Source organism: Panthera uncia, chromosome X (assembly GCF_023721935.1).
Source record: "Panthera uncia isolate 11264 chromosome X, Puncia_PCG_1.0, whole genome shotgun sequence".
NCBI lineage: Eukaryota > Metazoa > Chordata > Mammalia > Carnivora > Felidae > Panthera > Panthera uncia.
Genome location: NC_064817.1, coordinates 108675055 through 108745668, shown reverse-complemented (window position 1 = coordinate 108745668; position 70614 = coordinate 108675055). Strand labels below are relative to the sequence as shown.

Sequence of the window (70614 nt, the reverse complement as noted above, 5' to 3'; positions counted from 1 at the left end):
CATGTAATGGGCTTACAATGATCATACTTGCCATGCACACACTTAATCAACGCTTTAGAATTTTTTCGGTTTTAATTTCCAATGTGATAAATAACCACTGATATAACCCACATGAACCAAAGCCCCCTTGGGCGTTTGATCATTTTTCAGAGTGTACAGTGGTCCTGACACCAAAACATTTGAGAGCCACTGCATTGCACTGGATGTGGAAAAGAGAAAAAGGCAGACCTCGGCTTACTCTACTAATGCCCACAGTTTCAAAGAAAAAACAAGCGTACTTAACATCTGCCATGCAGTTGGTACAAGCCTAACTTAATGGACCTGTGCTTTTGACTATACAGCTCACCCTCCCCAAGGAGCCTCTCTTCTCTACAACCCCTCCAGTCTCTTCTTTCCTCCATATTGTTTCCGTTCTGCCATTAAACAAGGACGCACCCCTCTCAATGTTTTCACTTTACATCACTGTCTCCTCTCTTTACCTCTCTCTGTGTCTCGCTTTCACTACCAAATTTTCTCATTTGCCCCTGACACTTCCTCTTGATCACATGGATTATTTCAATGTTTATTCATTTTTGAGAGAGAGAGAGCAGGGGAGGGGCAGAGAGAGAGAGAGGGAGGATCCGAACGCGGGGCTCAAACTCACAAAACTGCGAGATCATGACCTGAGCAAAAATCAAGAGTCAGACGCTTAACCGAGTCACCCAGGCACCTAGATTGTTTTCTTTGTGTTCCCTCTGTTTCTCATTCCTCTGTTTCCTCTATCTTCTTTAGGATTATATTAATACAAATATATTAATCATCTTATGTAAATATATATATATGTGTATATATATATGTATATGTATATAGATATAGATTTTTTTTTAAGTAGGCTCCACACTGAACAGAGGGCTTGAACTCTCGACCCTGCAATCAAGAGTCGCATGCTCTACCAACTGAGCCAGCCAGTTGCCCCTATATTAATTACAATAATATTGTTTAGTATTCCGTTTTAATTTATCCATCGAGTTTTTTACTATATCTCTTTACATATCTATTTAAGTGGTTATTCTAGGGATTACCATATACATACTCAACTGAGCACAGTCAATTTAGAATCAATATTTTACCACTTCAAGTGAGATGTAGAATCTTTCTCATCGTATAGGTCCTTTTACCCTCCTCACTTTATGGTGTACTTGTCTTATACATTTCATTTACGTACATTTAAAATGCCATCAATCAATGTTATAATTCTTATTGTTGACCTTCATAATATTCTAAAGAACCTGAGAATAATAATTTCTTTTTTTTTTTATTTGCGAGAGAGAGCACAAAAGCGGGAGAGAGGGGCAGAGGGAGAGAGAGAGAGAGAGGGAGAGAGAGAATCTTAATTAAGCAAGCTCCATGGTCAGTGTGGCTCGATCCCATGACCTTGAGATCATGACCTGAGCCAAAATGAAGAGTCAGACGTTCCAACTGGCTGAGCCACCCAGGTGCCCGTAGGTCTGTATATTTTTTATTTATTTGCTGAAAGTTTCTATTTTTCCACTTGTTCCAAGAGTATTTGACTTTCTCCGACAAATATTGAGGGAGTGTGTCACCAATAGCTTTTATTGCAAATTATGAAAGAAGTTTTTCGGAGACAGGGAAAACTGTAAGTCAGAAACAGATCTACCTAAAGAAAGGAAGAGCGTTAAAGGAAAGTAAAATAAAATCTTTTATCTTTCTTATTCTTAATTTATGTAACAGTTTCCTAAAATAATAGCAGCAACGTATTTGGTGATGAGAGCCTATGGATACGTGAAATGAAGGACAGCAATGGTGTAAGAGATGGGAGGGAACAATTGGGAATAGGAGAAAAAAATGGAATCACATAAAATGCTTAATTAAAACCAGGGAAGGCAGAGAAAGAGAAGATGGCATATTTGCCCTTATTTATTGAACCATGGTTATAATAGATGCTTCAAAGTATTTGTCATAATTCCAACATCTGTGTCATCTTGGAGTTGGAATCTGAAGAACATTTTGTTTTTTCCCTTGCAAATTGAGGTTCCTAAGTTTTCACATGCTGCGTAATTTGGGATTGCATCCTGCACATTTTGAATACTCTAGTATTGAATACTCTGGGTCTTGTTTGATTTGTAAGCAAAACGCTGCGGTTTTGTGTTTGTTTGCTTTTTTGACGCTGTTTTATTTTTGCTTTAGAATGTAATAGAAACTGCTCGGGTTCGGGCTGCACGTTCCAGCCCGGCTTCTGTGGGCCGGGGGGCCGGTGCCCGTTCGGTTTTCGGGGTGTTCTGAGCCTCACTCGGATCTGTCTTCAGCCACACCACTCAGTGGCCACTCTGAGCAGGCAGTGGTCTAGTATGCGAGTCAGAAGCGTGCCCAGGAGTTCACACACGGCGTCATGGTGTCTCTCTCTCTCTCTCTCTATGAGAAGTTACTGCCTCTCAGGGGCCCTCCTTCGCCGTCCTCTGGCCAGCAAGCTGAGCTGTTCATTTTCCTGTTCTGATGCAACACTTTCCCTCTTCTGCAGATGGTGTTGAGGGGAGGAAAACTCTCTTCCTCTGCCCTTCTGAGTTATAGGCTGGGGCCCCTGTAACAAGGAGGAGATTCACAGGAGGAAAACATACACATTTATCTCATGTCAGTTTTTATGTTAGGTTTGATGAAGACTGGAGGGTCACGGGAAAATGTGAAAGCACAAGAAAAGGAATATGAGCTAAGTGTAATAGACCGGGGGTGGAAATAGCCAGGTCTGGTCATTCGGATTCCTTTCGGCAGCCCTCTGTCTTCGGAGATAAGGACGCTCCTTGCCCCTGGGTGGAGGGAGGACACTTCACACGTGAGGGTCTGTGACCTGAGAAAGTCCTTCCTACACTCGCCACTTCTCAAATGCCTTCATCTTGAAATATTCAATAAGCCAAGGTGCCAGATTTGGAGGCAGCATAACCCGAACGCCATCGGGGGCCAAGGGGTGGGACAGCAGAGAGGTACAAATAACGTTCATGTACTCCACGCCCTCGAGGCCATAGTGCCTCCATGTTCGCCGATCCGGGGCCATTTTCGCAACAGGCAAATCTGTCTTTGGCATTCTGCTACCATTTTACCAACAGGTGTCTTTCTGCGTTTAGTTGTTTTAGGCGATCTCGAAAGTCCTTTCCGACACAGAAAGGCTCTTCTTTTACATTAAAATTTTTTTATTAAATAATTTAAATATTGGTAATAGCACACTACCTGGGGTTCAGGGTACCTTTGTTTGGACCCCATTTTTCATGCGGTTTCTTTTTTTTTCTTTTTAAGTAGGCTCCACGCTGGGCGTGGAACCCAACGTGGGGCTTGAACTCACGACTCTGAGATCAAGACCTGAGCTGCGATCAAGAGTCAGGCGCTTCGCGGATTGAACCACCCAGGCGTCCCTAGACCCCACTTTTACGTGAATCCTACTTCCTAATTGGGTGACCTTAGAAAGATTACTTAAACTACCTCTCCCTTACTTTCCTCTTTTTTTTCCCCCCTCCCTTTCCTCTTAATAGTATTTTCCTCCTGGGGTTGCTGTGAGTTTTAAATGAGATATTGCATATAAAGTATTTAGCGTACCTGACACATAGAAAGAGTAAACACTTAGTAAAACAGGAGCTAAATAAATAATAAATAAGTAAATAAAAATAAAACAGGAGCTGTTACTTTTGTAATTTAAGGGGGAAAAAAAAATGCTGTTCTAGGACAAATTTCCGGTTCAAAATCTTTGTATTATTATCAAGCAAGGAGGCTGTTTTACATGTCGTGTGCTTTTGAACTTTAGCACCAAAGTTCTAACATGGCTTTAAACAGCCAAATTATACTTATACACACCTTATTGTTGTTCTTGTTCATGGTATTATCACACACGTTTATTAGCATGATTACACTGAATGTATCTGGTTATGTGTATATTCATTAGGATTTATTCATGTGTATATGTATCTTTTTAAGTTGGAGGCAATATTTTTTTAACGAGGCACAAATTCCAAAGTGATTTATTATTATTATTATTATTATTACTATTACTATTATTTTAAGTAACCTCTTATGACAAACACGGGGCTCAAACTCACAACCTTGAGATCAAGAGTTCCATGCTCTACTGACCGAGCCAGCCAGGCACCCCTTCCAGAGCGATGTAAAGAAGAAACGTGGGCAATATGATGTTGAACTCTGTGCTCGGGAATACAACTCAGTAACAGGAATAATAACTTGCGTTTGAATATTGCTTTTCTAATTTCCAAAGCACTTCCTCATCGCCTTTTGCAATTGAGTTAAATTGCACGTTGTAGTCCCAATAGTGGAAAATCCGTCTCCACTTAAAGACTGGACTGAAAATAATCTTTCATTTTCATACACTAGTATTTGTGCTAACAAGAGCTGCACTTGTGTCCTGGACAGAACCCACCCACCATCCCAGCGGTAGGACCTTTTTTGTCCTGCACAAAGTTAAGTGGAAGACAGAAAATCAGTTTTGTGGCAGGCATCACACAAAGTCAGGCAAGAGCTAAGAAACCAATGGCTTGTTTAAACTCAGAAGGTAATTTATACTTAGTCATTTTACACGGCCTCGGAAACAGCAGCCTGATACTCAGCTTCTGCCCAATTGGCATTCGCTTGCCATTCAATTCTTTCCATCCTCAGACCTAGTCTGAGCTCCTCCCACTCCCCTCTTTCCATCCTTGCTGCCAGCCCACCTGGACTGCTCTGAACTGTTCTTGGTTCTGATGACACAGTCACATTCCCCCGTCCCCCATGCCGGGACTCTGCTCACGTGGTTTCCTGTGCTGGCGATGATCCCCTTTTTCCAGCTTACCTGTGGAATCCTCTCCGTGTGTGTGTGCGTGTGTGCAGAACAGCAATTCTTTAACGCCCGTGAATTCTGAGTCAGAAACGCACGGAACGGCAGGCACGGCTTATCTCTTCTCCACGGTGCCAGTGCACTTCAGCTGGGAAGACTTGCACGGCTCGGGTGACTCAACGGCCACGAGCTGTAAATGTCCAGAGGCGTCTTCCCTCGCTGGAACTTACGCCACGGGAAGTTTCACTCACATCTGGCGCCCGGGCCGGGGTGACTGGAAGATTCTGCTCCGCCAAGCTGTTGACAGAAGCACCTATAGATGGACTCCCCATGGGAACCCCGGCTCCCCACAGCCTGGTAGCCTTGAGGTTCCAAAAGTGAGAGTCTCAGCAAAGAGTCCTACCCGTTCCCGAAAGCCTCTCTCAGATGCACACCCCCCACGCGAAGCCCCTTTCCCCTGGAAGCAGATGTGTTCACTCTCTTTTGAATTATCGTAGTCGTTTCTTAGTGCCTCCCCCTTTGTCTTTCTTTTTTTTTTTTTAATTTTTTTTACGTTTTCTAGATTTTTGAGAGAGAGAGAGAGAGAGAGAGCGTGAGCAGGGGAGGGGCAGAGAGAGACGGAGACGCAGAATCCAAAGCAGGCTCCGGGCTCCGAGCTGGCAGCACAGAGATGTTTATTTATCCTATGTTCCTCTCTCTTCCCTGCGCACACTTTGAGGGCAAGAACTCATCCGTGCGGTCCCTAAAGCAATTAATAAGGAACCTTCCCAGTCTATTGTGCACGCCGAACAAGTATCTGTTGAATCAAAAAGGATACAGGGGCGCCTGGGTGGCGCAGTCGGTTAAGCGTCCGACTTCAGCCAAGTCACGATCTCGCGGTCCGTGAGTTCGAGCCCCGCGTCAGGCTCTGGGCTGATGGCTCGGAGCCTGGAGCCTGTTTCCGATTCTGTGTCTCCCTCTCTCTCTGCCCCTCCCCCGTTCATGCTCTGTCTCTCTCTGTCCCAAAAATAAATAAAAAACGTTGAAAAAAAAAATTAAAAAAAAAAAAAAAAGGATACAAAACCTAGTTCCCTAATCTTCCAGCAAGTATTTCAATTTCTTAACTGTCCACTAAGAAAATAAGGCCCACCCTTGTACGTGACGCATATATGCGTTTGGGAGTATCATGAGTTATGTCCAAGCATAATAATCAAACAAACAGGAATACCATTTGGCAGTTGGCAAAGAGGAATCGGGGAACCACTGCGAAGCGGTTATTTCCAATCAACCATGCATCCATGGATGGTTTGTGAACCATGGTTAATTTAATATCCACACATGCTTATTAGAAGTATTCAGCCTCTTGCTATAATCAACTTGTTTATGTATTTACAAGTAATGACTTTCTGGTTATTTTAATTAAGAAACCCTTCATTCATTAGGATTCTGTTGCCTGATATAATCCCTTCCAATGGGGCAAACTGGTATTTATTGCAGTCGTAGGAAGAACAGGTTGACAAACTGCCACAAAGAGGTCTTGATTAACCTGTTAGTGGAAGAATTAAATCAGATAAACATTCTGGAGGGCAATTTTGCAAAAAATACCAAATGCATATCCTTTGATCCAGTAACTTCGAAGAATCTGCCCTCACTACTTGCCCGTATATGCACATGATATTAACTGAAGCGTTGGATAGAAGAATATACACATTTGGCAACAACATAAACGTGTTATCAACGGAGCAGCGGCGAAAGAAACGATGGTACAACCACCCGGTGGACTGCTACATAGCTGTGAAAAAGATCGAGGAGGGCTGCCTGGGTGGCTCAGTCGGTTAAGCGTCTGACTTTGGCCCAGGTCATGATCCCATAGTTCGTGGGTTCGAGCCCCGCGTTGGGCTCCGTGCTGACAGCACGGAGCCTGCTTGGGATCCTCTGTCTCCCTTTCTCTCGGCCTCTCCCCCGCTCATTCTCATTCTCTCTCCCTCTCTCTGTCTCCCTCTCAAAAAGAAACGTTACAAAAAGAATAAGAAGTTGGACGAAAAGCTACATGCAATCTGATGTCAAGGAGCTCCTCTGTTTTTCCGTCAGTCTGTCTCCCCACTGCTCGGGCTCCAATCTCCATTGTCTCTGACTGACCTCTTTCTTGGGAGACAGCCCAGGGCCCATCCCCAGTCTGTCAGTTCTGGCTAGCCCAATCCATTCTGTCTCCCACCTCTCTTGGTTTTCTCTTCCTGTTTTTGCTTTTTCCTTTCCCCCTTTTTCTTTCTGCTAGCCCGGGCCTTCAGCAACCCCCCCCCCCCAACCGCTCCCAGTTCTTGCAGTTGCCTTCCAGTGGGTCTCCCAGCCCACGGTTTCTCTTCCCAGGCCACCTACCCTCCCTCTGTCCTGTACAGGGTTCTCCTGATCCCCGGCCGGGCGCCGGCCCGAAGCCCTCCGTGCCTCCCATCGGTACGTGTTCCAACTCCCGAGGAGGCTGGGCGGTCGGGCACCCTCCCACGGTTCGGCCCCGTCCAGACATAACTCCCAGGGCCCCACGCGGTGACTTCTCAGGACCCCACATGGTGCCGGGCTGACCCCTGGCCCCGGGGGTCCCCGTCTGGAAGGCCCTTCCTGCCTTTCCAGCTCGCTGAATACTAGCAATTCTTCGGTATCCTCCCGTGCCACCATTCTTCCTGGGCCCCAGCAATGCCTTACTCGTCCAACCCCTCACAGGTCACCTTTCCTAATGTCTGTCACTGCCCTAGAGGAACGTCCCCGAGCGCCGTGGGGGAGCTCTTAACAGTGGAAACCATGGCCCTCGCACTGACTGGCTGATCATGTAACGTGCAGTGCCTCCCGCCTTCGCCAGCGCGTGGGGACAATCACGTCGCGAGAATTGATGCCTCCCTGACTTTTGTCCCTATCTGCTTACGGGGGGAGGCCGCCCTCCCGCAAAGCGCCCTTCCAGTATTTCCGGGAGCCTCCGGGCAGCATCTCGTTCTGGCTCATGATTGAGTCCCTGCCAGCTGTCCAGGCCTGCTACCCTGTGGCACACGCCGTCGCTTTCTTCATTTCCTGCTCTCGATCCCGGCCAGACTCCAATGCCCCCCACTGGGCACCACTGCGGCTTGCATTGGATACCACCGTGTTCGCTAGGCACCCGCCTCCTGCAGCCGCACGACAATTATATTTCTTTGTGCTTTGCCACACTGCTGTGAACCTAACAGTCTCTCACAGACATTAGCCGTTGAATGAAGGATGATATTCACTAGGACATGCTTTGATTTGCTTTTCCGGTCGCGGAGATAGGTTGCCCCGATATCTTCTCACGCTCTCTCCAGACCTCGTGAGGTGGCTTTTCAGGGCTCAGGCTACACCGTCCTGAGCTGCGGAGCCAAGTAATCCTACCGGCCGGGGGTCGCCAGCCCAAATCGACGGGTCCCCCTCCGACGTGTTTTGATCCTCGCCCGGAAACTTCCGCTCTCCGGGCCTTCAGAGTTCAAATCCGAGTGGGAGTTGATCTCACGTTTCAGGAGGAGGTCAGCTCACACCTCAGACAGAGTTTCTTTGTGCCCATCTGGTGGGCCAGAGGGTTCCCTAGTGCAGTTCTCATCGGGGGACAACGGGGGGAAGTCCGACAGTCCGCCTAAACACTTTCTCCACGAGGAGTGCAGCGCACTTAGCGATGGAGGGACAAACGCGCAGCGGGCGACAGTGTATGTAGTGGAAGGGACGGGCAGAAGACGGTTTATGGGTGTTTGTTTCTTGGTGCTTAACCATATGACCGTTCGGACTGGCTCCCTGAGGCTTTGAAGTTAAAGCCCCTGGGAAAGAGAAGGGTTCACACTTGGGGGTTTCAGTCCCCCAGACCCAAGGTCAAGTAAACCCGGTGGTGCGAAAGGCTCCCAGCAGAGGCTCAAATGGTAGGAAACCCATCTGGGCTCTCTTTTTAAATCCGGGGAGGATATGCGAATACCCTACCCTTATAAAAAAGCAGAAACTGCTGCTTCCTTAGTAGTCCTGGTTAGAAGAAAAAAAAAAAAAGAAGCTTTCGAATCATATAAATTGGGTTAGTAACTTCTTGTGACACACGTAACAAAGGAAAGCTGACGGTCTGCAATGCATGGGATGTTAGTGGCAGATCCAGCACTAGAATTTTCCAAACCCCGGGGCGCCTGGGTGGCTCAGTCGGTTGAGCGCCCGACTTCGGCTCAGGTCATGATCTCACCTTTCGTGGGTTCGAGCCCCGCATCGGGCTCTGTGCGGACAGCTCAAAGACTGGAGCCTGCTCCGGATTCTGTGTCCCCCTCTTTCTCTGCCCCTCCTCCACTCGCACTCTGTCTCTGTCTCTGTCCCTCTCTCAAGTAAGTGAACGTTAAAAAAAATTTGAAAGAAAGGTTTCCGAACTTTCTGCAGTGGGTGTCAAAGTTTCACCCACTACTTTCATACGACATTTTGGGAATTTCTAGGACATTTTCTGAGACACAGGTCTCACTCGAGGAAAAAAATCCTAAGTAATTTTTCTTTGTCTATACAAAGGCCTAACAGGGAGTGACTATTTACCTACCAAAAGGATCCTCATCCCCTACAGAGTACAGTTGACCCTTAAACAAAGGGGGTTGGGCGCCCTGACACCCCCCCCCACCCCGCACAGTTGAAAACCCCCATATGACTTCCGACTCCTCAAAAACTTATACCTACTGTTGACCGGAAGCCTTACGGATAACGTGAAGAGTCGATCAACACACAGTTTGTATGTTATGTGTATTGTATACCGTGTTCTTACAGTAATGTAAGCAAGCAGAAAGAAAATGTTATTCAGAAAATCCTAAGACAGAGAAAATACATGCACAGTACTGTATTTATCAAAACCAATCCACGTGTAAGTGGACTCACACTGTTCAAGCTCATGTTGTGCAAGGCTCAACTGCCATAGGAGATTTTTTTTTTAACGTTTATTTATTTTTGAGACAGAGAGAGACAGAGCATGAACGGGGGAAGGTCAGAGAGAGGGAGACACAGAATCCGAAACAGGCTCCGGGCTCCGAGCTGTCAGCACAGAGCCCGACGCGGGGCTTGAACTCACGGACCGCGAGATCATGACCTGAGCCGAAGTCGGCCGCCCAACCGACTGAGCCACCCAGGCGCCCCTGTCATAGGAGATTTAATTTACACAAGTATGTTTTCTCATAACATTTGCCATTATTTTGTTTTATTTTTTTAAGGTTTTCTTTTTCAGTAAGCTCTACACCCGGCTGGCTTCAAAATCCAAAATGGCGCTCGAACTCGCGACCTTGAATCCCACTTTCATAGACTCTTTTTGGATGAGAAACATTTGGTTCTGGGGGCCCCGTGAGGGGGGTGGCCAGGGCACAATTTCCCCCCTCCATTTTGTTTCATCTTTACCGTGTGTGGTTCTGTTTTACACCGCCACGCACATTTTCTTGTTGTAAACTATCAAAGTGATGGAGAGTCAAACATAGGAAAAGACTCTGCATCGTGTGCTGCTTTCACAACTGCGCTCCATCGAGTTAGAGGTAACCTAACGTTTCGTAGAACACACCCCCCCACCCCGCTAAGGAGTGGGGGTGATCTTTTCAGCCTAGAGAAGTGGATCCCAAGCCTGACCGTGTGTCTGAATCACTTGAGTTTGAGTTCCAGAATCTCGCCCCAGACGTACAGAATCAGAATCTCTGGCACTAAGAAACTCTGGAAGAACCTATTTCAGAGAGCACCCCTACTCCTACCTCAAGGAGAGGACTCTGCTCCTCCTAACTCCTTCACTCCAGTTCTGGAACTTTATTTTTTTAATGTTTATTTATTTTTGAGAGAAAGAGAGAGAGAGAGCAAGTGGGGGAGGGGAAGAGAGAGAAGGAGACAGGATCCGAAGCAGGCTCTGCACTGACAGCACAGAGCCCGACGCGGAGCTTGAACCCACGAACCATGAGATCACGACCTGAGCTGGAGTCAGACGCTCAGCCGACGAAGCCACCCAGGCACCCCCAGTTCTGGACCTTTAAACGGAACTTTACAGAACACCTGGAGGGGCGCAGAGAGACAACTGAGGTAGTAGCTTTCGACGACCAGCTTATGACGGAAAGTCCACACTCGGTTCCCAGCCCACCTCCTGGCAGGATCCGTCTAGCAGGTGCTGGCTTCAAAATCCACACCGACAGGAATCTTCAGGAAGTCTCATGCCAGGGATTTCGAGATCCAGCTCCCCTCGGCTCCCGCCAAAGGAGCCACCCCTCCCGTCCCGCCCGCTAAGATGGCCGGCCCACTTCCCCACCCCAGAGTGGTTGGCACTGAGATTCTTAATTTCCTCCTGGGGAAATCCCACTCACTCCTCATGTCCCCATACCATGACCCCGAAAGATAATCAGGAGTCCACAGTCCATTGCCCAAAGGCTGGTATGTTTAGTCTCAAATAATACCAAGGGGGCCATCGTTCAGCTGGCCTAGCCAGCGCTGTCACAGGTCCAACTCAGTTCCAGGAAAGCTCAAACCTCTCTTGCCACAGACTAATCTCAATTCCAAATCTACTGAGAGAGAAATCCCAGGGCAAAAAGCCATACCCATCTCGGGGTGGGGGGATCCGAGCTTAATCCATCTTTAGAAAAAGGGACATTCTTTAACTCTATTGGAGAGTAGTTTGTTTAAACCCAATTTACATCACCAAACAGATTGATTAGCATCTCACTCTGAAGTAAGTTTCCTCCTGAACAAAGGCTTCTTATGACAAAAGTTGCTCATTGAGGCAGAGTTCCCCCAAACAAAGCCAGGACCTGCTACCCTTGGAGGGTGTCCCTTCCAGCCCCCTCACGCTTTTCTTCCTACCTAAAATCTACCCAGCTCAAATCCCTCTTCTTCCTGGAAGCCTTCCCTGACCATCCCGGGCCACCAGTGTGTCTTCTTCCAACGAATCACAAGAGCTGTGGCCTATCCTGTTCGCCTGGCAATGGCTCATCCATGGACTTAAGACTTGGAACTCTTCTTGTATTATTGCCCTAAACTGTTGAGAGTGATTTTATCATTTGTGGGTTTGTTTTTTTAAAAAATCTATTTAGTTTTGAGACACAGGGAGCGATCAGGGGAGGGGCAGGGAGAGGGGGAGAGAATCCCACGCAGGCTCTGGGCTGGCGGCACGGAGCCCGAGGCGGGGCTCGCCCTCACGAACCGTGAGATCATGACCTGAGCTGAAATCCAGAGTCAGCCGCTTAAACCAACGGGGCCACCCAGATGCCCCTCTTTTATCATTTAAATCTAGGCCCAAATAACCGTTACCACTGCCCCCACCCCCACTGGCTCATGAGCTACTTAAAGAGCACCAACATCTCTCGGGCTTCGAAAACAGGTTCAGAAGGGTGAGCCGATGTTCTGAGGCCACACAGCTGGGTCACGCAGAAGCAAGTCTGATCTGGCTCCCCAGAGAATGTTCTCCTAGCTGTTATTTCTAACTCCCTCCCAAGGAGTGTATTGACTGGCCCCTGAGATGCATGGAAAGGTATACCGCAAATTCAGCGCCGGCCTAAGGGAGGAGGGCCTTGTGTGTCAAGCCTGTGAAATCGGTACTTAATCTGATAAGCAGTGGGGCACCATGGAAGGCTCTTGAGCACAGAAGTGACAGGAACGGTGTGAGGTGTTAGGAAGATCAATCTGACAGTTGGGGGTAAAAAAACAAAAAACAAAAAAAACAAAAACAACAAGAAAACCAGTGATGAGAGCCTGAAGGCTGGAGAGGCCATAGTCCAGGTGAGGCAACAGTTCGAACTTGAAGGAAGGAGGAAGATGTATAAGATAGTAGAGTGAACTGATCATGAAAACACTAAGAAGAACCGTCAGCACAACCCTCCCAAGTCCATTTCTAGAGCCAAAGAGGTGAAGAAAAGGTAAGCTGTCCTTGGCATACAAAATGAACATACTTTTCACTTGGCGCTCCTTTTCTTGCGTCTCTTCTGATTCTGGTCTCCTCTCTCCCCTTGCGACTGAACTACAGTCACCTTACATGGGACTCTTCTGTTAGGTGTTGAATTTGTTTCTAAGGAACACAAACATGTACGAGTTAGCACTGCAACCATCCCGACTGGGGACACAGCCACAGTATTGTATCTTCAGCGCTGAACTACAGTCAGACCTGCCGATGTTTTTCTGCCTGGTTCGAGCACCTCGGCTCGCATGACGCCTCAGAGAAAGCTGTTGAAATTAAAGATGACAAAGCGTGAATCAGGCACCTCTTCTGAAAATGGTGTGTTAAAGAAAATAAGGGAGGAGCACCTGGCTGGCTCCGCGGGTGGAGCATGCGACCCTCAATCTCGGGGTTGTGAGTTCGAGTCCTAGGTGGGGTGTAGGCATTACTTTAAAAAAAAAAAGTAAAATCTTCAAAAAAAAAAAAAAAAAAAGAAAAGAAGAGATGTTTAACTTGTATTCAAGTCAGGGATTTGGACCACATCTAGAAGTCTAAACAAAAACAAGGAATTGCGTGTACTTTTTTTTCTTGATGAGGATATAATCACTAATTTTAAAAATATTGAAACACTCAACCATTTTTTTCAAAACCTGATGCAAACGTGAGTATTTTGTCTCCTGCTCAATTCTCTGACCTTTCCTATCTGCCCTCCTCCAGCTGCATTTTTCCAGATCTCTTTTGATTATTTCTCTTTCTTTTAAAAAAATTTGTTTTAATGTTTATTTATTTTTGAGAGAGAGAGAGAGAGACAGAATGCGAGTGGGTTGGGGCAGAGAGAGAGGGAGGCACAGAATCTGAAGCAGCCTCCAGGCCCCGACCTGTCAGCACAGAGCCCGATGCGGGGCTCGAACTCACAAACCATGAGGTCATGCGTGACCTGAGCCGAAGTCAGGTGCTTAACTGACTGAGCCGCCCAGGCGCCCCTGGTCATTTCTATTTCTGTATCTCCAGAAAAGCGCATGGCTAGATGCTACTCAGACAAATGTGATCCTATGACCCCAGATGACAAAGACCCACTGGGTCCCATGATTTACACATCAAATGCCTTTCAATAGCTTCAAATATTTGGGATTACGAATGCTCCAATAATGCATTAGGCACTTGTGGTGGTATTGAAGCCACAAGAAAGGAATATTACTTTATTAATACAGGGTTGAAGATGTGCTCTTTCATCGAGGGAGGGAAACACGCGGTAAAACGCACATATGCTCTCCTTCTCTGATACCAAAGAATCCAGCGTGAACCTCATCAGACAGAATGAACCCCGGCGCCTGGCACCACAGTGTGCCCAGTCTTTCTGATTTCACGAGTGGAACGGTTAGTCCCCAAAAGGATCGCACCGAAAGGGGAAGTTGTCCCATGTACGGCACTCCGAAAGCTTTACTGTTACTGCGCCTCTATTTAGTGTGCAGATTGTAATAAAACCCATGTGTGAATGTTTATATTTTAAAGATGTTGGGGCTCCAATATGTTCTGAATTAGGGCTCTGGAAAATACTGTATAGATTCAGCACAAAGCTAACCGAAAGACTAATCTTCCCATTGTTACACTTTAATTAGTGCGACCTGTCACTACAACTTTTTATGATGGAAAGTATCAGGCCTTTTATCTTACTTTTAAGCCCCATTCTGCAAACAGCAGAAAGGGAACTGAAAAGACAAAGGAAATTGCATTTTATGGAACAATAAGGAGAGTCTTTAAAAATCCGGGGAAGTTCGCAAACGGCCAATGAAATCTACTTGGAGGCACCACCACTAGAAAGATGGCCGTTTACTGAGGACGCGATGATATTAGCAATCAGCTACCTCCTTAATCCCCTCCACAATCCAAAGGCTAAGAAAGCCTCACTAAATACTGTTCTGACACCTTTAGGAGGAAATCTGACGCTGAAAAAACACAAAGATCGGTCCCGAAATTAGGAAAAGGAATTGGAAGATTTACAGAATCAGCCGGAAATTAAGCCCCACACAACTACAAATGTGACGGCTTGAGCTACTTTTATTAGATGAGCCAGATTTAGCAAACTTGACATCTAAGTAAATAATGCACTCAACATGTTCTCAGGAAATGGTGACTTAAGAGAAAGAAAGAAAGAGAGCTAAAAAAGCCAGAAGCCACAGACAAAAATAGGGCTGAGTTTGTACAATTCTTTTCTGCAAACACTGTTTATGTCAACGTTATTGTAGTTTGTCCTCAAGATAGAAGAGGCTTGATATGAATTAACGTGCTGTCTTGAGGAAACGTGCGTGTTTTGAAAGCGCATGGGTCAAAAAACAAACACACACACACAAAGTCGAACATGCAGTGTTTCTTTTCTGGGAGTGAAAAATAATTACTGCTAAAATACTTTCCTTCACTCTTTCATTATTTATTCTCTAATTTGGGGGAGATTCAGCTGGTTTACTTTGTGTCTGACTTGGAAACCAAAGCTTTAAACTGAGATAGATTGAGAGCTTCTCAAAGCAGAATAGGGAAAGGAGGAGGGGGCTCGGAAAACAAAATTCCTGCCTTACAAATTCCAAGCCACATGCTAATTGGTTCCCTTTCTCTGCTCCCCACCTGCAGTTAAATGCTGGATCAGGGGCGCCTGGGTGGCTCAGTTGGTTAAGTGTCAGACCAGCTCAGGTCACGATCTCGAAGCCGGTGAGTTCGAGCCCCACGTAGGGCACTCTGCGGTCAGTGCAGAACCCATTTAGGATCCTCTGTCTCCCTCTCTCTCTCTCTGCCCCTCCCCTCCCCTGCTCGTTCTTTCTCTCTCTCTCTCCCTCTCCCTCTCTTTCTCTCAATAAATAAATAAACTTAAAAACACACACAAACAAAACACAACAATGAAAAGAAGCTGGCTCCTACATCAGAAGCCCACTTCAAAGCACACTCCAATTCTAGACTTCTCCTCAGCCCGACCCAAACCCTAAAGGGGATGGGAAAAGACAGTGACACAGAAGAGGGCACGGTCTTCTCTTTTCCTACCTCTCCCATTACCACCCCCACTTTGTCCGGGGAGCTGGGGAAAGAGAGCCAAGGTGTGCCTTTGGCATCCGTAGCTGGGTCAACAAACACTATCTATCATGGTTCCATCATCTGGCTACCTAGTGAATTAAAGTTGAAAGAGAATTGGCAAAAAATTCTCCTGTGAGGTAATCCAGAGACTCCAACTAGCACCGATTCCAGACAGAAATAAATTGTGGGTTTAAAAATAACCTAAAACCTCATGGCTGGCTCAGTTGGGAGAGCATGTGACTCTTGATCTCGCGGTTGTGAGTTTGAGCCCCGTGTCGGGGGGTAGAGTTCGCTTTGAAAATAAATGAGTGGATTGATTTTTAAAAAGTAATGACCCAAAACCTCAAAGGAAATTGTGGTGGAACCTAACATTATTTGTTGGGAGCTCCTTGTATTGAAAAGACTCGACAGAGAATGCTCTACCGCTCCCAAAATGCAGATGAACTAATTTATCTCTACTTGCTGCATTCAAAAGGTATCATCTTTAATATCACGGAAAGGCAATCCTTTAGCACCCGTAATGCTAAAAGTTAAGTTTAGACTTGGCTTTTTGTTCCAAATAAACCTGTTGGAATGTCTATCGAAAAGCAATACAGGGTAGGTGAAAGGATTATTGTTCCCACTACAGAAGAAGCGAGAGCATTATTTTCCGATTCAGGAAATGCCAGAAATCTTAAGACAGCACGGTATTTATAATGTTACCATTTTTAATATGTCATGATCATTGACACAGAAAGCTGCAGAAACGTGGAGGAGGACTTTTGGCATAATGAATGGGAAATGATCAGAAATACGAAAAGACTTGGGTTTTGCATTGAAGTTAAATGTTAAATCAAACAAACACACGCTGAGGAATCTACCTCCTGCGTGTAGATGCCAATTTGTCCTCAGATCCACATCTACGTGTCCCTGGAGGGTTGGCGAATGGAAGTAGAGGAAATTGAGACAACTGTCCACAGTGGAGAAATAAATCTGCCGTGGACCAAAGTCATTTTGCAGCTGATTAGTGGAGCAGGCCCTTTTGAGATGCTGACCCTTAAAAGACCACTGGTGAACGAGTAGATAAATTGGGGGCAAAGCGTTCCAAGAATTTCGATTTCCGCCATTCTCTAGAAAATAGTTCTAAAACTTTCATAGAGATCAGATTCACCTGGGACACTTGTTGAAAAGGCATATCCCCGGGTGAAGTTTGACTTCCTTTATCTATCCTGGGTCCAAGAAATGTTGCAGTGGGGTTTTTAAAATTTGTTTGAAAAAATAATTTTTTAAGTTTTATTTATTTCTTTCGAGAGAGAGAGAGGGCGTGCGAGCAGCGGAGGGAGAGAGAGAATCCATGCTGTCAGGGCAGAGCCTGACGCGGGGCTCGACCTTGAGAACCGTGGGATCATGACCTGAGCCAAAATCAAGGGTCAGACCCTTAACCGACTGAGCCATCCAGGTGCCCCATGTTGTTGCGTTTTGTTTTGTTTTGTTTTGTTTTAAAGTAAGCTCCATGCCCAACGCGGGGCTCGAACTCACGGAGCCTGAGATCAAGAGTTGCATGCTCTACTGACTGGGTCCACCAGCTGCCCCCCCCCCCCACCACCCCCAAGAAATTTTGATACAGGTGATCCACAAGACACACATCAGGTGGCCCTGTGACCTTCATAATTCTGTGAAAATATCTAAAGAAGCAAAACTAGAATGTCGGTTAAATTACATGGTGTATTCCATGCAAGCAAAGTGTTGGCTGGATTCGATATAGCTCTCTCTCCTCCGGCTTGTAGAGCACCTAAAGAAATCAAGGAGGCATGCAGTGCAAGTCTTGCCTGAGACCATTCCTCGAGGCTTCAAGCGGAGAAGTTTCCGGACTGGTGCAGTGGTGGTCAGATCGTGCCCCGAGTTTAACCATTTCAGAGCGGAAAAGCCCGGGACGTGCCACTCGAGCTTGAGGCCAATGCTCAACATGAGGATCAGTGAGGTCTCCCCTGCTTTCATGCCGGACGATACACGTAAAACTCGTTCCAGCCACGTGCGGCAATTGCAATATTTTTCTAGCGCTGGAGAAATGGGTCTCACCCTCTCTTGTAGCTAAAGAATGTTCTCTCCTGATTCTACCAGGAACGCTAGTTTCGAACACCAGACTGCTGGGAACTCAAATTTTTTTTTTTTTTTAATTTTGTAAACGTTTACTTATTTTGGAGAGAGAGCCAGAGCCAGTGCAGGGGAGGGGCGGAGAGAGAGGGAGACGTGGAATCCGAAGCGGGCTCCGGGCGCCGAGCTGGCAGCGCAGAGCCTGACCCCCGGGGGCTCGGGCTCACGAACGGAACCGCGACACCGTGCCCCGGGCCCAAGTCAGAAGCTAAACTTGCCTGAGCCACCCAGGCGCCCCCACGTGAACACATACTTTTGATCTAAATCAACGCATATGCGTGCACACGCAAACCACGCTTCCTTTATTGAACACCATATATGCACAAAATAAGTTTCAATTAGTGCGGGCTACAGAATCGATCCCCCCCCCCCAACCCCAACCCAAAATACCCGAGGCCGCACATTTAAAGAAATGAATGCAATTTGAAAACAATTGCACAATTGCCTTTTCAAAATGATTTGATTTTAACACATTTATACTGTATGTGGAAGCTCGGTTTCAAACACTCACAAGGAGCAAGTGTAGAAGAGAGGAACACGAATCAGGATTTTGTGCTTAGCGATTACCGATTCGTGTTCTGATTTAGTATCTGCCCAGTAGAAAACCATACTGGTTCGTTTATAAATTCAACGTTGTTCCTAGATTTTTCTCTCTGTTGCTGTTTCAGTAGGGAGGCGTTCTCGTCCTGGGTCCTGATTTTCAAGTGGTACATTCCAACTATTCACTTATCCAAAGTGATTACAGTCTAAGGCCAACCAGAAGCATTTGGGCTTCAGTTCGGCGTTCAAATAGTTGTGTGATACGATCAGTCAGTATGCAATTACAGGGAATCTAATGGGGCCAGATGCATGCAGTCTGGACACATGCAAAGTAGAGATTAAGTTGTATGCACGCAAAAGCAAATTATGCCGTTAAACAGGGCTCACTGATGAATTGCATCCATTTTTGGCCGGTGGGACCATATGAATTTTCATTTCACTGGTTCAGAGCTCTGAAACTTTCAACACTTCGAAAAGTAGTATGAACCTTCAAGTACCCACAGCCAAGACCATCCAAAAAAGTTGTCCTCCATGTTTTTCCTAAATAAGGGTTTCTCTCCCCTCCCCCCACTCAGTTGCCTGCACAACAATGTCTTCGCGGAAAGTCTGGTGAGAACGCTTCCCTGCAGTCTCATTCACAAGATTAAATCTAGCGCCTGGGACAGAAACATGGTGTTGTGGTGTTCAGCGACATAACATTCAGCGGAAGAAGCTTCATTTCACCTCCTTGATACACCCGCAAATCAGGCTCAAAAACCATGGAAGGCTCAGAAATGATCGAGGAATAGATGGCCTGTTGGAACCGAGGCACAGACGCTGCGCTGGAAGAAAAGACAAACGCCGAAGCGCATAATGATTCTGAAAAGATTTCTTTATCGAACATGTCATTTGTTTGAAAGACCGGGGTTATTGGCATTAGATGGGGGGTACCAGCTTGTTAGCAAAGTGAAACATGATGGCTGCAAGATACTGGCGACTGATGAATCAATTGAAGTCACTGGTGTTGCTCAACTGAATGTCTTCATTTAATACGTCAATGGTCAGGACTTGAGGAAACACCTTTGGTTTGGGGTTATCACCGCAACCAGGAAGATGTCACATCTCAGTGAATACCCGGGCTAAATGTTTGTTTGTTTTTTTTTTATAAAGAATGGCGAAGTCCCCCCAAGAAATGTTACCAGCTGGCCAACCAATTACATACTCTGCTGGTGATTAGCTGCAAAAACACAACACGAGTGAGCTTTCTCCGTGTCAGTTCTGGCTGGGTGACGTTCGTGAATCATTTGTACGCAATTCCCATGCATTGGATTGGTATAGAGATGTTAAAATTTTGCATGTATTTATCTGTACCACAGATTGCCTCCCATTACCTTGTCGACTCTGGGACGTTTACAGAGGGAATTGTTGGCAATAACATTTTTCTCATTTCACCCATGAAGTTTCTGATGACCTGATATAAACACAAAGAGGTCTTTTTTCTACCCCCCCCCCCCCAGGAAAGGCAACAGAAGCAGGAACACTTCTCTAAGAATCAAAGAGGGTGTTCTTCTGCCTGCCCCCGCACCCCCACCCCTACCTTCCTATTTTACCGGAAAAGACTGTGCTGACTGATTTGATCCTTGGGACTCTAGAGTAATGTCACCTCCAGGAGGATGCGGCCACGGGAGGCACTACAGCACTGCCCTAGACGTCAGTTTTGAAATTGGTCGTTTAAGACAACCTTGCTCTTGCTAAGTAATTAACAACCAACGCTCAGAACACGGCCGACCCCCGCATCTAATCGGGCAAAGTCAGAAGGAAATAGACAAAAGTGATACAGCAGTTGAGGAAGGAATCCTGAAAGTCTCCCAGGCCTCCGTACAAAAGCCATTACCATTCAGCAGTACCGCCTGTCTGGGAAGCTCCAAGCCCCCAAAGTCAGTGGGAAGGAAAGAAACACTTCCCACCCAGACAGTTCATTTGGGAGGAGCTTAGTGCGTTTGGCGTTTTTGTTTTGTTTTGCTCCAGGAATAGACTTAGCCCTGAGGGGAAAAAAATGCATCTCATAATGCTGTAATGGAGCATTTCTTCACTTTCAGACGTAATAAAACCAAAAGTATGGCTGTAAAGTAATTAGACTGGTGGCCATTGTTTGTTTTTTGGTTTTTGTTTTTATCTTAAGCGAGGCCATCACCTAGGGAGTCTGTAAACTTATTCTAAGGATGCTGACATCAGTCAAAACATTTTGGGGACTCTTCTTTGAGAATGGCTTTCAAAGCTAGCTTCTAAGCCCCATAAGAAAATGGGCCTCATTATTCTATAGTCACACTCACGTAATACCAACATAAATTTAGTGGGGGGAACTGAATAATTTAAGACGTCATCCGATTTCATCTTTTGTTAAATGTGAATGCCAATTTTCACACTGTAAAATTGTCACTTAACTTAAATATAGTAAGAATCAAGCTGTTGACTAAAGTAAAATTGTATCGAATTACCAGCAAACCATTAAATTAGCATGCTTACAGATTTTAAGTACACAACTTATTTTGATCCAAGAATAAGTGCCTTCGTTGGAAGATAACGAACAACAGGCATTTAATAACATTTTAATTTTACGTGTTTAAATATTCATGGCTATGTTCATAAACCCACGTGCCTGATCTAGCCATTATGCTTATGAAATGCAGTATTTCTTAGATACCCTAAGAAATTTTGTTGTTGTTGTTGTTAATCCCTGGAATAACCCTAGGAGGTATTATTATCACAGTGCAGCTGCCTCTCGCACAACTTTGTAGCCCACCTTTCCAAGGGCTTTTTAAATAATCCCATTATAATACTCCACTGCCTGTCGGAAAGAACACAGTTCTTGTTCTGAAAAACAAAAACAAAACAAAACAAAATTCTACCGACGCTGTTCTAGGGGCTATAAAAATGTCAAATCTTAGGGAGCTAAGAACCAAAGAATCATAGTCTTTCTTGACCGGCCTGTACTCCTACTCTCGATGCAAATGAACAACAAAAATCAGAGGGAGACGGGCCGTTTTCCCTCTCGTGAAAAATTACAGTATCATCAGTCTACTTAGAAATTTTAATAAAACTGGATCTAAGAAAACCCAATAGCCATATACTCTTATCAGGCTGCGATTTTACAATACCTCATCACGGCATAATCACGTCAAATAAATAGAATGATGGCCACTCACAGATTACATTAGATTACCGGTGTTAAATTGAAAATGAGAAATCCAGTATCTGGAGTTCGAAGAATTGCTCTGAAGTGTCTTCATCTTCTCTGACACCACAGTTAATTAACGACAACTTGTGTTTTAATAACACCTACATTCCACGATTCTGTAAGCATCCTCATCAATAGCTGCCAACTTGTCTACCCCAAGAACCACTTTGGGGCTCCTGAATAACAGGCATGTAATGTTCTATGCTGCAATGTCTGGAGGCCCTCCTTTCTTCTTTGAGGCTATTTTTAGCTGTGTCTTTCCCTTTCTCACCCAACCAGTGGTGTTCCAATGCTGTTGTTCCTCCCAACTCCTGCCTCCAGTCCTTCCTTCTAATCACCCCATCAATCCTTGACTTGGAATTTTTCCCCTGACTTCCCCAGCACCTGGCCCTGAGTCCCTCTGGGAAAACACTGTGAGCTCAGAACAGTTGGTTGAGGTTTGTTCAGCGGGTTGGGTTTTTTTTCCCCCAGGTTCATCGCTCAGGGGAAGCCCAACTACATGTGAATAGAATATACACTGTCCCAATTCAACAGGTTGGGTCGACACTATTTAGGAGTTGTAGTTGTCACTGTAATAAAACAATAATCACAGAACGTTTTAATGGTTTTATTCAGGTCAAACAACAATTGTAGGGATCTCGGATACTGCTTTTTGAACACAAACATACAAAATTAACAGAACAAGCGCGCGTGTTTCTAGTTTTCAACACGTTAGCCCCACGTGTGCGATGCAGGTATTTGAAAGAGATTTTCAACAAGGTCAACACAATGCATGAGATAATACACACTGGGTTATGAATCAGGCCAGTCTTCCCACGGATAATCCTGAAGTGGCAGGGTGTGAAGGCCGGGGGAGGGGGGAGAGGGGTTTCGCTTTTCCATTTTCACAAATGATTGCTCAACACAGACTGAAATACACCAAAGGAAGAAAATAGTCTTTTTTATACCTCCGGAAGCTACTACTCTTACAATGATCGCTTCAAGGTAACAGACATCCAAATTGATGTGGCTTTCTTTGAAACCTCATCAGTAAATCATTTCTTGCACAGTAGGTTGGGCGTGAACCCTGCATTTAGGATAGGTAGTGTTATGGAGGGCTGGCTGCTGCATACCAACGTCAGTATCAAGTTCTTCGTCAGGAATTAGAGACTGTCCCGGATACCAAGCAGGACAACACTGGCAAAAAAACAAAAAGTGAACTGCAGACAGGTCAAAACAGGCTGTATTTACGCTTAGAAAAAATTCTTAAAATGTTCATTGGAAATAATTGTTTCAAATGCTAGTTTATAATAGAACACAATGGAATCTTTTCAACACCGTACGTGCAAATGATCTTTACAGACGTTGTGTTTAAATACAACACGTTAGACAACATATACAGCCTATCCGAGATCAAACATAATAAACTTGCCTTCTGCTGATGGCTATTTTAACACTTACTGTAAGCTCAACCTTTCTCTCTGTTCATCACATTGGTCAACAGGTTGACGTGTCATCACATTAACACCATGCAAAATTGTCTGCTTTATTACATGATTTTTAAAGAAGGATGTTTTCTTTTGTTAAGACATGTAGGTTTTGTTTTTGTTTTTGTTTTTGTAAACAGGAGTTTCTTGAATCTCATTCAAAGAAGTTTTGCTCCTGTGCTATTAGCCCAAGTACCCTGAACCACTCCCCCCCCCCTTTTAATGTTTCCTGAAAACTTAGTGGGTTTCAAGCTGCAAATTTCGACGCTTATGATAGAAACCAAGCCTTAGTGGGAAAAAGCAGTGCCCTTCAGAGTCATCCAACAAATATGAGAGTTCTACCGGTTTATCACTCATCCAGATTTGCAGAAATTCCATTCACATAACCCCTATGCAAATCAACCAGCTTTACCATATCAAATGACCCAAAGAACACCGCAGGTATCCAGGGGAGGCAGTTCACCAGCGCATCTTTAGCTTGATTTTAACGTCCACTTAAGAGGCAATCTGGGCTCTGTGGTTCTGAGAGAGACAAAGTGCCTAACCATCAGCTAAAGCTTTTTCAAGTTAATGAACTTTTCATCTTTCACACTTTCAGCACCAAGAGGTTTACCCAGGGGAAAGCCAAACCTCAGGGTTCCAACTACAGCACTGGAAAAATAAAGTATAGACCAAGGACCACCTACTTCCTTTGATCTCTCAAAGATGTCAATACTCCATTGGGGAGGGGGGGGAGGAGTGGCTGAGCCCGGGAAGGAAACTTCAACCGAAGGGGGGTTGAAAAAAAGATCTGTTTGGTGGCAATTTCAAAACAAGTTTCCAAACTGCAGAAGGGGCTCCGGCCCCTTTGACTTGCAGGAATTACACATAAGAAAAGGACAGAAAATACTACAAGGCATGCCTATGATTTTAATTGCCCAGGGGTTTCCAATGCAAAGCCCGACAACTTAAATGCATATTCCAAATTCTTGCTGCAAAGCCGTCTTCTTTCTGCACTGAAAGGGAGGAAAGACAACCCCATCAATTGTTCTCTGCAGATAAAGGCACTGTTTTGCAGATTTCCCCCCCAGATCTGGGCCAGCTTTGCTAATGACCTGCCCACCCACCTGGGACCCTTCCCAAGGTGGCCCCCCGGGAACTGCCCCACACCTTCAGGTGCCCAAATACTTGACAGTGGGCGGCCCCAAGAAGGCTGCCTTTTCCTTTAGCTCTCGGCCTCCACGAAGACGCAACCTGAAAGAATTCGTCCGCTTATTTTCCTAGAGGAGGCGGGGGTCCACAACTACCTCCTTTTATCTCACTTTTTTTTCCCCCGTCCTCACGAAACACACGGCCGAAGGTGAATGTGCAACATTTTTCTGCAGAAAAAAACACGAGCCTCAGATCCCAGAGCTACCGCGGGTTCTTTCACCCGCCGGCATTTAGGCACTTAAGCAAAAGCTGAATGAAAGTTTTCGGGACTGTGACCTTTCCCCCCCCCCCCACTTGGCGTAAGATCGCCAGCTGTTCCCAGCACACACAAAAGCTGCGACAGGGCCATTTTTCAAAGGCCCACGGTTAAATGAGATATGCAGGAAACGGGGCCCGAGCAACGCGTAAGGTTCGAACTCGCGATGGCACCTCTCGGGCGAGAAGCAGGGGCGTTTCATTCGGAAATGGTACCTGCGTGCTCCCCTCCCGGGGCCCCGCCATTGTCCTTGGCAGAGAAAGTGTCCGCACATTGGCAGTTTTAGGGGCTCGGAGGTGCTGTGGCCTCCCGACCCGGCACAAGAACTCAAAATGGCATTCCCCCCCCCCCCCCGACCCGGGAGGAGAGGGTTTCGAGCGGGACGGGAGGGTGGGGCGGCCTCCGGCGGGTTTCAAGTCCAAGTCCCCTGGGAGCCCCAACCCCCAGAAGGCTCGCCAACTTCCCACGCCCAGAATGCCCTGGAAGAACTTCTTCGCTTCCGTTTTTTTTTTCACAATTTTGCGTTCGACCGCCGCGATCTACATTCTGCCGCGAGGCGCTCGGAGCCGGGGAATAACGAGGGAGTTTAAAGCACACAACAGTTCGGCAGCCCGCAGTCAGCGCTTTGCTGCGCTCCGCGGGGGTTCGCATCCGGCCGCCATGTTCACCACTCGAGAGCCGCCCCCAAAACCACCCCCCTTCCCCACACCCCTCCCCTCCCCTCCCCTCCCCGCTCCGCAGAGGCCGCGGCGCTGCAAAAGCCGCTTTCAACTCTCCCCCTAACCCCCCCCACCCCCCGGCCGCCAGAGCGGCTCGACGGCTGCGGGGTGTGCGCCTGCGCGGGAGTGGGGGTGGAGGGGGGGGCGGCGGGCTTGAAAAGGCCGGAGCGACGGGGAGCGGGGGAGGGGTTGGGGCCCGGGCCGAGCCTACTCTTTCCTCGCAGCGGGTCCCCGCTCGGGCCCCGGCCCGGCTCTCGCACGTGCGCGCTAAAAACCCACTTCAAAGTCCGCTCCCGGCGCGGGGGCAGCCCCCTCCGGGCCGGCCCTCGGACCCTCGCACCCCCCGCGCGGGCCGCCGACCAGGCCCCGGGCCTCACCCCCCCCCCCCCCCCCCCCCCCGGGGCCCCCCCCCCCGGCCCCGGGCCCCCCCCCCCCCCCCCCCCCCTCCAGTCCGGGCCCTGCGGAGAGACCGGGAGGGCCGGGCCGGAGGACGCCGGCTTAGGAGCCCCGGCGGCCGGGAGCAGCCTCCGGGCGTCCGAGTGTCTCCCTCCCCTCTCCTCCCTCCCCCACCGCCCGGAGAAAATGAATGAACACAAAGTTTGCGGCCAGTGCTACGCTGCGGCCTTCGGAGCTCACCATTGTTTGGGCTCGTATTGACCCCAGGTCCGGATTAGGCAGCGGCTGATTCCTGCTTTACAGCCCCGCCGGCCTAATGAGGCCGGGAGGCGATGGGGCGCGAAGCGTCCGCGGAACCCGGGCGACCGCCGGCTTACGGCCGCCAAGGGCCCTGTAGGTGGAGGTCAAAGGGTCAGCGGGCCGAGACCGCGAGAGAATTGACCCTAGGAAACGAGGTCCCCTCCCCCGCCCCCCGCCCGAGCTTCGACCGGGACTTGCAAGAGCTTGGTGTGTGCACAGGGACTCTGGGCGCCCCGACGAGGGGCCCGAGGAACGCCGAGCCGGAGCCCTGACTTCCGAAACGGCCGGCCTGGTCCCTGGGGCAAAGCCCTGGCAAAGGCTTGAGCCTCGAGGGTCAGCCAGCCAGCCAGAGAAAACCAGCCAGGCTGCCGGGCCGAGAAGCCGCCCTTCAGGGCATGGCACACCGGGGGCTATTCTTACAGAAAAACTTAAGTGGCAAGAGGCCGTTCGACTTTCCTCTTCGGTTTGGCGGGGGAGGGGTTTTAGGGGGAGGAGAGGGTGCCAGGGGCAAAGAGGCAAGGGGACAGCTGGAGGCGAGGAGGGGGGAGGGGCGAGGAGGTCCTGAGCACAACTTTCCTGGGAGGCTTTGTGAGCGGAGGCGGTCCCTGCTCGCTCTCCAACCTTCCCAGTAGCTAAGACCGACCGTCCCGCTTAGCCTGGACCCTGATCTTTAACCTTCCAAACTGGATGAAGGCCAGACTTCTGTCTGCTTGGAAATAGACACCTCCCTTTTCCCCACCCAACAGTGGAAATCTTAAGCTAAACCACCCATTTTGGAAAAGATAATGGACTTTTAACAAAGGTCTTACCAGGTGCAAGAAGGAAAATAACAGGTAGATCACTAAGAGCCCAGTTGACATTCATGGTTTCCAGCTGATCCATCTTTAGGGTTGGTTGCAAAGGTTTTTTGTTTGGGGGGGGAGGTGCTTATTCTTTAAGGTATTGACTGAAAATTCAAGAATATAAATGTGCACTCCCAGATTACAGGAAAAAATATCTGTGAAAAGTTTTCTACTAAAATAAACTTTTCTTTGCCAACAAATGACAAGGGCAGAGGACACAGACTATTTGAGAAATATGACGCTACGCCACAATTACAGCAGATCATGTAGAGGGGCAAAGCCATTTCATTATCAAAATGTTGCTTATCATCATTGTTAATTGCTGTCTTCCCCTCCTAGGACACAATGCTTTACGGCAAAATTTTATGGTAGAATAATACCAAGTCTACTAAGGAAAAATCAAACTCTGATTTATGTCTCCGAAAGAGATATTTGGTATAGTGGGGGGGGGGGGGGGGGGGGGGGCAAGTTTCTGAGAGAAACTTGCAACCAACCCATCACTCAACTCCCATGTAAGATTAGGTTAAGTTGGGAGAGGAAATTTATGGAGAAAACAATAAATTGTGGAAGTTCGGTGCCTATTTCAGAAGAAAAACACGATTTAGACTTCAATTGGAACACATCTAGAGCCAGTATTATGAATATAGACTTTCTGAAAACTTGCTGAGCATTTAAAACGGCCTCGGGTTTGAAGTGAAGGAAAAATCCTGAAATAGGAATTTGGTCCAGCACCCTCAATGTCAAGGTCAAGATTGGAATGTCTGGGGTAGAAGTGGTATACTGACCAGGTTACCTGCTCATCGCTTGTGAAGTCATCCCAATCTCTCTGTTCATGGCATTCAGGCCCTTGCCTTGTCTATTGGTGGAGGAAAAGTGCAAAAAACCCCATTCTCCACAGACAAAAAATTGCATCAGAGCAGTTTGCAATTAGAAACTGTCAATAATTGTTGACAAAGATCAGTAGATAACTGAAAATAGGCTGCTTCAACTGTATCCAGGAAATCAAAGTTTCTTTTAATCATCATCATTTCTCTCAGCATTTCGATTTAAGGTTGATTTATTTGAACATGGAAAAAAAAAAGCGGGCACTAAATACAAAAATGTTATAACATAAATAAGATGTGCCAAGACTTTATTTCTTCAAAAAGAACAATAAACAAGATTCTATAATTCAAAATGATTATGTATAATACCAAATTGATGGCCACCAAAAAACCTAGAGCATTGCTCCCTTCAAGAGAAGGAGGTACTTAAACCTATTCATTACATTTCTAATTCTTTACAATTCCTTATCGCCACCATTATATTTGCTGATTTGCAAGCTGGTTACTCATGCAGAGACTGGGGTCTCAATATTAAACGGCACCCTAAATTAGTTAAAGTCTCTCGATACTCTAACCCACTCCAACCCCCCAATATAGTAATCAGGTTTGTTTTTTCCCCACATAACTGTAAAAGAACTGTTTATCCAAATGAGTTGCTTCGCTGAAGATTAAATGGATTGTTAATATTTTATCACAAAGCAAACAACCATTTTTCATTGTTATTGATTTTAATGGAAACAATGCTCTTAACATCTGTGCCTATAAACCATGAACTTTAAAAATACATATTTTGCAAATGTTTTTTCTTTCCATAGTATCATTTCAGAACCGCTGCAGTTATCACACCGCTATAAAAATGTTATGAAGAATTGTGATAATTGTGAATTGAACTATATACAGCAAAACAAATCAGCCTTTGCCTTCCAAAATTGTCAATGGACTATGGGTCTTTTTAAGAAGCACTTTAACCGTAAGTAAGCACGGCTGGACTGGCCTTACTCATCACCACTGTTTCAGACATACGCTTACTTTTGAAAATATATAGCTAGCTAGATAGATTTGATAGGCGGATTAGATAAGTCATAGATACAAACGTATATATGTATATGGGTGATCTCTCGACAGATTACACAGACATGCATCCTGCCACAATGTTCATTTTTATGTAAGGTAATAAAAAACTAAGGGACATAAAACTCATTAGGTTACCTTATGTTTATATATGGAGGGCAGGGATGATTAAATCCAGCTTCTCAGTCTTTGAAATACAAGATTGAGATGTCATGGCCACTAACTGAACTGATCAGTAATATTTGATTTGCATGCCGAAAATCCAGGACAAACACATTTAAACTCGCAGTTAAACAACCATCTGAGCTAGAGATAAAGAAAGGAGGGTCTCCCCAGATGGAAGCTGACACTATAAGGAATCTATACTGCAATAGAAAAATAATTTAACAATTAAAAAAGGGATCTGCGTGAGTTATAAATACCAACAAACAAGATTTCATTTGCTTACGTCTCCTCTTTGTAGAAGGAGGCTGTTACAAAACAAGAGAAAGGAGTCAGTGGTTCAAAAACTGTAAATTGTGTTCTTCTTTCAAAACAATAAAATTTAATGCTAAAGCAGTTATAATCAAAAGCTGTACAGCATTTGTTAGAAAACATTTTTCCATAAATATTGTTCAGTTCCCGGCACTTGTAGCAATAATTAAATTACAAACGATAAATATGGCATCAGTGGATATGTATTTACAAAAAAAAAAAAGTCATTACAAAAGGCAACTGTATACTAAACGTCACAATCCGTAGAGTAACATCACATCCTCAGCCTGAAAAAATACCGAACAACAGTTTCGACCCCATTAGACAAAAATACATTCACAAGTGTAATGCTTTGAGGAAAAGTTCAAGACATAACAGGACTTTGGCACGGTTTAAGACTGTGAGAGTTTAAACAATCACCACTAAGGCGAAGAATTTCCATCGTTTAACATCACCACCACCACCAAGCCTTCTATAACTTCCTCTCAAGAAACAGGACAAGTGTTAAAATGCACTGAAGGAGCTTAGGAATGGGGTGTGCAGAGAGCAAGAGAAAAGGGAGGAAAAAGCAGTGAGGAGATTTGTTTTGAAAAATCCTTCAAACGCCAAAACGTATTTTCTACTCCTGAGAATAGGGCATGACTACTTTTGGATCTTGCCCCCAAAACCTTCCTGGACAATTGCAATTGACAAGATGTAACCCTATATGTGGCCTCTCGCCTTAAAACTCCATTTCCGTCTGATTGGTCTCAGTTTTCTTTTTAAAATGCATTTGGTCCATTCTATGGTTAACAGGGTTTGTGTTTGTCCTCAGACGTACCATTCGTTAAAATTGGGAGGAAGTCCAGGGTTGTGGCTGGTGCTAGTTTGAACTGCAGAAGGGGTTTTAGTGGTATCTTTACTGTTTGCAGAAGCTATAGCGGGTGGAGTGGAAGATTCATAGCCTGAACTGGCAGCAGGGGAGGAATCTGACCCTTGAGATTCATGAACCTAAAATTAACATGTATATATTATAATGAATATAATTCCAACTGGCATCGTGCAAGCAAAAACAAGAGCAGAATTCGAGCACTGTAGGAACAAGACCGCCCAGTGACCCACTTAGACGAGAAATGCCGCTGATTTGGGGGGGGGGGTTGTTTTGAATTTCCGGATTACCGAGGTCTACAAAACCCGGAGATGGTCGCCAAGAGAACAGCTTCAGCCCTAAGACTGGCATCATGGAAAAGGAATACAACACTGGGTTTCACTCCTGCCCTTTCTCCGCCGATGGAGTGGGATGAGCACTTAGTCTTGGGGGCCCTATGGAACACTCACTCCCCGCCCAGGTTTCACCAAGCCCGCTGCGGCTTGGGAAAGCAGGTACAGAGAAAGGTGGCACAGGCGCCCAGGGCACTTCGAGGTCTCAGACAAATGGGTGGGAATCAGACCACGCTCCTCGGCCCTATTGTTTGGTCGGCTGCCCTGTAGAGCGAAGGAAGCACCCACCCCCGGGTTCGGCGCGGGCACTCTCTCGGTTCCCACCGCGGGCAGTGCCGGGAAGACGCGGCCACCGCAACCCCAAGCCCCGGCGAGCTCGGTTAGAGCTTCCCAGTAAACAAGCAATTGTTCCCTCTGCTCCCTCCTCCTCCCCACCGTGCTCTCCCCCCGCCCTCCCCCCCCCCCCCCCGCGGGTCCCCAAAATGGGTTCAAGGTGTCACCGCTGGAGCAAATCGGATTTAACGTGGAGGATACAGGGTTGGCAGCGCGGGCGCTTCCGTTCCGCGGCCCGGTGTCGGGCCGAGTGTTTATAAACCGCCGACCGCTAATAAAGAGGTAATTACCTTCATGTGCTTGCGCAGAGAGCTCGGGTGCGTGTAGGACTTGTCGCACACTTTGCAGATATAGGGCTTGTCCGAGGTGTGCACATGCATGTGCTTCTTGCGGTCGCTGCTGTTGGCAAAGCGTCTGTCACAGCCTTCAAATTCACATTTGAAAGGTTTCTCACCTGCAAAAGGCAAAAACGCAAAGGGGGGAAAATGCGGTCAGGGCCCGGAGCTTCCCGGGGCCCAGCAGCGGGAGACGGAGCGCCCTGCGGTCTGGCCGGAGAGGGAGCGCCGACTGGGGGCGGCCGTGGCATCTCGTTTCCCTGGAGAAAAATGGAGAGCGCGGGTTGAGCCTGCAGGGCTGGGGAGTGCTGGTCCGGGCGGGGGTGGGGCACGGCCGGCCCGGAACCTGCGCGTCCCTTTGTTCTCGCGCGGGATGGGGAAGCCTCAGGCTCCTCCAAAGTTTCCCCTAACTTGTGCTTCCATCCCCCCCCCCCGCCCCCCTCGGCCCGGGGCTCCCAACGCGTGGCCAACGCTCCGCCGCCACCTCGGCGATGTAACCCAGCCCGGGCGGGACAATGGGCCGGGGACGGGACAATCCCGTTCGGGTCCTTCTTTGTACCTTTTAATTCGCCTCTTTCAAAGGCAGCGGTTTGGCTAAACCCAGTATTAAAAAGCACGGGTCGGCGTACTTAACGTTGGAAAAGAGAAAACTATATCAATCCAGGGGCTCCGGACAGTTTTACAAGATGTTCTGAACAAGCCACGAAACTGTGGTGCCTTTTCTACTTTAGCTTTCCTCCCGGAGGACTGAATTGAACCTGGAACTCCAAATAAAAATAGTTTGACAAAAGTATCAGTCATTTAATGAGGAGATGTGCCAATCAAGGGGGGAGAAAAGAGCGGAAGTAACCGAAAGTTAGTTTTCATTAGCATTTCTATGGTTGCCCTCCCCGAATGTGTGCCGAGAGCGGAGTCGCTGGTAAGCCATCCGCTCTCAACACGTTCGGAGTCCCTTCCTAGTAACCCAGAGAGAGAGACAAAAAGAGGCGGCGCCAGTTGGTTCCTGGGCGCGAGGAGGTTCCAATTAGTTCCCGAGACCGCGGGGCCGTCAGCCCGGGAAGTTAGAACTGGGCAAAAGCGCCGCAGGGCGGGGAGGGCGAGAGGTGGAGGGGCACTGACAAGCGCTTCTTTTCCGAACGGCCCCCGCGGGGCGCCGCCCCTCTTCTCCGGTCGCCACCCCTCTCCCTCGCGCTGCAAGTCGGCTGGGTGGCGCGGGGCCGCGGTCAACCCCGCGCCCGCCTGCCTTCCCCCTTACCTGTGTGGGTCCTCTTGTGGATCTTGAGGTTCTCGGAGCGGGCAAAGATCTTCCCGCAGCCCGGGAAGGGGCACGGGAAGGGCTTCTCGCCCGTGTGCACTCGAATGTGGTTGACCAGTTTGTACTTCGCCTTGAAGGACTTGCCCTCGCGTGGGCACTCCTCCCAGTAGCAGACGTGGTTGTTCTGCTCCGGGCCCCCCACATGCTCCATGGTGACATGTGTCACCAGCTCGTGCATGGTGCTGAAGGTCCGGTCGCAGCTCTTCTTGGGCCGGCTCAGCTGAGCCTCGTCGATCCACTTGCACGACAGCTCCTGCTTGATGGGCTGCCGCATATAACGGAAGAAGGCGCCGGGCCCGTGGTGGGCCGCCACGTTCACGCCCATGTTCATGTTCATGGGGCTGTAGTTAGGGAACTGCGCGCCGGCCGTGTAGGGGTCCGTGCGCGGACTGGCCACCGGGCGGTACGGGTCGGCGCGGCCGAACAGCTCCCCGCGCAGCCCCAGGTGGACCTGGTTGTTGTCCACGTGCCCTGTGGGCGACGGGTGCCCGGCGCCCTGCTCATGCAGCCCGGGGAAGAGCAGGTACCCAGGAGGCTCGGGGATGCCAGCTGGAGCGTGCAGGCTGCTCGCCGAGCCGGCGAAGAGCCCGTGCTGCCCGCCACCCGAGGCCGCCTCGCCGAGCCCGGAGCCGCGCTGGCGGAACAGAAAGTCGCGCGTGGAGTTGAAGGCGGCGGAGGCTGCACCGCCGTAGCTGGGCACCTGGCCGGCGTGGTGATGGTGGTGATGGTGGTGGTGGTGATGGCCCAGGGCGTTGGCGTAACCCGAGCCCTGCGGCGTGAACGCGGAGCTCTGGCCCGAAGACAGATCGTGAGCCGCGGCGGGGCTCAGCTTGAAGGCGGCGGCGGCGGCGGCGGCGGCGGCGTGGGGCGAGTCCCCGAAGGGATTCAGCCCCATGCCCGCCGGCTCGCGGTTGGGCATCTCGTGGTGGCGCGGCGCGCCGAAGCTGCCCACTCCCAGCCCGGGGAACTGCGGGCCTCCGTCCAGGAGCATCGTCATGGGTGGGTCGTTCTGGGCACCGGCGAGAGCGCTGAAATGAGCGAGGGTGCGGGCGAAGGAGGAGATCTTCGAAGTGCCGTCGTCGGAGACGGGTGGCGGCGGTTGGACACTGCCGGGAGACCCCCGAGGCGGTGCCAGGGGCCGCAACTTTCCGTCGCTGGGAGAGTCTCCTGCAGAAGGATAGGAGGGAGGAGGGGAAGTAGAGGAGCAGGAGCGGGGGGAGGAGGGGGGAAGAAGGAGCGGGGAGAAGGGAGGAGAAAAGACTCTGGGACTAGATCTGGTGTAACAAACTAACAGGCGCGCACAAAGAAAAATAAGCAAAATAATAAGTGGAGGGCGGAGTTGGCCAATCCGGTCCCGGGCACCCCTCCTCTCCCCGAGAGCGCAGCACCGCGGGGCCAGAAGGCTCCCTCGGCGCGGGCCTCCCGGCTGGGCTGCGCTTAGTAGCAGAGCCGGCTCGTGGCCGGCCGGCGGGCAGCGGGCTGGAGGCAGGCTCGGTCCTCGCCGCTCGCCGCGCGAGTCCCAGCCTCTTCGCCTCCAGAGTAATGTCCTTGGACTGATAAAGTCAATCACTCACTCCTCTCACATAAACCGAGCGGGAGGCCGCGCGGCGCGCGCCAATCGGGAGCTAGCTGGCCCGCGGTCACCTGACCCCCGGCCCTGAAGCCCATTGGCCGCCGCCGCGCTGATTGGCAGCGCGGAGCGGGGAACATGGCAGCCGCGGCCGAGCGACCGCCGCTGATTGGGCCGTGGCCCGGCGCCTGGCAGGTGAGGCGGCGGCGGCGGCCCGGCGCCCGCGAGTGGGCTCCGCGGGGCTTGCGCGGCTGTGGGGAAGCGGAGCCGGGCTCGATCGGCGGCCGGCGGGGCGGAGCTGGGCCTCTCCCTGGCTCGCCTCCGGCCCGAAGCGGACCAGCACCCCTCACGCGCGTTACCCGCTTTGGCCAAATGCACTCCTGGCCCCGCAAGGATCGTTCCCACCGTCGGCGCGGCGCTGGCCCCCCGCCGCCTCACCACCCTGAGAAAGTGCCCTCTTGGCGCCCGCAGGGCGCCGATCCCGCGGCGGGCGTAGCAGTTCCACGTTCGCGGCCCATTAGCCGCGTCCTCCCCACACGCCACTGTGGGCCCCGATGGCCCCGAGAGCACCGACCCAGCCCGGCCAGCTCGCCGTCCGGGCCCCGAGCTGCCGCTGGCCGTCCGAGGCCCAAACGACGGGAAACGATTACAGTTAGAGCCGATCTCCCTTACTTCCGTCTGAGCCAAGCGTTGACTCTTCGGTTTGTGAGTGGTGGCTACAGTCGCCGCTGCCCCTGCCCCCCCTCCCCGTATGTGACACACCAGCTACAACATAGCAAATATATAAAACGCAAGCACGTAGCTGGGAACACGCACGCAGCACAGCAAACACACAACAGTAAACACACACAACCCAGTAACACAACAAGCTACACACAAAACAGTAGACGTAGGCGCACGCTTTGGCAAACACACAACAGACCAAATACACGCACACAGCCCAGAAGACACATACACAAGCACAAAGTACTACACACGCACAGAATATACTTAGCCTGTGCACACGAAACACGCACACGACGCACTCAACACGCTGCATAGCCTAGCAAACTCACTACACACACACACAGGATCAGCATGGTTTCCAACCCAAAGGGTAATCGGCTTCAAATTCTCAACATTTTCAAATGCAAAAGCGAGGGGCGGGAATGGGGACGGTGAGGTGGAATTTTCTTCCCTCTGAACAGCCAAGGCTTTGCTCTCGTCCCCTCCTACCCGGAGAAGCACCAAGTGACCTCGGGAATCCTTACCCCTTAAGGATTTGCTTCCCAGAGTTGTTGTGCGCGCAATCACACCCCCTCCCACTTCACCCCCACCCCGCCTGGTGCAAGGTCTCTCTGGACTTAATGGCCAGGTTCAGACAGGGCTATAAATCCACTCATTTTATTTTTTATTTTTTTGTCCGGCAGTGCGTTTGCAAAGAATGCAGGCGAGTGGGAGTGGAAAGAAAAGGCCCACAGAAACACGGCTGGGATTGTCACATCTCCAACGGGCCGAGTCCCCAAAGTCTGAGCCTTGAGGCAGCCTCACAGCCTGGCCGCCATCTCTCTGTAGGAAACAGAACATCTGATCAAGTTCAGAGGCGCTGGGAGAGACAGCCTCAAGCAGCGCTTTATAACGGCAGCCCTTTACTTCCTGCCCCCCAATCTGCCAGGCCTGGCCAAGACTTCACCTTCTTTCTTTGCCATTTTGCTGGGGGGGGGCGGGGGTAGCCCTGTCCGTAGCACACTTACCGTAGACACCCCCTCCCCCCCCAAACTCACCCCAATCTCCCTCTCCATCCACAGCTCTCTCCCCAGGTTGGGAGGTGAGTCCACCACTGACTTAAATTATTACATCTACTGAAAATAGGCTCTCCAAGAATGGGTTCAGTGTCGCTCAGCAGAAGGTTTCTTTGCAGGGGGGAGGGGGCTCAGAGAACAAATATGCCTAAATCATGCAAATGAATTCCCCGGAGTCAGGTTTACAGAAAGGGAGGATTGCTCTCCTTTCTTTTCCCCTTTCTTTTCCCTTTGCCCTTGATATCCTTCCTTCCCTCTACCTCTCTTCACCTCCCACCGACCCCCACGGACCCTGGGCGCGGAGTGGCGTAGAAAAAGTTTGGATTTCCTCCCGTCGCCAGTGCAGAGGAGAGCGGTTCTCTAGGCTCGGGGTTTGGGGTGGGGGGGTGGCTGTCGGGCCCCAGCACGGCCGGCGCTGGGGCGAGGGTTTGCGGAGAGACCGGCCAGGTACCCCCTGAGAACCTGGGGCCCGGCGCGTTTGGGAGTCGGGGCGGGCAGCGGGGCGAGGGGCCGAGGGAGGAAGGCCGCCGAGGGAGCCGGGTCGGCTCCTTCTGGGGGAGGGGTCCTGAGCGCAGGGCAGGGGGGATGTTGCGGCTGCTGACCTACCCGGTGCCCGGTGTCCGTTTTGATATGGCCACATTCCGATAATTAATTGCCTCCAGCACGTGCTCTGTAGTCCCTGGAACAAAAAGGCATAATTCAATTAGATCATCAACCGAGAAGTGGGGAGGGGGGGGGTGCTTGTTAAGGGGCCGACCTGAGGCGGTTCAGCCAGGCCAAAACCCCGGGCGGAGGAGCCCTTCCTGGGGCAGCGCGGCCCAGCCCGAGTGTGCGACTCAGGGGGTGTCCTTGCTCAGCGAGGCGCAGGGCCCCCCGATGCCCCCCAGAGGACGACGCTGGGGGCTTTGCGGACAGCAGGCCCGAGGCAGATCGCTTCGAATTCTGTTTTGGCTGCTTTGGGTGGAGGTTTCCTTTGGGGGAGGGGGAAACCCTCACCCTCGGGACCGAGAGAAGGCGACAGATCTCCAGATACAGCAAGTTTTCCGCGTATGGAAACAAAACCCCCTCCCCCAAAGCAGACCGCTGCTCTTAGGCAATCATAGTAATAATAACAATAATAAGGCGACGTTTTCCTGCTGACCTGCAGCCCCCACCCCTCAGCTTGCTTTCCGGAGGAGACCCAGGGAAGGACTTCGGGGGACAGACGGCTTCGGGGAGCCTGCGTCTGAAAGTAGAGTGGTGGCCGGAACAGACCAGAAAAGTTTTTCCCGCACTCAAGCTGGGGCAAGGCAGAAGAGAGTTCTCGTTTCCTCGTTTCTCAGGTGGAGAAAGGAATCACTGGCCTGGGCAGGGCAGGGCAACTCGAACCCAGGGGTCGTGGTTCTTATTTTACGCGATAACCGGGGCTCCTTCGGCAGCTTTGGCTTACTGGGGTTTACATGTGTATTAGGCAGCGTAAATTAACCAATAAATCTCTTTTATGCGTCCCCCAGTTGTATGTGGTCTGGTCTAAATATCCACATGTCTGTATGGATAGGAAATCTAATGGGATCTGTTCCCTCACACTGAGTTCAAACAGTAAATAGGAAAAAGATTTATTCCCCTGCCCCAATCAGAAGCAATAAATAAAATCAGTGAAACTGGCCACTGCCAAACAAGCAAAGCTTTTGAGCCTGAATTTTAGGGTCCATCTTAGAGAAGCAGGAGGCAAACCGAACGTCCAGACCTGCAGCACTGTATCACTTTTTTCTTCACTCCAGCCTCCTAAAAACACGAAACATGTACAGCATGTTGTGCTATCGGGCAGGATTTCTTTCTAAACACATTTTCTGTAGCGGACATGAAATTATCCTAAGTCGGAGACCTAGCGATTTTCTTTAAGTCCAAGGGAAACACTGCGGTCTTTTCTTCTGTTTTGTATTTAGAAAAGACTTGCAATCTAACACTCGCAACATTTTAAAGACCCTTTAAACCCAGCAAGCGGATTTCCGTTCTGCCAATGCTTCCTGATTTATTTCAATAAATGAATCTTTGAATCCAGGAAGGGAATTATTCCAAGAGGCTGAATTTGGTGCCCCTGCCTCTTCCTACCGGAGCACAAAGTGTTTCTCGTTGAAACTTGTCCTTGAAACTCACCATTATTCGCATTTTTTCACCCTGGCAAACGACACTTTCTTTACATAAATCCCCACCCTCTCCTCGGAATCCCAGACCTTTTTGAAAGAAAAACTGCGAAACGCCATAAAAAAAATGAAGGGGGAGAAAGCTGGGAAAGGAATGCGTTTTTAACTCCTCTTTATTTTTATGCTAAGATAAAGCTTTTAATTGGCTTCAGGGGCCGAGCTGAACTATCGATCTCTGGAGCCCCGGGACCTGCAGACACACTCGCCCACCGCTCATTTGGGCTCCAGGTTTTATTGGCTGCATTAGAGTTTTCACCACACTCCCATCATTTGACAAATATTGTATAAGCCCTAAATGCAATTAAAATACAATAGCGAATGAGCAAATAGATATGGTTCATCAACACCTTTAAAAAATCTGTTTTGCCTTTGTCCTCCAGTCCAAGGCATCGCTGACCAATGTAATGAAATGCAAACCGGACGGGAATGAGACATTTTCATTGTACTTGTCAATCAGGGCTGTGCAGAATATATATATATAATATATATATATATATATATATTATATATATATGCATATAGAGATAGAGATAGAGATATGAACTTCAGAGACACAGGCTAAAGTAAAGTAAATAGGAATGAACTTGGAGAAGGAAGGCAGGGAATTGAACTAGAGCTATCAGAATCCGGCTTAGGATGAGGAGGAGAGCCCCAGAAATACAGAAAATGGAGTGAAGCCATAGGCCAGGGCAGTGCTCAGGGCCAAGTCCGGGAGCAAGGCTCCTAGACAGCCGTGGTTGTGGCCCACCAGGTCCTGTTGCCAGCGAATATCTTTACTGCTGTGGGGGTGCCTCTGAGCTCTAGGACACACTGGCTGTGGCTCTGAGCGCCAGAGGGACAAGTCACATTGGAAGAGGACTTCCCCTTTCCTTCAGGATCAGAACCCCTTCTAGGGGTGGGGGAGTGCCCAGGCAAGGCAAGAGGGACACCCAGGCGGAGGCAGAGAGACAATGGTGCCCTTGATTTGTGTTTACAGGTGCTTCCCCAGAGACCTGAAGAGACAGGCGAAGGAGAAGGGATAGGGGTGTGAGGTTTGCCCGACATTCTGGAGCACACATTTACCCAGGACCCCAAGTTCCTTCTAGGTGCTAAATGCTCCATTCGTCCTGAAATGCAAATGATCTCAGCTCCAAAAGAAGTGGAGAGAAGGCCTGGACTGTCCTGAGGTATTTGCTTCACGTCTCTGCTTTGAGACAGGATCCTGCGCCCAAAGTGACAGGAGGGGTACCTCTGAGCCACATCGTGGTCTCCGGCAGTGAATCTCAGCCTTGGTGCGTAGGTCTCGGGCCCCCATGGTCCACGGGTCACCAAGCTCCATTGCCCTAGTCCAGGCCCCCGTCCACCGTTCTTGGTCCCCCTTCCCTCCTCCCTGGGGGCAGAGGCTACAGTCCTTCTCCGCCTCATCCCCCCCCCCCCAAACAAGACAGAGTAGGGGTAAATTTGACTCCTCGCCTGAATGTGATTTGGCGGCCTGCAAGCCAGATCTAGCAGACAGCCTGTGTTGTATTTGTATGGCCCCAGGAGCAAAGAATGTGTGTGTGTGTGTGTGTGTGCGCGCGTGTGTGTGCGCGCGCGCTTTAATTTTTAAGGGGTTAGAAGTAGAAAAAGGAGAAGGAGAAGAAAAGGTGAGGGAGATTATGGCTACCGGGACTGCATGTGACCCGCAGAGCCTAAAATATTTTCTATCTGACCCTTTACAGAAAAAGCTTGCTGACCCTGGAATTGTTGGGCCACAGCCTCTGTAAGAGGCTAAGTGTTCTGGGTTTTTGTTTGTTTGTTTGTTTGTGTGTTTGTTTGTTTTAGATTTTATTTTTAAGTAATCCCCATACCCAACGCGGGGCTTGAACTCACAACCCAAGATCAAGAGTCACGTGCTCCACCAACTGAGCCAGCCAGGCGCTCCGAGGCTAGGTATTCTTAACTGAGGGGTTTCATCCACTATCACTCTCCTACTTTTCAAGCTTCATTTTACATGACATGATTTTTTTTTTTTTTCCAGCCTCACATCTCATTGATTTCCGGTGATAAACTTTGGCTTTGGAGAAAGGCGAAAAGTAAAGAGTCAAGGGAGGACCAGCCCTCCGGAGCTAGAGGGGACAAGAAGAGAGGAGAGAGGAAAAAAGAGTTGTGAATATCTCAATCAGTGACGAGGTGACCTCTGACCCCGAGGGTGGTTTTATTGTCTTTCTCCTTTGGCTTGAGATACATACTTTATTGACCCTTTCTGCGTGACTGAGCCCTGAGGGGCAACCGCAGCCCCCAAACCAAGTAAAGCATGTGAGTCCAGGCGAAGGCCAATGAGCAGCCTGCCTTCAGGAAGCCCAAGGGAAGTGACCCCAAGTCCCCAGGCCCGAGGGGCTTTGAGGAACAGAGAGGTCACCTCTCTGCCAATTCAACTGTCTCTCCTCAGTAAGGGCCTGGAATCCACCCCTCTCCCATCCCTCTCTCCAAAACACCGCGTCCCTTTCTCCCGAGGAAAAGGGCTTATCGGCCAGTACAGTTCCCTCTCTGAAAGCCCTTCCTTTAAACTATAAAGGTAGGTTAATATAAAGATGCCAGGGGCTCCCAACGACCCAGTTGGCCAGCTGCTGCCATAGCTTGTCCTCTCATTTTTTTTTTTTAAAGTAAGCTCTGTGCCCCACGTGGGGCTCAAACCCGTGACCCTGAGATCATGAGTTGTACACTCTACCAGATGAGCCAGCCGGGCATCCCCTTAGCTTGTCCTCTTAAATAGGTCTCTCCCTCTCCCTCCTCTTTCCTCCTGAACTCTTACCCTACCAGACCCAGGGTACCAAACGTTACCTTTATTTTTTTGATGCTTATGTATTTATTTTGAGAGAGAGAGAGAGAGCACGAAAGCAGGGGAGGGGCAGAGAGGGAGAGTGGGAGAGAGAAAGAATGCCAAGCAGGTGCCGCAGTGCCAGCGCAGAGCCTGATGCGGGGGGTGGGGGCTCGAACTCACGTACCTCGAGATCATGAAATGAGCTGAAATCCGGAGTCGGCCGCTGAACTGAATGAGCCACCCAGGCACCCCCCAAATGTTACCTTTAAAGGTTACATGTCCCCCCTGCTCTCGGCCTGTGCCCTCAGACTCAACTTTGGTAGATTACACATCACCCTTTGAACCGGACACAGGCCGGCAAACAGAGCAAACTAGCCCTCCATAAACAGCTACTCGAGTAGCGTTACCAGGTTTAGCACATAAATCTGGAATGCTCAGGTAAATCTGAATTGCAAATAAACAACGGTGTTTTGGGTTTTGTTTTTTTTTTTTTTAAGTAAAAGTATGTCCCAAATACCACATGGGAGGTATTTATACTAAAAGATTATTTGCTATTTATCTGACATTGAAATTTAACTGGACGTCTTGTATCTTATCTGGTAACTCCACAATTCAGGAGTCTGGCTTAGATGGGCCTAGAAGGGCTAGATTGTCTCCTCAGGGAGATGTGGCCTGACCAGGTGTCACATGCGTAGGGCAGTGGAGAAAGAGACACTCCCCGCACCTGGGGTCTTTCAGGTGCCATTTGTGGAAAATCGGCTTGGGAGTCGGGTGACCCCAGGAAGGCCAAGAAAGGAAGGCCAGCCCAAGAAAGGAAGAAGGGCTCTGGGCGACAGTCTCGTTCCAGCTCACTGAGGGTGCCAGGTGCCGCGTCTCTTCAAGGGGGCCAGGCAGGAGCCATCTTGGTGAGATGGTGGTGGCCGGAAAATGTAAAGCGAGCCCCCTCCTGGCCCTGTCTTGAGAAACCCTCAGCTCTTGGAAGGTTGGGAGGGGACAACAGAATTCAGGGATTAGCATCTTCCTGGGCCGCACCCCCCCCACAACCCCCCTCCCTTCCGCTCAGAGCAGGCCCTCAACCCCTGGAGGGAAACCCTGTGCATTTCCCTCAGTCACCCGTGGGCTTCTCTCCCAGGGCGCCTGCGTTGTCTCCCGTGGCGCCTCAGGAGGGCCCTTGCCTCCTAAAGGGAGGCCCCTGCCCTGTGTGCTTCCCTCAGCGGCCGTTGTCCCAGAGGCCCAAGGCACTGCCACCCCCGCACTGGGGACCTTGAAACCCCAGGCACCGCAGGCCTGGAAGTACCTCACAGGACTGCCCTAGGCGTCCTTACCTAATTTTCTCAGCCTGTGTGCCCACTGGCCCCCAGGCCCCTTCCCTTCCCCCCTTGCCCAGAGTCGGAGTTCCACTCCAACCTGGCCCCCAAAGGCCTCTGCGCCTTAGCCCCTCGCCCCTTTCTCTCAATGTAACAAGGCAGGCCTTCAAGTATTGAAAAGCCTGATTTGAGCAACAACACCCTGGGGAGTGGGGGGGGGGGGGTCCCCTCTGCCTAGCCCTGTCCTTCTCCCGACCTCAACCCTCAAGGCAGAGGCAGCAGTCAACAGGAGCTGGGCAGAAACCCCCCTTGCAGCTGTCTGGGGCTAAAGGTCAAGTCTTCCTCAGGACCAATGGCCTTGTGAAACGCATTTTACCGGCAGACCTCCCTTTTCCTCTTCTCCTGCCTCCCCACCTGTCACAAATTTCTAGAAAGACGCTCTTCTCATCTACCTACTTATTGAATGAAGGGGGGCCTAGAACACCTTTAATGCCTCCATACTACTTCTAAGGGCCTCAAGAACACTCCAGAAGACGCTTCTACCCCCATGCCCTAAATAGCCCTTTCTCACTTTAGGAAAAACTCACTAATTTTATCTCTCATCTTTCCCACCTTCTTCCTGAACTAGCAGCTTCCTGAAGCCAAGGAAGCTTCCATTGCCTACTGAAGCAAACTAGCCTTCAGGGTGGTTCGTATGCAGCCAGTCACCAAGGAGAGGTGGGTACAGACTTCCTGTCATCCCCAGTTTCTAGTACACCCCCTGTGAGTGGAGGACGACCCATTTCCCTAACGCACACCCTAAAAAGCTCGAACTCTCGTCTGATCTGCTGTTTTTGTTGTTCTGAATTAGAGAGTTAAATTGCAATCTCTCGTTTTCTTTTTCAACCCTCACGCCTCCTCAGATTGGGGAGAGGGAGTCTGCCTTCTGCTCCAGAAGCATTGGAATCGCCAGCTCCCCAGGCGATTCGAGTCAGGGAACCTGGCACGAGTGGGTCGGCGTCCGGAGCCTCTGTGCTCCCACCCTGCAACCGTCCCAGGCTTACATCCTCGGCCCTGGCGTCACCACCCAGGTCTGAGATAACGCGAACTTGGTGCTCTCGGTGGGTAAACTGGAGGCCTCCACTCCAGACTGATATTTCTGCTATTTCTGTTCCCTGTACCCGCCACATGCTCCCCAAATCTCGCCTTTCAGCTCCAGCCCCACTCTCTCTACTTTCTAGCAATGAACCCTTGCCGTGCCCTGGCCTGAGGTGAAAGAAATCAAGGGCGTCTGGTCAAGACGTGGTTTGTTCCTGAGACCGGTCCCATTGATGTTAGCTCAACTAAAGAGCTACGCTTTCGCTGTTCCTAGAACCAAATTGCCCCGGGAAGACAGTGAGAATGGAGTCACTTGAAGAAAAGGGCTGTTCTATTAACCACTTCTGTCCACTCTGCTCAGCCCGGTCCTGACCTCCTGGCGAAAGATACGAGAAGGGGATAGGGGGTGACTTCCTTTGCTGTCCCCGTCTGCCCCTCAATCTAGGTAGACTCCCCAGGACTGATGAGGGGAACCGTATGCCTCTCAGGGTCTAGGTAATTACGAAGAACAGACATGTCCAAGGAACGTGCAGTGTGTGTCTCAGGTCCCAGGGACATCTGCCCCGCGTTGCAGAAGGCAGAGAGAGATGAGGACAGGTGGTCGCAGCTCAAGTTGCAGAATGATTTGAAGCTTAGCCTTTTCTATCCTTCAAAAAACCTTTTGTTTTCACAGGATCACTACATTTCCACTCCATTCAGAAAATATTTAGGGGCGCCTGGGCAGCTCAGTCTTGATTTCGGCTCAGGTCATGATCTCACGGTTCACGGGATCGAGCCCCGTGTCGGGCTCCATGCGGACGGTGCGGAGCCTGCTTGGGATTCTCTCCCTCTCTCTCTCTCTCTGCCCCTCCCCTGCTTGTGCTCTCTCTCTCTCTCTCCCAAAATAAATAAATAAACTTAAAAATACTTACAGTTTGCCTGCCACATGCAAGACACTGCCTTAGGGATCGTGGGGGATACAAGAGGAAATGGCGTCAGGACTCAGGAGCCGCAAAACGGTCTAACACCCTGAAAACCTGTGCCAGGATCTGACGTTCCAGAACAAGTACTTCATGAATACTGTATTGACCACTGGAAAGTTTGGAGGTAACTATCAGAACTTCTTTATTTGCTGAAATGAACACCCAGGTGGAACTTTTAGAGCAGAGTTTATCTTTTTGTGAGGAAAAAAAGAAATCAGCTTGAGTCCATTGTTTTCCCAATTTGGGCAGTGGTTCTTCCCTTACATTCTACTGCTGTCCTCTTCTGCGATTTTTGCCTTCAAGGCCGAGGGTTCCATTTAGTGTTGCTTCCATTGTGGCCCCTTTAAAACAATTTTAAAGATCACTTCGTAACCATGTGAGGCTTATTATTATTCTTAATTTCTCAATTCCACAATTCCCCCAAAATACACACACACACACACACACACACACACACAGGACTAGCTATAGGAGAGTGCTTTGTCGTTCACTTCCATAAGTGAGCCTCATTTTTCCAGTTATGCGGTCATCCTACAGCTTGGTAGGTTCAAATCGTTATTTTGAGCATAAAGTCAAAAAAGTTGGAAGGCTACTGCTCTGGAAGCGGGGTTGGCCCTCCTTTGTCATCGTACACATCACTTACTCTTTGTTGATTGGATTTTAGAATGTGGGTCCGTAACAATTTGATGAAAGAGAAAGAACCTTTAGAGGATAATACAGTGAAGGACGCATACTGTGCCCATGCTCTGTAATATCGAACTTTCCTATTCATAGAAACCCCATATTCAATGAATCATTTTGATTATTATCAAAGGATCTTTGCAGTTGTTTTACAAGTTCCATCCAAACCTATCATATGCTTATGTGTGCTGTTACCTCGAGAGAGTGTACACGATTTCAAAAGGAGGACTTGATACTGAGGACCGCAAATTTCAGACAAACCCTGATTTTTAAACTCCAGAACTTAAAAACTATTTGGTGGGAGAAGTAGTGGGTCCTCCCCTTTCTCTAAAGAGAGGTAACACCGCAGACCTCTTTGCGTGGTCAGACAGGCCACAGAGGTATCCCGCAGCGCACCCTGACTTCGGTCTCACGGTCTCGAGTGGGAAGATGCCACAAGGAAATTTGCCTTGGAGAAAAAGGCAGAGAGGAGGCCTCCCAGCCCCGTGGTGGCTGGCGTCACCCCCATCCCGGTTCCCAGGAAGAAAGCCTTGACTTCCATTTCCAGTGTCGGTAGAAGGAACAAATGTGGAAGGGAGGGGAGTCGGTAACCGCTAGCCCACCAATTTCCAGGGTTGTGTTCTGGGGTTTGTCTTTGGGCCAGATCTGCATCTCTTATCTCCCTCCCTACCTCCCCAGACTCCACAGGTTTGTGTTTTGAGTTTTCTGATCTCACCAGCGGGATGATCCCACCGCCGCCGGAGCAGCAAATATTGGTGGGCGAGTGCTGCGTGGGGGGCTGTCTGCGCGCGGGCTGTCTGCAGAGCCTCCCCCAAAGTAAGCGTGGAGTGTGTGTGTGTAAGACGAGGCCTTGCTTAGGCTCACAACACGTCCTACCATTAGCTTCTCCCTCGCCTTTCTGGAGGCGCCGCTTACGACAGCGCCTGGACGCCCGCGCTTTCAGAGAGCAGATGCGGGCGAGGTCTCCCCTCCCTGTCGGTCGGGCATCGGAGGACCTCCACCCCACCCCCCTCCCCTTACTTCGGGACCCAGGGAGGGCGAAGTGGCCGGAAGTCGGAGCCCAAAAAGCCGGGGAGTGGGCAGAGACCCTAGGGCTCATCGGGTGCGCGTCGCTCCCCGAACCAGCGAACTGGGGGCCCGAGAGGGCCGGGGGAGGAAGGGACGTCGGCTGCAGCGGGGGCGCAGTGGGGGGGGGGGAGCCCGGAGGGGAGGGGACTGGAGGTTGGCGCGGAGCCCAAGCTCCCAGGACGGCCTGCGTTCCCTTCGTCCCCCTGGAGGGAAAAAACCTCCTCCCCTTCCTTTCCTTCTTCTCCTCCCAGCGCTCAGCCTCCGCGGGGCGCTCGGGTCCTGCCGCTTCCCGAAGCCCCCCAAAGCCCCAGCCTGCTGCTCGCGGCCCAAAGGGCACTGGGGCCTGCGAGCTCGGCTCTGGGGTCGGCCAGCCCTTGCGTGTTTCCTAAAGGGAACGAAGGGGCACAGCGCCTCGCCTCCCTTCCTGCCCGCCGCCGCCGCTCGAGAGGGGCTGCTTAATTAAAGGGGAACCCGCAATGTATACGTCAGATAAAAGCAACGCGCAGAATAAACTAATTAAAACATTGTGTTTGCAACACATTTTATTTCTCTCTCTCCCTTTTTTTGATCTTCGCTGTGTTTTAAAGAAATGTCATCGCACCATAAAGCGAGCCGTGAAACGCTATTTCCTTATAGTGTGCGGCGCTTTTCAAAGGCTAGTGTGATATATTTTAGAAAAGGGATCCCGCTGTGAAAGCTTGCGTGTCTTCCCTTTACCAAACTAAGCTCTTGTCAATCACGCCGAGCCCGGTCCAATCACCGAGATTCTTTTTGGAAAGCAGCTCATCCCGCTGTGCTTTTATACCGCGCTCCGTAGCCTGTTTTGATGCATTTTTACCAGCACGTCCAGGGAAATGAATGATGAGGCCGCGGACAGCCCAGGCCTGGCTCCCCGAGCACCCGCCCGGCCCTAACACAGGCGCCGGCGCATTGTGCGCGGCCCGGGCTTTCTCACGTGGCGGTCACTTCGCGGGGGTACCCTGACGTCAACTCGGGTCAATGCTGGGGATCGTGGCCGCGCGATCGCTCCCACCCCGCAGCGGATGGCCTGGATCGGCGAGGCTCAGTCGTCCCCCTCCTGGCCCATCTGCCCTGGGAAAGCGAGCCCCTGCGCAGCCTGCCGGGGCACCTCGACGGGGGGGGGGGGGGGGGGGGGGGGGGCCCCCGCCCCCCCCCCCCCCCCCCCCCCCCGGGGGGGCGGGGCCCCCGCGGCGGCGGGGGGGGGGCCCGCGGGGGGGGGGGGGGGGGGGGGAGTCGTGGGGGCCCTCGGGCTGCGCCTCCTCCCCAGAGCAAGTGGGATCCAGGAGTGGGGGGTGGGGGTGGGGAGGAGTCAGGGCCGCCGGCCCCCACGTAAGAGGTCTCTCTGTGTCGCCTCGCCCGGGCTCTGGCTAGCACGTTGTTCCTAGTAGGCAGCAGGTTTCTCCCCTGTGTTCTCTCCGTGCCCCATCGTAACCAGAGGCCCCGGAAGGCTTCCCCGGCCTTCCTAAAGGCCGCCTCCATGCTTTCGTGGCCCCTCTGGGTGGCCGAAAGAGAGGCCCAGCCGGAGACGCCCACCGGTAGGACCGAATTGGTGGCCCTGGGCTGGCCGAGCCCACAATTAGTCCGGCGCTTACTGGCCTAATGGACCACGGAGCCGCGGGGCTGGTGCCGGGGGCCCCCAAAGGCCAAGTACAAATGTGTACACCATTCTGAGAACCCACGGGAGAAGCGGCCACGCCCGCCCCCTCCCTGGATGCAAGGAAAGGTTGGCAGGAGCCGCCCAGCTCCAGAGTCCCACAGAACCCCCTCGGGCCCCCCCACCGCCCACCTCCCCCCCTCCCCACCCCCGCCACGCTCCGCGTTGAGTCAGCCTGTCAGAGCTGGGGGCGCTCCCTGCCAGGGTGATGAGGAGGGGAGAAGGGAGAAGAGGGAGGAGGCTCTGTGGTCCTCCTTTCTGGCAGCGCCGGAATCCTTCGTTGCCTGCTTTTGTTTCCAGTTCCACTTCGAACTTGAACTAGAACAGTGCGGTTTGGCTAAGGTCTCAAGGGACGACGAATAAGCGAAAGCTGTGTGAGATTTATGCGTTGGTAGAATCGACCAAACTCTGCATTTTGAAATAAGTCATCCACTGTGATCCATCCGTCCATCCTGCCCCTGTCTCTTATGTCTCTGTCTCTGTCTCTCTCATTCTCTTACACACTAATACATACATCCCCTGGGCTCGATCACACGCGCCCTCCGTGCCTATGTTCAATTTCCACGGGACGACCACACCTCTGCCTCCTCCGGAGCTCACGCACCCCTCTTTCCCTCACCTGCCAGTTTCTCTAGCGTTCCTAAAGGACTCACCATTTGTTGGTAAGGGCCTGAGTCCGTCTAGGAGTCGTGGGCGAGGGGGAGGGGATGCTTAGCTCCCCTGAATTTTTGCTCCCCCCACCCCCAGGCTCTCCCTCGTTGGAAGGGAAATCGCTGCCCACCCCGTCCCTTCCCAGGGGTCTCTTCAGTGCGGGACAGATCCTCAGGCTGACCCTAAAACGAGGGAAGAAGAAGAACCCCCTTTCCCCTTACGGCCAGGCCTCCACTTCCGGGCCCCCCGCGGTGGTTGGCACTCCAGTCGCCTGGAATCCTCCCTCAGTCCCGCCTGGTGCTCGGTGGCTCCCAGGGGATCCCTTCTTCTCCCTACCGCCCCACCCCGCGGAGAGCAGGCCCCACCAGTTGGCAGCTTCTTTAGGGGTTCCTTCCTGGACTCCTGCACGTAGGGGCGCCCCAGCAGCACTGCCTGGGCTGGGCCAGCGCTGGGGGCCACAGGAGCCTGTCCACCATGGGGTGCAGGAGCGAGGGGTTTCACCTGCCTGGGGTTAGCAAGTAGACAGGGGCTGGGAGTTTGCTGTGACTCCCACACCAGGGTGGGGTCTGTCTCTGAGCAGCAGACCACACGGACATCTCTGAAATGCTGGGCGCAACGAGGAGCACTTGAGTTCTTGGCATATACGTCGGTGCAAATAATAATAATAATAATAATAATAAATCCTGAGCGTGATGGGTTCTTTCGAGACAGGGAATGCCTTGTTGCCTACAGCTAACACTTGATTACCCTTCTTTTATATCTCACCGCGGCTCCGGGAATCCGGGGTGAAAGTTTAGGATTCTAGTTCCAGGCACAGAGCAATTCCAGCGTGAGCTCGACGGCCGCAGCAGGCGGCTTGCCAACAGGCGCGACGGGGCCACCCGGCGCTGACGCGCACGCGGGTGGCAAGCCCGGGTCCTCGGGGAACCCTTGGCGGAGGAGCCCGAAGAAAAGCCAGCGCCGGGTCTGACCCGCCTCCCGGGGCCGGACTCGACTGACTCCCCCCCCCCCCCCTCCCCCACAGGTCCTTCCCGGGCTGTCTCCATGACTTGGGGACTGGAGCAGTCCTTGCCGAGGGACCCAAAGCCACGCTAGGAAGCCCACAGCGAGCCCAGGACCCCTCTCGAGTGGCCTTCACCAGCGTTTCCCCCCCCCCCCCCCCGCCCCCGGCCGCCGCGCTCTCCCCGGCTCGCAGAGCCCGCCTGCGCCTCCGCCGCCCGGGAGCCCGCTGTCGTCCTAGGCCAGACCCGGAGGAAGGCTGGCCACCAAGGCCGGGCAGCTCGGAAGATTTACTGCTGCCCGGACAAGCCAAGCGGCCGCCGCCCTTTTCATCTAGCTCTCCACTGGGAGGGTGGGAAGACGCGGGTATGGCTGGGTGTGTGATGTCTACCGCGGAGAGAAGGGACAGTGTCACACATCATTCAGATCGGAATTAGAAGCTGGCTTCCAGGCTCCGCGAGGCTCCTACAAGTTGCCGGTGGGCCAATCCTGGCCTCTCCGTTCCCCCCACTGTGGAAGGAGGGCTGCTTCTCGTGCATCCTGCACGGAGCCTGGTCTCTCGCTGTGGACGGCGACTAACCATATGTTTGCTGGGCAAATGGATGGGCTCCTGCCTCTTCCTCTTACCGCCCCCCCCCCCCCGTCTAAAAATTTCCTTTGAACCCATCTGTCCTCTAAATGGACTGGATCTTCTGCTATCACCTCCTCTGTCCAGCCAGAGGTTGCGTGGGCCGGGAGGGGGGGGGCGGGGCTTGGCGGGGCAGTGCCCGCCCCCCTCCCCGGGTCCCTGAGCCCCGCGATCCCGATGGCCAGGGACGCCAGCTCTGCAGCAGGACGGGCTCACCCCGCGGCTTCCTGGCCTTCTCTGGACTTTGACCTAGAGGGGCTGCCGTGCCCCCTCTCCGGGAAACAGAAGAGTCCCGTTGCTTCTGGGCGGCTGCTCCAAAAACTGGGGCTTTAAGTGTTTCGGGATCGTAAAAATAAGGCGACCCAAGTTCCTGCTAAGAAGCCAGGGCTGACCCCAGCCCCGGGGGTCCAAGAGCTGCGCAGGCGGTCCTGACTTGCTCTCCAGGGCGGGCTCAGAAGCTGACTGCTTGGAAACCGCACAGGTGGAGAACACTAGATACAGATAGCTCCTGTCTCGCCCCCAGTGACCATTTCTGGGTGGGACCTCTTCTGCCCTACATGCCTCGGAGGCAGGAGGTGAAGGATCCAGGGGTTGGCCGAGCCCCCCACCAGGCGTGACCCTGGTCCTATGCCTAATGCTCCGCTCTACCCAGCTGGTCCACGACTGCGGGGGGGTGGGGGGGGTGGCTGCCTAGCAGAGTCTTTTCCGCCCTTCTCACTTTCCCCTGCCTCAGCGCTGTGCGCGACCCGCCAACCCCCCCCCCCCCCCACAAGAGGCAGGTGGGAGGAACTTGTCCCTTGCCCTCTCCAGGGTGGAGGATCCAAGCCTGGAGCAAACACTTGGTGCTCTGCACTTGGAGGCCTGACCGTCCTCAAAGGCCCCAGCGAGACCCGGCCCCTCCTCCCACTGCCCCCAATCTGGCTCCTCTCCGCCAAAGTCTCCCCGCCTGAAAAAGCCATTCGCTGGCTTAGCCCTGTTTGCCCAGAGCATCCACCGGTCCCTTGCGTTTGTAATTCTCCCAGACTTACATCTGTGCCCACGAGTTGTCCCCTTTAACATCTGCTTCCAGCCAGTTCAAAGTCCCCCCCCCCCCCGGCCCCCAGCTTCCCCACCTCACCTTGGACTTTGCAGTCACTTAGGAAATGACTTAACAACTTTGCAAGACATAGTGTTCAGAGCGCTCCAGAAAAGCAAGAAAGGCACCGTTTATTTAGCACCTGTTAAATACAAGGCGCTGGATGTAAACCACCTCTAGAAATCCCCTCCACAATCCTCTGAGGTTGATGCTATTATCCTTCCTCTTACATACAAGGAAACTGAGGCATAGGGCTGAAGTGACTCGTTTCCAAGCGTTTGGAATGTAGTAGGCCGCACCAAACGTGACCGCAGCCCCGATCTCCCCTGGAGCATGACTCGGGCACAGTCCAGAGCCCGCTACGGTGGGGCAGAGTCTGTGGGAGATTTACAGGGCGCACCTGGCCGCCTGACAGCGGCTGCCCCAGGTGACCGGGGCTGTTGGGAAAATACCTTACGCCCAGCTACTCTGCCTGGTGTTTCCAGCTCACCTTGGGCCACACCCACGTCGGGCCTGCCAAGCGCGGGGTCAAGTGTGAACTGCAGGGCCCACACTCAGTTCCGGGGCGACACTGCAGGAGGCTTGCGCCCAGGGGGCGCCTGGGAGGGAATTGCAAGGCGCGTGTCCGCACCGCCCGGGCTGAGCCTCTGTGCCCACGCAGCCGGCTCCCAGCCTGGCCTTAAGGGCCCCCAGCTCCGGACAGGCGCATGGGCACCTTTTTGCTTTGGCAAGGTTAAAGTAAAAAAAGCATGCGTTTTTTTGCTCACTGTGTGCAGAAGGGGCGTCTTTCCACCTCGCCACTAATTAGCTTCTTCACCTGGGACAAGTGACTTATGAACTCTCAACTGTAGTGTCCACATCTGAGAGAGGAGGTTAATGGCGGTGCCTATCTTTGGGGCTCATCAAGTGTCTTCCTCCGTAACAGGTCAAAGCAGGCAAAAGGGCTAGAAGGGGTTAACGTGTTTCACCATGTTTATGGGGGCTTGGAGGAAGACTGTGCAAAGCTACTTTTAAAATCCCCTCCAGGGAGGGGCGCCTGGGTGGCGCAGTCGGTTGGGCGTCCGACTTCAGCCAGGTCACGATCTCGCGGTCCGTGAGTTCGAGCCCCGCGTCAGGCTCTGGGCTGATGGCTCGGAGCCTGGAGCCTGTTTCCGATTCTGTGTCTCCCTCTCTCTCTGCCCCTCCCCCATTCATGCTCTGTCTCTCTCTGTCCCAAAAATAAATAAAAAACGTTGAAAAAAAAAAATTTAAAATCCCCTCCAGGGATTCTGCTCAGGCCATGACCTCACGGTTCGTGGGTTCGAGCCCCACTTCGGGCTCTCCGCTGTCAGCGCAGAAGCCGGCTTCCGATCCTCCGTCCCCCTCTCTCTGTGCCCCTCCCCGGCTCGTGCTGTCTCAAAAACAAACATTTAGAAATAAATACAATCAAATCGCCTCCCAACGAGAATCTGTGATCACAGCCCTTTATCCCACCTGCCATCATACCGACCGATAACAAAGGCTTTTGTGTCTCAGATCCCCAAAGAGAATTCCGTCGCCACCTGGAGATGCCCTAACTGAGCCTCTGTCACTAAAGACCTAGCCAGAGCCAAGCTGGCACTGCTTCCTATAAAAGAGCGAGGGTTCCCTGATCCAGTGGCCTGTCACTGCCCAGGGCAGCCAAAGCCTCTGCCCCAAGGGGACGGGGACCAACACAAAGACTCTGCCCTCCCCTTCACCTCCACTCCAGCATATTCTCACAACAAGTGATGATAAGAGGATGCTCGGTAGTGCACAGATGTGTGGGAGGTGTCAAAAGTGCCACCAGGGCAACGGGCAGTAGAAGGTGGGGAGAGGGGACCCATTGGGCTGGCCTTGAGCTACTTGCGTGGTGGGGGTTGGGTTTCCCTTCCTTACTCGCTGCCCAATTCTCAACAGCTCAACTCGACTGCCACCCCCGACAAGGCGCCGAGAAGCACGACACTGACTCTTGGTGCCTCGAGTCAGTCCTGGGCCTGGGCTCTACGGGAGCAGTCCTACAAATGTGATTTAAAAAAAATTTTTTTTATCTTGATTTTTATTTATTCAAGTGCTCTCCACGCCCCATGGGGGGCCCAAGATCAGGAGTCACACGCTCCACGGAAATGAAGATCTTCCCAAAGCTCCTCATGCCTTTGTGCCAGGCGGGCACGGGAGCACTCTGCCCGATCTCAGGCCTGTGGGCCAAATCTAGGGTGCAGCTGTGGGTGTGCTGGGCCACAGTCGCCCCCTTCGCATCTCTCTCCCAGACCTCCCAGAGCCATCTGATAGCGATCAGGTTGGCGACCCCAGCCAGCTGATATCTCTGGCAGGAGCACATCCCTTCTAGCCCATGAGCTGTGGGCTAAGTAACTCTCGGGTCCCCAAATACCCATCCACCTCACTGAAAATATCGACGCCCAGAAAACGTTGTCAGAGTTGAGAATCATCTTCTAATATACAAGGAACGAATCATGCAAACTATCTCTCAACTAAGAACGAGATTTCGGCCTGCTCCCGACGTTTGGATTTGGCTTGTACCATTTGAGTTCTCTTTCAGTCTCTGTAATATGCACTTCAGACAGCTCGTGCGGAAATCAGCGACTCCCTTAACTTCAAGGGATCCTCACCTGAGTCACAGCATATTTGCAGTTGTGCTTTAATAGCTGTTGCATTTCCTTGTGTCAAAAAGTCTGAACACGTGTGTGAAGAAACGAAAGCGAAGTTTAAACTGTTTTGGCATTAGGTGATGGGAGCTTGGCTCGTATGTCTACTTATCCAGACAGGAGGGTGTTCAGCGGCACCGGATTCAGGAAGAACATTTCCACGCTTGGGGTCTCCTCCGCGCTGGACTTTCCCAGGAGAAGAAGAAACAATGTAGTCAGGGCAAAAGGCTCTCAGTACGCCGCAGCTTTATGGGGCACCCGGGGGGCTCAGTGGGTTCAGCGTCCAACGCTTGATCTCAGCTCAGGTCACGACCCCTCGGGTCATGCGTGCGGTCTGTGAGTTCAAGCCCCGCCTCAGGCTCTGCGCGGATGGCACGGAGCCTGCTTCGGATCCCATGTCCCCCTCTCTCTCTCTGCCCCTCCCCTGCTCGTTCTCTCTCGCTCTCTCTGTCAAACATAAATAAACAAACTTTAAATACGCCACGGCTTTGCCCTGGTACCAAGTAGTAATTGTGCGGTGTGGGCCATGTTGAGTTCAGCGTCCATGGCTTTGCATCCCGTATGCCCAGACAGTTGCTTTGCACACAGTTTTGGAGAAGGGCACTTGGTGGGTAGCAGTCCCTTCCTGTCCGGTAAAAGGGATTCTATTGATGGTCAAAGGGTCAGCACAGTGCCTGGCACCTAGTCAGCGCTGAGGACATGTTTAAAGCTCTTTAAAAACAGAAAAATCTCTTGCTGTGTCTAGAAGAGAACTCAGGCATTTAAAATTAGCAACCAAAGGGGCGCCCAGGTGGCTCGGTCGGTTAAATGTCCGACTTTGGCTCAGGTCATGATCTTGCAGTTCATGACTTCGAGCCCCGCGTTGGGCTCCATGCTGTCAACGCAGAGCCGGCTTCGAACCCTCTGTCGCCCCCCCGTCTCTGCCCCTCCCTCCCTCGTGCTCTCTCTCAAAAATAAGTAAACAGTAAAAAAATAAAATAAGCGGGGGGTGGGGGGTGCCTGGGTGGCTCAGTCAGTTGAGCGTCCGACTCTTGGTCTGGGATCTCATGGTCGTGATCTCATGGTTCAGGTCGTGATCTCAAGGTTCGTGAGTTTGAGCCCCGCGTCGGGCTCTGTGCTGTCAGCCTGCTCTTAAAGTCTGCTTGGGATTCTCTGTCTCCTCTCTCCCTGCTTGTCCCCTACTCACTCTCTCTCTCTCCCCAAAATAAATAAACTTAAAATGAATAGAATAGCATACAATAAAATAAAATGAAAATAGGAACTAAAACCACAGAGGAGGCTTTGGCTTAAGTTATTACGGCATCAGGGCCTCCCTGTCCTCAACCCCATTTTTAAGAAATAGTGAGAAGTAGATACACAGAGCAGAAGAAAGCAGGCAGTTTAGGTTCTGCGTGGTCATTGGCTTGGTTGGGCATCTGAAAGTGAACCAATGGGCAGTTTCAAGTGCCTGCCGTGTGCCCAGCTCTGTGCGCCACGAGTCACAACAGATCACAGCGTCTCGGTTCCCTTCCTCGTTAGCCTGTGAGCTCCTCAAGGAAGATTTAAAAACCGCGTCCTTCTCGCTGCAGCCACGGAAGGTGGCCCGGCGTGTGCTTTGCACTCGTGAGATGAGTGAGCGCTGTTCTTCTTGGAACAATAAAGAGATTATTTTCAGGTGCTAAAGTGGCACATAGCGAAGACCAGGTCTCGCGGAATGCGGGGACTCTGAGCGTGGTCGGGACGGGCTCAAGCGGTCCCGCGAGACCGTGTGGCTAGGGCGCACCTGAATGTGGAGGGATGTTCAAACCGCCTTACCACGACCAATGCAAAAGGAGCTGCAGAGGTTGTCTACACATAAGAAGAGGCTGTGCCGCGAGACCTAAGGATATGCCATTTGTGCAATTTCTTTGTAAACCGCCCCCCCCCCCGCCCCGAAGGTGTTAGCATCCTTGTCTTATCCCACAAATCGACGCCTCGTTTGCCTTTTGTAATTAGAGATACTTCCAGGCCTCTTCTTCGCGAGCACGCGGAAGTCCCACTTTTGTGTATCTCAAAGCTACCTTTGCTACCAAGTATTTAGGAACGAAAGGAGCCTTTCAGAGCAATTGGCTGAGTCACGGGCCCTCTACAGACAGTCATGCTTAGAGAGGAAGCTTGGCAGGGCCCCAAACGATGCACCGTCGCCTGGTGTTTACGAAGTATCATCACACACACACACACAAAACTCCATATGGTAGGAAGTCCCACCGGTGGGCTGGGTCTCAAGAATTATTTACAGCCACGGAGAATGGATGCCACGCGGGGCTGCCTGCGGACACGGCTGACAGCCCCGTGTGACCGGCAGCGGCCAGTTTGGGCTGAATCTCGGTACTGCCGGTCGTAAGTGCTCCCCGGCTGAACCACGCGTCGGTGGATTTGCTGGCGACGGGTTAGAAACCACATATTCCCGGATGGAGGGACTCGTTGCTCCTGATGGCAAAGCGCGTCCCAAGACGAACACCTACCGTAGGCCATCTTGCGATGACGTTGCGGAAGGGAGTCGGGGGGATCTCAGCAGGGAACTCAGAAGGCAGAGGCCATTATGCAAAACAGAGCCAGGTCACTGGACTGTTTTTAACTTAGGCTCCCCAAACTGCACATAGTGAGAGCACACGAACTAGCCCTTGAAAACATTTTCTAAGGGCTTACAGCAGGAGGTGATGCTCTATTAATCTCTCCCTGCAGATTGCAGGATGCCAACATCCACGAGTGATCTCTCCCCTACATTCCTTTTTTTAGTTTTCTTTCTCTTCCTCTTTGTCTATTTTACCGTCCTTCAGCTGGAAAATTCTTGGCCTTTTAGTGTTTTCCCTGTTGGTATCCACCCCCCAAACTGTTACCATCTCCTACTTCCTCCAACATCTGAAAACCTGGACAGCCTCCTATTTATTTGGATAAGCCTAAGTTCATGATGGGAAGGAGCTCATTTAAACGCGCTTAGAAGAGGCTGAGTGAGACATGTTCTCCGGTGTCCTTCTCTGGAAAAGAAAAACCCAAACCCAACATCGACCATCCGAATAGGGAGTAAGGTTCATCCGTCCATCCATCCATCCATCCATCCATTCATTCAAGACGGTTCCCTGAGTGCCTACTCCATACCAAGCACTGTTCCAGGACCTTCCCCTCCCCAGTGTCAGCCTTCTTTCACAAAGCAAAATGCAAACATCCGGTCCAATTCTGGTCTGCTTCTTTCATGCCTTATACACGCACTGAGCACCTGCTAGTACATGTCAGGCATTGTTCTAGAAGTTGGGACACAAAGATGAATAAAGGACAGTCCCTCGTCTCCAGGCGCTCACAGTCTAGACGAGGGAGACAAACCAGTAAAGAAGCAAATACAACGCAACTTTCTGCACTGCGACGTTCTCACTGGGAAGCATGAACAAGGAAATGCCATTTCTCATCACACATAATCACAAGACCTCCCAAGTCTTGAGAAGAACTCTGGGGAATGCGTTGGTTTTCTACCGTGCACCAAGTGCTCGACAGCACGCTCCAGGTACCAAGACCCAGTTTCACCCTCAAGGAACTGCCAATCTAGTGGAGGGACAGACCAGGAAAGAGTCGATTGCCATCGGCGACTACGGTGTGGCAGAAACACGTACCTTGCAACTCGTCAGCCACTATCCAGCTCTATGTTAGGCTTGTGTTAGGTGTTGGGTATGATCATTATAAATCCTTATGCTCCTTAAAGTTGTTAGTCTTTTGCATTAAAAATCCTCTCCTTTTAGTCATGAAAATTCATGTTGTTATTATAACTAAGATGATCCGAATGCTTATGTTGTTATTAGAACTACGATGATCTGAATGCTTATGATCACCTCCTTTAAACCAGTCTCCAGTTTGCACGTGAGGAGGCACAGTCGCAGAGAGCTTCGAGAACTCGCTTAAGGCCCCCTGGCTAGGTAGTGAAGGAAAGGCTCAAAGGCCTCTCTGAATCCAAAGCCCACATTCCCATCCAGCCCGCTGTCATAAAGAAAAGCTGGCCTCTGCCCTCAAGACGCTCACAGCAGTGGCAGAGATGGAGAAAGACACAGACAATCAGAACACCACGGGACGCTGGGACAGAAGTAGAGAAATTTGCCTTTGCCGACGATATTAACGAGCAAAGGGAATGATAGCAGAGGGCTCCGGTTCTGTTGGTTTTTTTTTTTTAATTATTTTTATTTTATTGTTTTGAAAGCTATAATATTTCTTCTGAGCTTTATTTTGTTTTGTTTCTTATTATTTTTTTAAGAATATACTTTATTGTTCGGTTGGCTAACATACGATGTATACAGTGTGCTCTTGGCTTCGGGAGTAGATTTCCATGATTCATCACTTACATACAACACCCAGTGCCCATCCCACTGCTGTTGTTTTTTCTTAAATCAGGAAATCAACTCTGTCCTCATTCAACAACTCCCCATTGCCCTCTCCAGCCCTGGTGACCACTGTTCGACTTTCTCTTTCTAGGAACTTGACTATTCTAGTTACTTCATGGAAGTGGAATCCTATAATATTTGTCTTTTTGTGTATCACTTCTTTTCCTTAGCGCAATGTCACAAGGTTCACCCACGTCGTAGCAACGTAACACATTTCGTTCCTTTTTATGGCTGAATAGCATTCTATGGTATGTATCTATCGCATTTCATTTATCCATTCATCTGTTGATGGACGCTTGCTTTCTTTCCACCTCTGGGCTATTGTGAATAATACTGCTACGTACAAAGATCTATTTGAGCCCTTGCTTTCCATTCTTTTGCAATGGAATTGCTGGGTCGTAGAGTAGTTCCACGCTCAGTCTTTTGAGAAACCACCAAACTCTTTTCCACAGTGGCTTTACCATTTCCCATTTCCACCGGCCACGTGTGAGGATTCCGTTTTCTTCACATCCTCACCCAACACTTGTTTTCTGTGTGTGTGTTTAGTTATTTTAGCCCTTGTGGTAGGTTTCAAGTGGTGTCTCGTGGTTTTAATTTGCATTTCCCTGATGAATTATGATGTTGCACATCTTTTCATGTGCTCATTGGCCCTTTGTAGATCTACCTCGGAAATACGTGTATTCAATCCTTTGCCCATTTTTGAATTGGGTTGTTATTGTTGGATGATAAGGGTTCTTGATATATTTCTGGTATTAAAGACTTATCAGATATATGATTTGCAAATATTTTCTCCCATGTAGTAGGTTGTCTTTTTGTTTTCTTGATAGTATCCTTTAATGCACAAAAGTTCTCCATTTTGGTGAAATCCAATTTATCTATTTTTTTCTTTACAAAAAATCTCTTGCATTTATTTTTGAGAGACACAGAGAGACAGAGTGTGAGCAGGGGAGGGGCAGAGAGAGAGGGAGACACAGAATCCGCAGCAGGCTCCAGGCTCCGAGCTGTCAGCCCAGAGCCTGATGCGGGGCTTGAACCCACGAACCGTGAGATCGTGACCTGAGCCAAAGTCAGACGCTTAACCGACTGAGTCACCCAGGCGCCCCACTATTTTTTTCTTTTAAAAATGTTTTTAAATCTATTTTTATTTTTGTTATTTTTGGGTTTTTTTTTTAATTAATTAATTTTTAAATTTACATCCAAGTTAGTTCGCATATAGTGCAACAATGATTTCAGGAATAGATTCCTTAGTGCCCCTGACCCATTTAGCCCATCCCCCCCCACCCCTCCAGTAACCCTCAGTTTGTTCTCCATATTTAAGAGTCTCTTATTCTGTCCCCCTCCCTGTTTTTACATGATTTTTGCTTCCCTTCCCTTATGTTCATGTGTTTTGTATCTTAAATTCTCATATGAGTGAAGTCATATGTATTTGTCTTTCTCTGACTGACTAATGTCACTTAGCATAATACCCTCCAGTTCCATCCACGTAGTTGCAAATGGCAAGATTTCATTCTTTTTGATTGCCGAGTAATACTCCATTGTGTGTATGTATGTGTATATATACACATACATATACATATATATATATACATATACATATATATATATATACACATATATATATATACCACACCTTCTGTATCCATTCATCCACCGATGGACATTTGGGCTCTTTCCATACTTTGGCTACTGTCGATAGCGCTGCTATAAACATTGGGGTGCATATACCCCTTCGAAACAGCACACCTATATCCCTTGGATAAATGCCTAGTAGTGCAATTGCTGGGTCGGAGGGTAGTTCTATTTTTAATTTTTTGAGGAACCTCCATCCTGTTTTCAGGAGTGGCCTCACCAGCTTGCATTCCCACCAACAATGCAAAAGAGATCCTCTTTCTCTGCATCCTCGCCAACATCTCTTGTTGCCTGAGTTGTGAATGTTAGTCATTCTGACAGGTGTGAGGTGGTACCTCACTGTGGTTTCGATTTGTATTTCCCGGATGATGAGTGATGTTGAACGTCTTTTCATGTGTCGGTTGGCCATCTGGATGTCTTCTTTGGAGAAGTGTCTATTCATATCTTTTGCCCATTTCTTCACTGGATTATTTCTTCTTTGGGTGTTGAGTTTGATAAGTTCTTTATAGATTTTGGATACTAACCCTTTATATGATATGCCGTTTGCAAATATCTTCTCCTATTCCGTCGGTTGCCTTTTAGTTTTGCTGATTGTTTCCTTCACTGTGCAGAAGCGTTTTATTTTGATGAGGTCCCAGTAGTTCATTTTTGCTTTTGTTTCCCTTGCCTCTGGAGATGTGTTGAGTAAGAAGTTGCTGCGGCCAAGGTCAAAGAGGTTTTTGCCTCCTTTCTCCTTGAGGATTTTGATGGCTTCCTGTCTTACGTTTAGGTCTTTCATCCATCTTGAGTTTATTTTTGTGTCTGGTGTAAGAAAGTGGTCCAGGTTCATTCTTCTGCGTGTCGCTGTCCAGTTTTCCCAGCACCACTTGCTGAAGAGACTGTCTTTATTCCATCGGACATTCTTTTCTGCTTTGTCAAAGATGAGTTGGCCATACGTGTGTGGGTCCATTTCTGGGTTCTCTATTCTGTTCCATTGATCTGAGTGTCTGTTTTTGTGCCAGTACCATACTGTCTTGATGATTACAGTTTTGTAGTATAGCTTGAAGTCTGGGATTGTGATGCCTCCTGCTTTGGTTTTCCTTTTCAAGATTGCTTTGGCTATTTGGGGTCTTTTCTGGTTCCCAGAAACACATTTAGGGTTGTTTGTTTTAGCTCTGTGAAGAATGCTGGTGTTATTTTGATAGGGATTGCTAAATCTATTTTTAAAGTTTTATTTATTTAAGTAATCTCTACACCCAACATGGGGCTCGAACTCACGACCCTGAGATCAAGAGGCGCGTGCCCCGCCAACCGAGCCAGCCGGGCGCCCCTGTTTTATTCTTTTATTGTTTGTCCTTCTGGAATCATATGCATGAAGTTGTTGCCAAATCTGACGTCATGAGGATTTCCTCCAATGTTTTCTTCTAAGAATTTTGTGTTTTAGCTCTTACATTTAGGTCTTTGATCTTTTGAGTTATTTTTTGTATATGGTGTAAGGTAAGGGTTCCATTTCATTCTTTCGCATGTGGATATGCAGTTGTCCCAGCGCCATTTGTTGAAGACACTGTCCTTTCCCCAATAAATGGTTTTGGTGCCCTTGTCGAAAATCAATTGATCGATATATGTGAACATGGTCAACACGTAGCGGTTCCATTCGTGAGCTCTGCCTGCTACGTGGTGGGCATGCAAATAAGTGTTGAAAGAATATGAAGAGCCCTTGATTCCCTTGGTAACAATGGAGTAAAACACAATCCCTGTGGTTAAAATCGTCTTCGTTCCTATAAAAGCGAATGGAATTTCTCAAATTGGAACCTGTGACGTTTTCAAATATTCTGATGACTTCTTAACTTTAAAGGAGTTTTCATAGTTTCCAGAAGTTCAAAGAATTCTTCGATTATTCTTTTCTCTCTTTTCGCCCTGGCCTTTATGTTGTGCAACGAAGGACAGCCCCAGATCTCTCTTTGATAAAGGCACTATTAATCTTTCTCACACCTAGGAAGTGAGTACATAATGACACAGAGTAAACAGATTTCTTGGCGTTTACACTTCATAAACATGAAGCGGGAATAGATTAAGCTGTTCTTTCTCTCTCCGTGGCTACAATATGCTAAGCAGGGCACAAGTGCTGCATTTCAGTAAGGTTGCATTCCAGACCAGCCATCTGACAGGATTCTCAGGTGCTCAATGGGATGGTTGTGTCTTGTGCAGTCGCCAGGCAGATTCTTTCCTGCCAACACGCGTACCCCAGTTCTCTCCACGGTGAACCTGAAGTCATTTCTAAGAACTCATTTGAGGTTGGCAACCCAGTGATTTCCTCTGGATAGACAGTAGGGCCTGCCTAACAGGGCCCATTTTGTGACTGACTACCGCGTCTCCATCAGGGAAGATCGATAGTTGGCATGGCAACGAGCTCGTTTCTCCAGAAATGAGCTCCTTTTATTAAATTTTGCCAGCCATTGATCAATTCCTGATCCACATATCAAAACATGACAAGCGGCTAATGAATCACAGGTCTGGTCGAGTTAAACAACAACAACAAAATATTCAAGAGACCGAGGGCTGATTTTTTTTTTTTTCCTGTGAATTTGGTCCAAGAATTCTAACACGAAGAGTCATTGGTACAGCATGAATCCATTTGTGAGGATGTAGATGTCCCAAGACAGGAAAACGGAATGAATAAAACACACTTCACGGCAAGTTTCAGATTGCAATTTGGTCTTTTTCCCTCTTTAGATACTTTAAGACAAAGCTGTTTCTCATACTGTGCCTGCCTTTATTTTCCAAGTTTTATGCCGAAAGACAGAGTGCCTGGCTACTCGGGGAGTGAGCCTGGACACTTCTTTCCTTTAGGCATTAACAGCATCACCGTCCTTCTTCCTGCAATTTTAGGCTGCCAGGTACTGGGCGTGCAAGGAGGAGCCTGGACACGAGAAAGGATCCCATAGTGAAGAATGGTCAAGACCATGAAGGTGGCTTTGACTCGTTCCCTTCCTATTTTCCTTTCTTCTCCTTCCTTTCCATTTCCTGGCCACTCGGCACTTGTCTTCAGCTGATTTTCTCCAACCCAGATAGTAGACTGATTTCTCCCATAAGTACTGCTTTTGGTTGCGGATCCTTGGGGATTCATCTTCTGTCTTCCGTTAACCAAGTTCATGTCGCTTTAAAGAGTGAAAATAGCATCACGCTCTTGAGTAGGCGGATTAAACCCACACAAAGGGCCTTAATGATGCCAGCTAAGCCACCAAGAAAAATCGTGCCTTAAAAACAAATGTGCTGCAATCTTTATTTGCATTAGAGATAATAACAGTGCTGCCCTCAGTCTCTTCATATCTGAATTTTTAAAAAGATTTCAATTTGTAAGTAATCTCCACACCCAACGTGAGGCTCAATCACAGGACCCTGAGATCAAGAGTCACACGCTCTACCAACGCAGCCAGCCAGGTGCCCTTCTTCCTATCTGGTTTTGTAAGATCCCATTTAATTTAAATCCTTGTTGCCACGACAGACGGTCAGGGATCCGGGGGTCACCTGCATAACCCACATCAGTACACTTGGTGCGGTTCGGAAACCGCCTGCTTCTTGTTCACTCGGGTAATATTGACCACTGTTGGGAAAAACGAGCTGGGGTCCTGTGTTATTGTGTGAGGTCTATTTGTGTTAGAATTTATTATCATAAAAATAAACTTCCTTCAGTAATGACCCTATAGAAAGAGCAGCCTCAAGAGCTCTGGCAGGGATTCCAAACCCGAATTAAAAGGGACGATTTTGCATAGGGGGAATTAGACCCACGTTACCGATAAGTGGTTTCATTATGTCTGATATTATCCAAATGACTGCTGGAAGAATTAAAAGTGATTAGCTGTGGAGTACAAGTGGTGCCGATTTGCTTGTGGAAGTGTCTGGGAACTTTAAAAAATGCAGTTGGCTAAAAGCGAACTAAAATAATCTGGGACTGATAGCTGTTGTACATAGTACATATGTATGTATATGTGGGTGTATATCTCTGTCTTGGGAGGTCTGGGTATTTTTTTTTCGATGTTTATTTATTTATTTGTGAGAGAGAGAGAGTGAGAGATAGAGAGAGAGACCAAGCAGGGGATGGGCAGAGAGAAAGAAAGAGAGAGAGAGAGACACAGAATCCAAAGCAGGCTTTAGGCTCCTAGCCCTCAGCACAGAGCCCAACGCGGGGCTCGAACACCAACCGTGCGATCATGAGCTGAGCTGAAGTCGGACGCTTCACCGACTGAGCCACCCAGGCGCCCTTACTGAGTATTTCTTTTCTTTTCTTTTCTTTCTTTCTTTCTTTCTTTCTTTCTTTCTTCTTTCTTTTTTTTTTGTTGTTCATTGGTGTTGCTTTAATTATTAGCAATGTGGAACATCTTTTAGAAGGTTTTGTTGACTACCCATATTTCCCCTTATGAGAGTTTTCTGTTTGTATCCTTGATCCAATCTTCTGTTGAGTTGTCTTTTTCTTTTTTTTCATGTTTATTTATTTATTTTTATTATTATTATTTTTAATATGAAATTTATTGGCAAATTGGTTTCCATCCTTACTGAGTATTTCTTACGGTAGCGTTCTAAGTGTCGCAGGTAGTAAAACAACATTTCTTAGACATTAAAATAATCACTGAGCAATTCAGTTCGACCTAAAAGCAGATGTTTGTTTGGTACCTGTTACGAACAAGGCAAACACTACTAGGTTGTATGGGGCAAAGGTAGGTAGCCGTTGCAGAATCTGAAAAAATGTTGATGTAAACAGCGAGGCCCCGGGCCGGTAACAGCCTCGTGTCCTTACAAAAACTACGCCTTGTTAGACTAATCAGATGCCCTTTTGTGACCGAGGGCTCCGCCTGTTAGGTCAAGTGGCTATTGTGGCTGTCACCTAGCCTGGATGTCTCCCGGCTTTTGATTCGGCCTGCAAGGTCACCTCGTGTCCGCCGGGAAGATAGGCTCTGGCCCCACTTCTTTGTTGGCTGCGCTCTAAACTCCTCGAGGACGTGAGCCGCCGCTCTTCCTTCTGGGGTTCCGAAGTGCCCAGCACCCAGTAATCGTGCCTGCTCAGTGACAGAATAGAGGGCCCACGAGGCTGGGTTGCTAAGCAATAGGCATAGATTTCCATCTGTGTAGCTCCCTCGCTCTCTCTCTCTCTGCATCAAGACCGGGGCTCGGACGTGAGTTAACCAATAAAAGGCAGCAGAAATGACCCCAAGCTAGTTCTGGGTTCTAAGATCTGGCTGGCTTTGGTTCCGTGCGGGCGGAACGTTTGAGCCACCATGGGAGACGCTACAGAAACCATGTGGAGAGAGAGAAGCTTTCGGGCTACGTGGAGAGCAAGAGAGTCCCAGCCGTGCTGACGCGTGAGCTGAGCCTAGCCCCTGGTTGCTCCGATGGCTGAAGAAACCACTGTCAAGACTGGCCGAAGAACCACCCAGATGAGCCCAGTCCTAATTGAAAAACCACGAGCGAATCAAGTGGGTGTTACCCGGTGACAGACGAGCGAGGCGCTTCACACACAACATCAGGAGGACTGGGGCTGTGCACGGTTGGGGCGCTGCTCGAGTAGACTGTGACTTTCAATCTCCACGTAACGCAGGGCAGTAGAGTTGATGTTGAGTTATATAAAGCAGGCTCAGGCGTTAGGAGTCTTAGGTCACCATGAAAGGATATTTACAGGGGCGCCTGCGTGGCTCAGTCGGTTGAGCGTCTGACTCCTGATTTCAGCTCAGGTCATGATCTCACAGTCGTGAGATGGGGCCCCGTGCACTGGGCGTGGAGCCTGCTTAAGATTCTCTCTCTCCCTCTGCCCCCCCCCCCTCAACTTGAGCTCTCTCTCTCTTTCTCTCAATCTCTCTGAAAAAAAAAAAAAAAGGATATTTACGAAGACTCCCACCTACAATTTAAAGGCCGCAGTACCCAGCTCACGAAATAAAACAGGAGAAATATAGTTGAAGCCCCCTGTGTACGCCTCCGTGATCACATTTATCTCTCTTCTTCCCACTCTGGAGAGGTGACTCTTTTCTCGAATTTGGTGTTTACCATTCCCATGTGTGTCTTTATAATTTTGCTGCGGGCTTTCTGTCTGCACAACACGTGCCTGTATGAATCCCTGAGTAATACAGCGTATTTTTCCCAGGGTCTTAAACGTTCTGGAGACGTGTTCACACTATAGGCTTCGTACCGGAGGTGGCTTTTTGACCAAAATTAGGTTTTTGAGATGCATCCACGTTGGGAAGTGTAGCTTAAGTTTATTCACGTCCGCTGCTGCATAGTATCCTTTTGTGTAAACTTACTACAATTGTTCAGCCATCCTCCTGTCAGTGGACTTTTTCTCCCCGGTTCTGTGCTCGCACAGTGTCGTAGGGGACAACCTTGTACGTGTCTTCTTAGAGATGTCAAGAAGCGTGCTTCCTGCCTCCCGTGCCGTGAACCTCTGTTACCAGATAGAGCTAAAGCATCCTGCACATTTACAATTCCGTTTGCAATGTCTGAAAAGATCGACTTCTCTGTCTCCTTGCCATGTTTCACATTGCCAGACGCTAATATTTTTGCCAATCGGATCATGGGCCGCAATGTATCTTTTGTGGTCTTCCTTCATATTTCCATGGTAACTAGGGAGCATTGTTTCCTGTATTTACTCGCCATCCAGGTTTCCTCTTCTGCGAATGACTTCATCAAATCCTATGCCCGTTTTTCTTTTGGGTCATTAGCTTTCTTTTAATTGATTTCAGGGGGATCTTTATTCTTATACGCTAATCTTTGTCGGTTCTTTGTAGCGGGACATAGAACATAGACAAGTTTGTTTATCCTGTTCAACAGAGGCTTAGGAAGGTAAAGCAATGTTCTCAATCTCACACGGCTAAGGATTAGCAAAGCCAGGATTTCAGTCCAAGTCTGACCACATTTGAACATAAAATACAGTAGCTGGATTCCATCGGCCTACGTTTAGTCTTTATTAGTAAAAACAAGCCTTTGAAATAGATGCTTCTGAGATCACCGGAATTGTTCCTCTTGGAATCTCTTAATCTTGGAAAGTTCAACTTGATATCTTAAGACACGAAAGGGAGCAAGAAAGAAATTCAAACATCATTTATTCTCAGGTCCGTGTAACTCCTTGGATTTGTGTTTTTCATAATTCTTTTTTTTTTGTTTCATTCTAACAGTTTTTATTTAATGTCGTATAGAAGATTACTTTATTCCCACATCTTCTCGATTGTTTCTTCCTTCTGTTTGCCCTTTTCCTTTCCTACTTGGCGAGATTTGGCTTTGCGTTCAAGGATCTTTTTGCGGCCTTTGTCCAGCTTTGGTGTAGTCATAACCACCTTGCTGGGGTGGATGCCCACGTGGCCAGTTGTGCCATTGGCCTTCTCTCGCTGTACTCGTTCGGTGTAGATGACGTATTTCTTCCTGTAAACCTGGACCACTTTGCCAATTTGCTGACCTTTGTAGTGTCCTCGCACAACGTGTACCTCATCGTCCTTCCGGATGCCCGTGGATCGAACGTTGTACTTCTGTCGCAGCTCTTTGGGAAGAGGGGAAGACATGATCTTCCTGCGAATGTGGGAAGCTGCGTTGAAATGCCTCTTACGGTTCTTGCTCCGGTCCGAGGTCACAAACGGATTGAACTTCATGTTGGCCGCTGTAGCTCCGGCGATGGCCACCGGTGTTTTGCAGAATTCTTAAAACGCGACTCACATACACAGGCACACGAACATACCCGCACGTAACGAGACATTTCCTGGCACCAAATAATAGAACCTTGAGGGTTATAGATACTATGAAACAGAACAGTTAGTACTGAGTGATTAATTTACATGACGAATGTTTTACATTGTAGCACAGCTTGTCCAGTTGATTTAACTATAAAAGTCAGACGAAACCAAAATCCCTGTGAAAACAAGAATCCACCGATCCCCTAAAACTGTGGATTTGAGAAGCAATACCTAGATGAACATAGCAGCTGAAAAACAAACGAAAACAAGAAGTGTCTGGCTTGGCATGGAATTGTGGAGAAAGAGGAGTTTTTCCTAAGGAATAGTTGATTTGTAATAATCCTGAGGATCTGCTACAGCTCAGATGCCATCCGTGTCCCCCTGGAGCTTAGTAGCGAGGAGGAAGGGACCAGCCATTAAATAATCTCCTTCTGAGGTCCCTGGGCACATTACAGTTGGATAGATGCTACGAAGGAGAAAATGGAATACATCAGCGACGTGGAAAAGGAACGTTTTCCAGGAGAGTGAGGTGTCTGATGTCAGTCTGGCCCGGTGGGTGGACAATCCGCAAGAACGGGCTGGAAGGGAAAGAGCCAACGGGACCTAAATCGGGGGAAAGGGAATTAGTACGGTGACGTGCTGTCTAAGCCACAGAGCGAGAGAAGTACAAGACGAGTCAGGGGAAGAGACGGAGAGGGTGCCCGTAGATTTGCTTACTCCTCTCCCTGTAAGGGAGGCATTAATTACTAGAGAAGAGCCAAAGAGCTCACTGAAGAAGAAAGCGAGGCTCTCAAGAGGTGGCACTCACGGAGCTAAGGCGGGTGAGCCGGGAGCCATGAGGGGCAGGCTGTTGGAAGGGTGGACAGGTTGCAGACGGGGGCTTTCCGAACAGGGCCCCGGGGACGCAGGGAGCCCACTCGACTCGGGGCAGGTCCCCCTGAGCGCCTTAGAAAAGGGGAGGAGCTTCGAGGTGAATGGGGGGCCATGACCAGATGGGAAAGACGAGTGCGAACTCATCTGCGCCTTTAATAGAGGAGTCGTCTGACTTGAGCCCGAATAAACTCGCCAAGTTTCTTGATTCACAGGGGGCGCAGCTTTTTCATTTTCGTGCCAAAAGACCATCTCCTAGGATATGGAGACCATCTGTGTCAAGGAGCAAAGCCCCTAAAGATGATTTCAATGTAAAATGTGGCGTGACGGGGGCCATATTGTCTGACACTGTCCAACCCCTTTCGTGTTTCAAAAGTTAAGCACAAAGGAAGTAAAAAACTGCCAGCAACAATGAACCAGAATTCCCAGACAGCTCCAGGGGAGAGAGAAGGCTTTGACAGAATTAAGACAAGTCAGCATGGATGCGCACAGAGGTGTCTGAAATCACTAAGTGTGGGGTTGGCAACGAGCGAAGGAAGACGGCCAGCTCAGTGAGCAGCCACGGCCACGGGCCCCACGCTGGCCCAGCTCCTTGCCACTGAGGATCACGGTGGGAAGAAGAGACCCCCCTCCCCGATCACACACAGGCTACCACTTGGCACGAGCTCCTGGCCCACGGCCTCTGCGGTCGCCACAATGAATTCTGCTCCCGCGCTTGCTCGGCTGGGCGTGGTGATCCCAAGTTCTTGATCAGCAAACTCTTGCTTTTCGGTGGCTGTGAGTTCATGGTTGCTGCAGCCGGAGAAGGGTGCCCGGAAACTCCTCACGCCGCTCTCTGTGTGTTGGACGCTTTCCACTAATAGGAGGGAAGAAAAGGAAACTCTTGTCCATTCACCTGTCTTCATGCCAAGGACGCTCCTGATGCCTTCGCCTTCTTTCCTTGCTCCCCAAGGGGTATCGCCTTTATTTTCTCCCTCTGTGTCTTTCAGTCGGCGAACATCTCCGGGCACGTGTATGGGGAGACACCGTGCTGGGCGCGGAGGGCCTGGCAGGTGGACAAGCTTAAGTTCTTAGCTCACGATCTCGTGGGGAAGAGAAATGGAGCTCAGATAGTGTGGCCAGGCAGGCTGGGGCAGAGGCTGGCACACGAGGAGGGGGGAGGAAAAGTAGTTCTGGCTCATGCCCTTAGGAACAAATTGCTGGAAGAAGTGGCATTCGAGGCGATCCCCGGACGAAGAGCACAACCGTATCCCGTGTGTACCTGGGGGCAAGCCTAAAATTTGAGAGGCTGGGCCAAGAGTTAGCTGGGAAAAGCTAGCAAATGGGCCCATAAAACACGTTCTAGCCTTCCTCTCCCGACAAATACGCCTTTGCGACAATCGGAAAGGCCAGGCTGGAATTTAAAATTCTCGTGCTCCTTGGAACTCTGGGCTGGAACACGGCCACACAGGGGGAGCCAGTCTCTGACCTAGAGCCTGTCCCTCGCCCCTCCCTCGCCCGGGGACTGGGCCTCACCTCGGCAGGTCCAGAATTCCTCAGAAGCCCCCACAAACAGCCGTTCCTCTATCACGCCTCAGACCTAGGGCGCTCACACTGTCCCTCTCAGGCCCCCGAAGTGAGTTTGGAGTCACTCGGGCAGGAATTTCTGGGGTCCCGGGTTCTCTGTGTTTGGTCTAGAAGCTGGGTGGTGGGAGGCCAGGCTCCGGGGATGGAGGCGGGGGACGGGGGGGACGCCTTCCCTCGGCCCTGCAGATTCCTTGCCCCGTGGGAGGGACACGGCTAGAGAATGGCCAGAGCAGTTCTGGCCCAAAGCGGTGGAAAGCTCCAAGGTGAGGACACAGGCCATTCCCTGCGAGCCTGCAGGCGAGCAACGCTTTTCGAACCCCTGCGTTTCCGATCTGCAAAATGGGGATGATGACAGGACCCAACTTAGCAGGTAGGATTGAGGGCTACACGAGACAACACGTGCCAACAGCTGTTAGAACAGCGCCTGGCGCGTTGTAACTGCTCAGCGGATGACAGACCTTGCCTTTGGAGGCAAGCTGGTAAGAAGGATGTAGAAGCGGCTTCGGCACGTCCCGAAAACACGTTAACGAGCAAATCTTTCTCGTAAGTGTGTAGATAAGAACCGTTCGTCTCGAAAGCTTTGACTTTGTGCGTGCCAAGCCGAAGCCTGCCACCGGCGTTGGGTGAGCCCAGTCACCGGGCATCGGGAGCGAAGAAGAATCCTTTGCCTTCTCCTCAGGGAGGATGAATACCTTTCTTGCCACCTCCTACCCTTCGGTGGCAGTGGTTTGCCCGCAACCCTTCCGCGTGAATAACGGGGCTCACCGCAGTTCGTTAGCGACAGGTCGGAAGGTTCGAGGGGTCACCGACCCCGGTTTGAGGTAATACACCTGCCTCCCCGGGTTACCGGTGGCGTAAGGGCTCATGCCCCAACTCCGCTACTTACCCACTGTGGGACGCCGGGCAAACGTCCTCTCTTCTCCGTCTCGGGAGTACGGGGACCGTGATGCCGAAAATCCTACTTCACGGGGTTGGTGCAGGAGTGAAGTGAAAACACATAACGTGCTTCGAAGGAATCCTGGCCGGAAGCT

At 50.0% G+C, this 70614-nt stretch overlaps 2 protein-coding genes across 3 annotated transcripts; both read right to left on the bottom strand.

Annotated features, from left to right (window-relative positions):
* Positions 1-22247: 22247 nt before the first annotated feature.
* On the bottom strand, positions 22248-33343 carry ZIC3 (Zic family member 3). Of its 2 annotated transcripts, none has more exons than XM_049644368.1 (3): positions 32287-33343; positions 30987-31150; positions 22248-22800 (listed from the first exon to the last, which is right to left on the bottom strand). In XM_049644368.1, exons 1-3 carry the CDS (start codon positions 33341-33343, stop codon positions 22651-22653), a joined length of 1371 nt encoding a protein of 456 aa, XP_049500325.1. In that variant the 3' UTR covers positions 22248-22650. The 2 variants fall into 2 exon arrangements, with proteins under 2 accessions (XP_049500325.1, XP_049500324.1); XM_049644367.1 differs by lacking the exon at positions 22248-22800 and adding an exon at positions 29431-30153.
* Positions 33344-66617: 33274 nt separating this feature from the next.
* Positions 66618-67089, bottom strand: LOC125932395 (60S ribosomal protein L26-like). The gene has a single exon (XM_049644914.1). It carries the CDS (start codon positions 67064-67066, stop codon positions 66629-66631), a length of 438 nt encoding a protein of 145 aa, XP_049500871.1. The 5' UTR covers positions 67067-67089; the 3' UTR covers positions 66618-66628.
* Between the last annotated feature and the right edge of the window lie 3525 nt (positions 67090-70614).

Excerpts from the sequence above, each read along its gene's own strand:
- ZIC3 (XM_049644367.1), bottom strand. The coding sequence starts at position 33,343 with ATGACGATGCTCCTGGACGGAGGCCCGCAGTTCCCCGGGCTGGGAGTG. Across the intron at positions 31,151-32,286 it reads CCACAAGAGGACCCACACAG|GTGAGAAACCTTTCAAATGT; the intron begins GTAAGGGGGAAG and ends TGCCTTTTGCAG. Across the intron at positions 30,154-30,986 it reads CTCTGCGCAAGCACATGAAG|GTTCATGAATCTCAAGGGTC; the intron begins GTAATTACCTCT and ends TGTTAATTTTAG.
- LOC125932395 (XM_049644914.1), bottom strand. The coding sequence starts at position 67,066 with ATGAAGTTCAATCCGTTTGTGACCTCGGACCGGAGCAAGAACCGTAAG.